This window comes from Phyllostomus hastatus, unplaced genomic scaffold (assembly GCF_019186645.2).
Source record: "Phyllostomus hastatus isolate PE091 unplaced genomic scaffold, TTU_PhHast_1.1 phas_scaffold_760, whole genome shotgun sequence".
Lineage (NCBI taxonomy): Eukaryota > Metazoa > Chordata > Mammalia > Chiroptera > Phyllostomidae > Phyllostomus > Phyllostomus hastatus.
Genome location: NW_025334040.1, coordinates 3,392 through 73,551, shown reverse-complemented (window position 1 = coordinate 73,551; position 70,160 = coordinate 3,392). Strand labels below are relative to the sequence as shown.

General features: G+C 53.7%; 3 pseudogenes and 10 gene segments (V, D, J or C); all 13 read left to right on the top strand.

Annotated features, from left to right (window-relative positions):
- The first annotated feature begins 5,738 nt into the window (after positions 1–5,738).
- On the top strand, positions 5,739–6,289 carry LOC123810946. The segment is given in 2 exon segments: positions 5,739–5,844; positions 5,967–6,289. Coding segments are annotated over 2 exon segments (369 nt in total).
- A 10,242-nt stretch (positions 6,290–16,531) lies between these two features.
- On the top strand, positions 16,532–17,719 carry LOC123810801. The segment is given in 3 exon segments: positions 16,532–16,654; positions 17,034–17,357; positions 17,694–17,719. Coding segments are annotated over 3 exon segments (396 nt in total).
- A 966-nt stretch (positions 17,720–18,685) lies between these two features.
- Positions 18,686–20,655, top strand: LOC123810954. The segment is given in 2 exon segments: positions 18,686–18,755; positions 20,279–20,655. Coding segments are annotated over 2 exon segments (417 nt in total).
- Positions 20,656–24,381: 3,726 nt separating this feature from the next.
- Positions 24,382–26,258, top strand: LOC123810982. The segment is given in 2 exon segments: positions 24,382–24,459; positions 24,607–26,258. Coding segments are annotated over 2 exon segments (441 nt in total).
- Positions 26,259–31,748: 5,490 nt separating this feature from the next.
- LOC123810800 lies at positions 31,749–32,844 on the top strand (annotated as a pseudogene).
- Positions 32,845–35,521: 2,677 nt separating this feature from the next.
- Positions 35,522–35,849, top strand: LOC123810799 (annotated as a pseudogene).
- A 3,095-nt stretch (positions 35,850–38,944) lies between these two features.
- Positions 38,945–39,762, top strand: LOC123810798. The segment is given in 2 exon segments: positions 38,945–39,045; positions 39,422–39,762. Coding segments are annotated over 2 exon segments (387 nt in total).
- Positions 39,763–46,156: 6,394 nt separating this feature from the next.
- LOC123810797 lies at positions 46,157–47,445 on the top strand. The segment is given in 3 exon segments: positions 46,157–46,263; positions 46,419–46,742; positions 47,438–47,445. Coding segments are annotated over 3 exon segments (378 nt in total).
- Positions 47,446–50,015: 2,570 nt separating this feature from the next.
- LOC123810787 lies at positions 50,016–50,545 on the top strand. The segment is given in 2 exon segments: positions 50,016–50,099; positions 50,223–50,545. Coding segments are annotated over 2 exon segments (369 nt in total).
- A 5,181-nt stretch (positions 50,546–55,726) lies between these two features.
- On the top strand, positions 55,727–56,581 carry LOC123810796 (annotated as a pseudogene).
- A 3,425-nt stretch (positions 56,582–60,006) lies between these two features.
- Positions 60,007–61,355, top strand: LOC123810786. The segment is given in 2 exon segments: positions 60,007–60,075; positions 60,447–61,355. Coding segments are annotated over 2 exon segments (438 nt in total).
- A 2,167-nt stretch (positions 61,356–63,522) lies between these two features.
- On the top strand, positions 63,523–64,004 carry LOC123810795. The segment is given in 2 exon segments: positions 63,523–63,568; positions 63,691–64,004. Coding segments are annotated over 2 exon segments (360 nt in total).
- Positions 64,005–66,383: 2,379 nt separating this feature from the next.
- LOC123811006 lies at positions 66,384–66,861 on the top strand. The segment is given in 2 exon segments: positions 66,384–66,453; positions 66,599–66,861. Coding segments are annotated over 2 exon segments (309 nt in total).
- Positions 66,862–70,160: the final 3,299 nt, after the last annotated feature.

Here is a 70,160-nt window from a genome sequence, read left to right as displayed (position 1 = left end):
GAGGTGACCCAGTTCCCAGGAACCATGAAGCCATTTACCCCAATCCTGGGGCCCTGCTCAGCATAAGGAGTTAGCTCTTGGTGTTCCAGAGGTGACCTTGGAAGTCATCTGCAGTGAGTGTCTTTACTCAGCTGCACCTTGGGGTGAAGTCAGGACTGAGGTCCAGCAGGAAGCATTTGTCCCTCAGCAGAGGCAGGACAGAGAGACCTGATGCCCTGGTGGGAGCAGAGCTGTGACCAGGAGGGAAGTGGGTGCCTGTCAGGAGGTCTGGGGCAGGAACCATGTGGACCAAGGCCTGGGTGCTCCAGCTGTGGCAGATTCTCAGCCTGTGGTGCCAAGGAAGGCTCCACATGTGCCCATGGGAGTTTTCTAGGGGTGGAACAGCCCCATGTCCACGGGAGCAGTGGCAGAGCATGGGAGACGGGGACATGGGCATGAAACACGTTGCTCGCTGGTAACAAAGCTCAGCCCTGTGGGTGACCCTTCCTGCATACACATGGAAGTTGCAGGTTCCCTGGTTCACTATTTTCCTCTGCAACTTTTCTACAGACAGAAGACAAAGCATCTTTAACACACACCCCCACCTTGGAGTCAACATGGAACAGCCCACTTTCCACAGTAACACTGATTCCAGGACACTGATCTCAGTTGGCTCAGCTGCTATTCCAGGGCTGGTCCCCAGAGACTGAGTCTGAGATGAAAGTCCAGGAGCTGCCTGTGGCCTCTGGGACCCCAAGGAGGCTGGAGGGGAGGAGGTGGGCTGCTCTCAGGGGATGGAGTGGACAGAGGACAGATACACAGGAGACATGGACTCAAGGTCAGTCATGTGGTGACCTTGGTCAGTCAAGGGGCCTGGATCATGGGGATAAGGAGTCCTCTGCTATCATCACTTTGCTGTTCCCAGGTCTTGCCTCTGAGCTTCCTTCTGGAGATGCCCTGACACCTCTCTGAGTGAGGTTCTCCATGTTGGAGGGAGTCTCTAGGGCACCAGAGAGGAAATAACAGCCCAGGGGGAGTGTGTGGGAGAGGAGAGGGCCCCACAGAGGTGACACTCTGGGCGTCTGCAAACATTCCTTGAGACTGGTGAGTGCACATGGGAGGAAACCAGCTGAGGCTGAGGAGGAAGCCACCCAAGGACACGGGAGGGGACAGTCACAGGTCAGCGCACCAGCCTGCAGTGCTTGTGTCCAGTCATGGGGAAGCACCCAATTCAGGCATCAGGTGGATGAGTCAGAAGCTCTGTGCCAGCGCATTTTACAATAGCCAAGTGCTGGAAGCAACCTAGGTGCCCATGACTAAATGAATGGATCAAAAAACGATGGTACATTTACACAATGGAATTCTATGCAGCAGAAAGAAAGAAGGAGCTCCTGCCCTTTGTGACAGCATGGATGGAGCTGGAAAGCATTATGCTAAGCGAAATAAGCCAGGTAGTGAAAGACAAATACCATATGATCTCACCTTTAACAGGAACCTAAACAACAAAACAAAGAAACAAGCGAAATATAGTCAAAGACACTGAAATAGAGGACGGGCTGACAGTGTCCAGAGGGGAGAAGGGAGGGAATTTCAGGGGAAAAGGGAAGGGTTTACAGGAACAAGTATAAAGGACACATGGACAAAGACTGGGGGGGGGATGGAAATGGGAGGGAGGTTGGGAGGGCTGGGTGGGTGGGCTGGGATGGGAGTAAAAGATAGAAAATTGTACTGCAACAACATTTAAAATAAAATTTAAGAAAAGAAGAAGACCTGTGCCCCACGGAGGGAAACTTAGTCCCCAACCAATGTCGGCGCTGGTGGCACCTCAGAAAGTGTCAGTGAGAGCAGGTGGACACAGGACGGGTCTGTGACCAGGTAAGTCACTGAATCTGAAATGGGAGTCCCCGACACAGGGGGATGCACACGTGTTCCAGATCCAACAGGAATCAATCCTGTTGCCTGACCCCCTGTCAGACTTTCCTGCAAAAAATCAGGAAGACAGGACTGTTATGAATGTAAAAACCACTTTGTCCAGAATGGCACTGAAATGGCCCAGATGACACAATGTGTGGACTAGGGCACAGAAAATGTGACTGTAACGGTATTTCCTCTGATCATAAGGGAGGAAGAATGATTTGACACGGCAAGGGAAGACTCAGAGGCCAAAAATCCAAACTGGAAACCTGGATGTAAGAGCTGTAATATTGGGGATGGAAAATGCACGGGATGAGACTGACAGCCCATGATGTGCTACCAATGATAACTCTCAGCCCTTGCTGTCAGAGCAACAGCAACTATTCATAATGAAGCAGAAAATAACACAGACCAAGGTTAGAAAGGGATCCCACCTTCTCTCCAAACACCTCCCATGTGGCTGCTTGTAAAACACTTTTCTCCACGACATCACGGGGTCCAGCACCTGAATCAAGCTCAGTCTGACAAGGGCAGGACAGTTCAGCACAAAGACCCTGGTGGCCTTGGGAGAAGTTGGGAACACAGCAGGAGGAAGTGAGGGTTTCCATGGTGACTGAGACCAGAGCACACAGGTCCCCTGGGATGGACTATGATGCAGCTGCAGCAGGTCAGGGTGGGCCTGGGAACCTGCTTGTCTAACTGTCCCCTCCTGGGACCACACTGAGAGTAGCTTCACTCTTGTCCACCTGCCACTCACAGCTCAGTGACAGTCACCACAGGAAGGTACCATCTGTGAAACTCAGGGGACCTGCTCTCCCTTCCACCCAAGCTCCTTGTGGTCTTGACCCTGCCCTCACCCCTGCCCACATCTGTCCCTCCCATAAGGGTTGAGGCCACTCTGTCCTCACTTTTCTCCTCTCTCCAGCATGTGGGACCCCTGGACAGATGGTGACCATATTCTGTGCAGGAGAAGCAGTGACACTGGGCGTTAAAATTGTGACTCCTGATACAAACAGCCATTTAACGCAGCCTAACATGGCTGAGATAGAAGGCCAGGAAGCAAACCGCACAGACCCCTGGGGACAACACGGCCTCTCTGAGCCTCCCTCTGTGCTCGGTGCAGCCCTGAGTCTGATAACTATGGAGGTTTCCATGCAGGGCAGGGACGGGGCTCTTTGCCACAGTGTCTCAGTGCTGGGAAGGGGATACAGTCCATCCTGGGCTGGCCCTCCTCTCCACCTTTCCCTTGTCATGTTGTCACATCTCTTGACATGGGAAACCTTCTAGCTTTAAGGCTGAAGAACTTGAGTCCCTCCTCTCTCCCACCACTGGGCACGGTGGGTCCTTCTGAACACCTTCCACCTGGGAACAAACCGTCCCCACCGTGGTCTGTGTGCTCAGACACAGCAGGAAGGCTCAGGAGAGGCAGAGTCTGGGTGTGAGCAGACCGGGCATCACCTGCGGATCCTGCCTCCAGCCACTGCATCTACCACATTCTAGGATAGGACCTCTCTGTCCAGCGGTTCAGGTCTGTCCTCTTTTCGCATCACTAAGGGAAGTAACGGGGACAATTGACCATGGCCTGCCTGGGATTCCTGAGGAGGCAGATCGGGGAAGGGGCTCCTACTGGCTGCAGGTCAGCCTTCACCTGCACCCAGCTGCCGGGAGCCCTGCTAGAGCCCCCGGTCCTCCTGTCAAAGGGGGTTCCCTCCTCCTCCAGAGTCCCTCTCTCTGCTCCCAATGAGCAGGAGGTCTCACCTCCGTGCCCTCATCCTCCACAGTGTAAGTAAGCCCACCTGGTAACCTCTGCCTTTCCCTTTAAGGCCCTGGAGAAGAGTCCCCTCCCCAGGGAGGACATCTGTGACGCAAACACTGGGTGACACACTTTTCCTGAGGGAACTCGTCAGACCCCGGGCCCCTCTGCAGCTCTGAGCACAGCCCCCACCTCAGCCATCCCCTCCGGCCCCTCACACTCAGCCCTGGGAGGGGAGACACACACAGGGCCCCACAGAGCAGTGCCTGGGAGCAGCTGCTCTCAGGGTGACCCCCACACTGGGCACTGCAGACGCTCCTGTGGGCCAGCACACACCCTGGGGACCTGTGAGCGCTCCTCACTGTGACCCCAGAAGGAGCTGCAAGGGGGACCCAAGTCTCAGGGTGCAGGGGAGACTGTGCTGTGTGGGGACAGAGGCAGCTCCTGGGAGCAGGGTCAGCCCCTCAGGGGAGGGAGCTCAGGGCAGGAGCCCCGCCCCAGGGGGTGGTGATCAGGGAGACAGAAGCAGCTGGTGTCCTCAGAGCTGTGTCCTTGGAGGGGACTGTGCAGATGCTGTGGCTGCAGTCACAGACTCCACCATGGGGGTGACAATATAGATTTACTGTCTCGGATCTGAGGGTGACAGTGTGAGATCTGTGGTCCGCTGGGTCGGTGGTCTGTGGGCTGTGGAGGAGGGTCCCCCCTGACTCCCTTCCAGCTGCTGGGGGTCCCTGGCATCTCTGCTGACCTCAGCTGACAGACTCTGCCTCCCTCCTCACAGGGTGGTCTCCCTGGGGAGCGTCTGTCCCCACATTTCCCTTTTTATCATGTCACCCGTCCAGTGGGGTAAGGGCCCACCTGGTCCACTGTGGCCTTCTGTTAACTAATTACTTCTACAACACCCCCATTTCTGGTGATCAGAACAGGGTGGTGGGGACAGTGACCTCCCGGGACTTGTGTGAAGGGCATGTGTGTGTGCACAGACGAGTGTGTGTGTGCCTACAGTGTGTGTGTGTCAGTGTTGCCAAGAAACACTTCCAGTGTCACATGTCCCAAACCCTGGCCCTCGCTCCCCACCACTCTCTGCACCCATCACCCAGGGCCTTTGCCCTGTGTGCCCTGCCAGGACGGGCACGGGGGGCATGGACGGGAGGGGGCAGACACTCACTGCTGCCCCACAGGTGCCAGCCCCGCTCCCAGCGCCTCAGTCCCTCAGCTGTGTGGCCGCAGGGGCTCTTTGTGCCACGCAGTCCCCTCCTCACCCCCGTCACAGACGGGGAGGCTGAGGCCTGGATGCTGGGGCCCTGGGCTGAGGTCACCACTGCAGAGTGTCAGCACGCCAAGGTCCTTCGGCCCCAGGGTCCCTGGTCGTCACCACTGTCCTCGGCCTCTCTTTGTGCTCTCAGTGCTGAGATGTGTGTGCTCCTTAAGGTGCCAGAAAGTTATTTCTCTTATTTCAAAAGCAGGTGACAGATACAGCAACTTGAAGGAAGGTCATATCCAACTGAAATAAAACTTTGAACTACATACGTCACTTAAAATTTTCCAGGAGCCACATTTTAAATATGAGGAAACCAGTGGTATTAGTTTCCAGAACACATTTTGTTTAACTGACTTAGTTGAAAATAGTATCATTCCAATGTGAATTAAATATACAATATTGATGTATTTTCCATTTTTCTTACACTGAGGTTTGGAAAACAGGGACATATTTCAATGTCCCCTCCCCCTCTACGCACACGCAGCCTCTAATGTCAAGCTAAACATTGTAGGATGTCACTCACTCTGCGGACAGCAGGGGGCACTGTGCAACTGCCTTTGGGACTGAAAGGTCCCTTTTCCACTGGGCTGTGCTCAGTGTAAGGGTTTGTGTAATATGCATCTTTTGAAAACATTTGTATTGGGTAAAATCATCTCTCCACTCTGAAACCAACACCTGCACCTTCTTCTGACCTCAGAAAGTTCCTAGCAGGAGGCTGTAGGGCTCAGGACTTAGAGCAGAGCTGAGACAGACACTTGTTGGGGAATAGAGAACAGATTTGCATTCATGCTCCTCCCTCTTGAGCTGCAAGGAAAGGATAAGACAGGGCCTTGGAGAGGCCAGGGCCAGCCGGGCAGCCTCAGGGCAGAGCTCTTGGAAGCCCCTCCCACCATGGACTGGGCTCCTTTGTACCTCCTGCCCCTGGTTTTCTCCACAGGTCAGAGCATCCCTGGGCACTTAGGGGTCCCACTCCCCAACAGTTTCCTTCCAAGCAAGTCTTGAAGGGCATCCGTCCAGACTGGGTACAGTCAGCATCTTCCCTTTATTTTGTGTCTGCAGGTCTCTGTGCTTTGCCTGTGCTGACCCAGCCCCCGTCTGCTTCTGCCTCCCTGGGAGCCTCGGCCAAGCTCACCTGCACCCTCAGTAGTGAGCACAGCAGCTACACTATTGAATGGTATCAGCAGCATCCAGGGAAGGCCCCTCGGTATGTGATGCAGCTTAAGAGTGATGGAAGCCAGAGCAAGGGAGATGGGATCCCTGATCGCTTCTCAGGCTCCAGCTCTGGGGCCAACCGCTACTTGACCATCTCCAACCTCCAGTCTGAGGATGAGGCTGAGTATATCTGTGGTGAGAGCCATACAATTGATGGCCAAACTGGTTAAGCCACAGTGACACAGGCAAAGGGGAAGTGAGGCCAAAACCTTCCTCACCCTGTTCCACCTCCTCAAAGGCCTGGCTGACATGATCCTACCCTCTCCCCTCACATCCTGACTTTGTTGGCTGACTGTCCCATCATCCTGCATGTCCTCCTGGGGACACCCCTAAGGACAGGCAGATGCAGCTTATAATCTAGGTCATTTGGACAAGACAGCATTCTTTGTGTTTCTTCAAACAGGCCTGTGGGGACGATGCTGGGAGAGAGCTGCCCAGCCGGAAGGGAAAACGCCCTGAGAGAGAGGCTCGGCTGAGATGACTGTGTCTCCAGGCGCCATTGATCCCCGTGCTCCAATTGGGTGCTGATCGGGAAAAATGTAGAGACTGCACTTTCAGCAGTGACCATGGAAGGCACAGCAGTGAATGTCCACACTCTGAGTGGACACGGTTTATGACAGGGGTCCTGTCAGGACTGAGGTTCGGCAGGAGAAGCACTTGTCCCTCAGTGGAGGCAGGACAGACACCTGACCCCGTGGTGGGAGCAGAGCTGGGTCCGGGAGGGAAGCGGGTGCCTGTTGGAAGGTCTGGGGCAGAACCTGGGTGGAGCACGGGCTGGGTCCTCCAGCTGTGCTTAACCCTAGCCTCTGGTGGCAAGGAGGGCTTCACATGTGGCCACAGGGCCTTTTAGGGGACAGTGGAGGGCCACGTCCCCTGGAACAGCAGCTGAGCATGGTGGGCAGGGGACACTGACATGAAAATATGTTGATCCCCTTACATCTCAGCACTGTGGTTGCTCCACTTCAAACACATTTCGGGAGCAAGTTTACCGGACGTGTTCATTTCCTCCGTATCTCTTCTGGAAAGTGAAACACCACCCTTCTCTCACACGGCCACAGCCTCAAGCCGTCAGGGAGCAGCCTGTTGTGCACAGTGACTGCAGGACACTGACGCGAGCTGGGATTTCAGGGCTGATCTCCAAATGTCAGGCTGGTCCCAGTGACTGATTCTCAGATGAAGATCCAGGAGCTGCTGGTGGCCTGTGTGACCTCGAAGGGGCAGGAGGGAAAAGGGGGGCTGGTCTCCGGGGAGGGAGAGGACAGGGGGCAGAACGGGCAGGAGGACATGGACTCAGGCTCAGTCCTGCAGTGACCTCGGTCAGCCAAGGGGGCTGGATCACAGGGACCTGGGACCCTCCCCATCCCCCCCCTCCAGTCAGATGGTGTTCTCTGCAAGGGACACAGGGACTTTGTCCCAGACAAGGCTCCCACGGGCCCTCTAGTGGGCGGAGTGTCCTCCACCTCCCACACTGCAGGACAGCACTTCGGGAGGACTGCGGGGAATGAACCCAACCCGAGTGTGGACCACACCTCACCCAGGTCCACGTGGGGCCCGTGGTGCTGGTAACGTGGAAGAAAGTCAGCAGTGGCCTCGATGGACAGAGGGACGCCCTGTGTTAGTGATGTCAGGGAGTACAGAGGGAGCAGATACAGGTGGGCCCGGCTGCGCTTAGATGGTGCCAGCCGGTGAGGGGGCTGCCACTTCACGTCCCGGGTCAGAGGGAGAGAGGGCCCCCGACGGCATTTCTGGTGGTCAAGGTTGTGCAAGGGGTGGACCTCAGTGAGACCACTGTCAGCACCGTCGTCGGAGAGCACCTAACGGTGTGAAGGACAAGTGTCAGTGTCCCCCTGGACGGTTCCCCACAGGGATTCACAGACACCGGGGGATTCTGGGACTAGGAGTCAACGTCCATGTCAAAGGAATTAGTTTCTGTGCTGTTAGCAGGGTCCTCAGAGTGGACATTGGGCAGGGTCACTCTTACAGGAGGGGAATCTCTCATCCTGAAGAACTGTTGACAATTCAACCCAGGGAGCAGCCGAAACCGATCCCAGAATCCTCCTCACCTGGAGACAGGTTAGCTGATAGGGCTGAGAGCGCGCTCAGTGGGCGTCCCGCCCCCGCCCCCCCCCCCCACCGTCTCCTCTGCAGTCTCAGTCCCCTTCAGCCTGGGCGCTCCTGCCCAGTCGGCCACCTTCTGGGTAGTTCTGCCAGTACGTCTTTGCCCCCTGCCCTTTGCTCCCTTGTCACGCATTCCTTCCTCCTCGTCTTTTCTGTGCCGGTGTGTGAGTCTGTGAACGCGCACGGACGTGGTTGCCGGGCTTTCCCCCTTAAAAACAGCAAAACTGCTGCTTTGAGTCCGTCACTGACTTGGGTGCAAGTTCTACTTCGGGCGTCGCTGTGACGGCCTCGCGGGTCAGCACGATGCCTGCGCCTCGGGCGCCTCTCCCTGCAGTGCGATCTCCGATTATTCCAGACTTCCTGAACTCGGACTCTCCGGGGGAGTCTGCCCCGGGTGTGCTCACCCGCCACAGTTTACTTTTCTTTTTTATGGAAATTCAGTTTAATTTGCATACACTGAAATGCTTATTTTTAGTGAGCAGTCTGTGGGTTGTGACAAAGGCTACAGAGCAGTAACACCTGCCACCATCAGGATGTTTCAAGTTCCACCAGTGCCCAGAAAGCCCTCAGGCCCCTGGGCAGTCAGAGCCTCTCCTCGTCCCGCCCCCTGACCACTACTGGTCCGTTCTCTGTCCTTAGAAGTGGCTCTTTGCACAAAAGCCCCACAAATGAGGTCACACAATACAAGGCAGTCCTGTGGCTCTGGTTCCCCTCACTCTTCACAGTCACCTGAGATCCCTCCGTGTTGTGCTGTGATAACAGTTCTTTCCCTTTCATGGCAAAGTGGAATTCCACCACACAGGCGAGCCTAAGGGTGCTTATCCACTCCCCAGTTAATGACATTTGGGAGTTTCTGGTTTCCACTCATTCGCTGCTTCGCATAAAACCTTTACAACCTTTCACAGGTGTTTGTTTGGACATTAGTTTTCATTCCACTCAGGTAAACACCTGGGAGAGGAATTGCGGGGTCATTGTGTGCGTGTTTGCATGAGTGTGCGTTTCGTTGCACGTGATTCTGCAGCAGGTGTAGGTTCATGCCTCCACTGCCGCGGTTAGGACACAGAACATTCCACCACCATGGGATCCCTCCTGCTGTCCTTTTGTAACAGCACCCACTTCCTCCCTCTGAGACCACCACCCCTTGCAGTCACCGATTCATTCTAAGGACAAGATTTCTAAAATCTTGTCTTCACAGACATGACGTATAGAAATGAAAATGGAGCCCTACTGTATTTAGCCTTTTGGGCTTGGATTTTTGGACTCCCCCTAGTCCCCTGGAGGTTCCTCAAAATTACAGCTGCACGAGAGTCTCCTCCTCTCACTGCTGAGCAGAGTCCCACCGTCTGGGCAGACCGAAGTCTGTTTAACTGTCCACCAAGCAGAGCATGTGGATTGCGCTCACTGGGCAACATTATGCACACGGATGCTATGAGCATCATCGTGCAGCTTTGTTAGCATTTGTAGTTAGATATTAACACAGGAAGGGAGCAAAGGAAATCAGACTGTACGAAGTATGATATACTGGGAAACTGAATCAAGTATTGGGTCTGCCTCACTAGGAAGCTACAGCTTCACACACTCCCTGGGGGACCTTTAACCCCACACCTGCAAGAAGGATCTCTACTGGTCATTATCCAGAGAGGAATACAAACAGCAGAAGAAATGCCTCTGCTGGATACATGTCCAGTAGAGGCCACGATGGTGCAGGAGGAGGTCTCACTTTGAGGCACACTCAGTAGGAACTGGGATGTGACCGTAAGGGGGATGAGTCTAGCCTGGGGAAAGGATGGGATTGGATAAGGGGCACAGAGCCTTGGAAAAGCTAGGAAATGGATTGGTTGGGGGAGGACCCAGCAAAAGCCCACAAGAGACTGGGATGTTGATTGGTTAGTTTGAAAGGGCACCTGGTCCTTCCCAAACCCGTGGTAACATATGTTGGGAACCGCCCTGACTGGTATCAGAAGCTGAAACCCCCGCCTAGGCTAGGCTAAGGGAACGCCCTTGGAACCGTGAGCCGGCAAGGAGACAAAAGCTTATCTCCCTGGCAGTAATGCTGTTTCTGCTGCTGAACCCCCAAAAAGCTTGGTCGGTTAGCCAAAGACGGGTAAGATTCCCCACGGGGAGAACAACCCAAGCCAGGCACGATCACTTTGGGAGGCCCCCCCAAAAGAAGGACTTGGGGGGGCTGCAGCAAAAGGGGGGTGATGGACCCTCACTCCTCGGCTTTGACAAAGTCTGAGTTCTCAGCGTCCGGAAGAAAATCTCCTTATCTCTCGGTGGCCTTAGTTCCCTTGCTCCACCTAAGCCTGAAACAATGACGGGGAAGTACAGCTCGGTACTGGGAAGTGCGGATTTCCCGGGGTGATCAGGCCTAAGAAAGAACATGTAAATTACTGTGAAACCTTCTTTGTTCGAGAATGCTCTCAGTTGAATGAGGAGGGTCTTAGGAGGAAGCTAGTTTGTTCCTCAGCCTTACAGCTCTTTGACCCCCCAACTCAATAGACCGGCAGAGTTCTTTGTTTTATATATTCCTTACTTCCCCTAATGAGTATTGTACGTTACCTGAGTTATTATGTAGCATGAGCCCAATAAAAGCAGGTATGGACTGTAAATCGGCGTGCTCCCCACTAGGGGGGGTGGCCATTCTGTCCCTACTTCCCCACAGAAACTAGTCTGTCTCTGTGCATGTTGTTATTTCTCGCGTGTTTATTGTCGAGCCATCCACAGTGTTCCGTGGTCACTGCTAGCCGGTGACCCACGCGCAACAAACATAACCCCAGCTTAACGAAGTTCTTTCTCTACAGCAAGGACCCGAGCCCAGTAGCCATCAGTCGCCTGCCAGCTGTGCAGACTCCAAACACGGGCCTGGGCACACAGCTGCCAGAGCGCAGCCAGAAACACAGACTGAGCCAGCTGAAGGAGGACAGTGACAAAGGCCAGGCTGAACCAATAGCGCAGAAATTTTGGACCTTGGCATTTGTTTGGGGCTTGAGGAAGACAAGACTGGACTTTTTCCACAGCAGGATGGGCACAGATGGGGCATTGGAAACCTGAGGGCCGTCTTCTGTTTCCACCCCCATCCATCTTCCCCTGAAACCACAGCCTCCCTTTCCTGGGTCTCTGGAATGTTTCCCTTGCAACTCTCTGAAAGAACCCCATTTCCACCAGCAAAATCTTCTCTGGGAACCTAGGTCGTCATTTCTGCAAAATAAATGCCCAGGAGGAGCATGACTGCTGGGCTGTGTAGGAGCCGCAGCTTTAGTTTTTGAGCTGCCAAACTCTTTCCGGGCGACTGTGCTGTTTCACATTCCCCTCAGCTGTGCACGAGCGACCCGTGTCTCCAAATGCACATTCACTGGCTATGTGGTTTTCAATTTTTTCTCTGTTTCTTGGGTTTTCTTTATCCTCTTTAGAATTATTGGCAAAGCAAAGATACTTTGATGAGGTTCAGTGTATTCATCATTCCCTTTACAAATCGAGCTCTGGCATCATCGAAAAACTCTTGCCTAGCCCTGGATGCCAAAGGGTTGTCCAATGTTCTCTTCCTAAAACATAAGGAAAGGACTGCCTGAGAGGAACATGAACAATTTCTCCGTATCTGATCAAGGGACTTTGGCTTCACCTACACCTGCATGACCACTGTCTCACAAGCTCCTGCTTCAACCACTCCCTGCCCCTTAGCCCCACGGGTGATCTCGTCACCAGAGGGGAGGGCTGCGGGTGCTCCCAGGGCCCACAGGGAAGGCCCAGGACTCAGCCTAAAGGGTGAGTACAGGTGCCGGGTCAGGGGTTAGCGCTGTCTCACTCAACACCACAGAGAGCCCTGGGGGTCTGGGTGCAGGCCCTAGGAATAGGGCCCATGCAGCAGCTTCCTTTAAGTGAGCCCTCTGCTACTCTGCGGGGAGACACCCATCAGCCACAAGAAAGGAGGAAGTAGATTTGCATGAGGATCCTTGCCCCCTTCCAGAGGATAAGAGAGACCCTGAGGCCCGATCCTAGACTGGGAGCTCAGAGGAAGAGTTTGAGGTAGTATTACCATGGCCTGGACACTTGTCCTGCTGTCCCTCCTGATTCCCTGCACAGGCGCTGCCCCCTGGCTCTGCCTGCAAGCTCAGCTCCCACAAGGCCCTGCGCTGGTCCTTTTCCAAAGCCAGAACTCAACCCAGGCACAACCTTGGGGTAGGACCCTCTCGATGTGGATGCTTCATCCTCAAGCCTTCTCTCCTCTCCTCCCTGACAGGTTCTGTGGCCTCCTACGAGCTGACCCAGCCATCCTCGGTGTCAGTGGCCTTGGGAGAGACAGCCACAGTCACTTGCTCTGGAGATTTAATAGGGAACAAATACACATCTTGGTACCAGCAGAAGCCAAGCTAGGCCCCTGTGCCAGTCATTTATAAGTTTAGCGAGCGGCCCTCGGGGATCCCTGACCGATTCTCTGGCTCCAACTCGGGGAAGACAGCCACCCTGACCATCAGCAGGGCTCAGGCCGAGGATGAGGCTGACTATCACTGTCAGTCATGGGACAGCAGCGGTGATACTCACAGTGACACAGGCCGATGGGGAAGTGAGACACAAACCCCTTCCCCATCTGTGTCACAGTCTCCTCCAGCCCCAGGAGAAATGTGACTGCGGTCATGCACAGGTTTGGCCCAGATCCCCAGACCTCAGGACCCAGCCTGCTCTGCAGAGGGTGGGTCAGGAGGGGATCCAAGCCTGGCAGGACGGGGCTGCCCTGATGTTGTCTGGGTCTGGGTGTGACCTGGGGACCGAGGACACAGGAAAAAGGAGATCGCCACCCATGGTCATTGTCCTTGATTTTCCATATGGTGGTCACTAGGCCACTTCTTCAGCTGCCTGACCTCCAGACCTCCGTGCCCTTCTCAGAGAGGTCAGTGTGATGACTGCCTGGGGCCAAGGACCCAAGGCCCTGCCTCAGTTAGGGCGACAAAAAGATGACAGCTTTAGAGCCCCCTGGAGGATCCTCAGGCCTTGGAGGAACCTCCTGGGTGCCACCTTCTCCTTTGTCCCAGCCTCCCCTCCCTCACTTCTTTCAGATTTCCTGCACACGCCGCTCTCCATCTCACGGTCTGCTCCCGGGGAACCCAGGCCCGGAGGCCCACTATCCCAAAAATGGCCATCGGGGACTGAGGTGGTCCCTGGACACCCACAGAGCTCTGGTTCCCACCTAAATCCACCATGTACGAGTTACCGTCCCCAGATAGAGCTGATTGTTCCCTATGCTTTTTACAGAATGCAAGAGAGTCTAGCGCAGTAGGTGCCATGGGCTCTGGGAGAGACAGTGGGAGACACAGGGGGAGAGACAGCGGGAGAGACAGGGGGAGAGACAGGGGGCGAGGCAGCACCATCCTGAAGTGACTCCAAGGAAACCGGGGCTGTCGTGTCCTCCTACGAAGTGATCCAGCAGATACACCCCCATGGTGTGAGCTTCACTGTGGGTGCTGCTTCTCTTCTGCCCTCTGAATCTGCATAAGAACCTCTTTTTTATGCCCACCCTACCCACAAATATACAGAGAAAATAATTCTGTGAAATACAGTTGCGCTTGTCAACAGTGACACTTAATAAGCCAGCATAGTCCACCCCTTGTCACCACAAACCTGCTCACATCTCCACAACCCACACAATTTCCAAACTGAGGAATATAACCATAGTCATGTTCCCACCAAATATGATGAAACTATCCCATGAACAACCACAAACATGCTCAGCCTTTCCCTCAAGAGAATACAAAATACCTTTTTATTTGCTAGTGTCTCCCAGTTGTATTGATACTTTATAACTTCAATATTGAGATATAAAGTTGGCTACTGATAACATGTCTCATGTTAAATAAAAGTGGAATGACACAGGGTAAATTTACAAAAATATATGATTAATATGTATCCAAACGTATGCATTATTAATATAAGAAAGAAATATTGATACTTCTATAATCCTCATTTCCACAACCACCCTGCAGTCAGAGATGGTACTTACAATTACCTTCTCCCCTACCCTCTCCATATGCCCATTGCCCTCAGCCAATACCATAGCTGGTCGTGATCTCATGTCAGGTGCATTGACCACACCTTCATTCTGGAAGGTGTTGGTTCATTATCGGCCCTGCAGAGTTGAGTTGTTGGGATTTTATAACTGTGATCACAGACACAGGGAGTAATGGAGGGTCCCCTTCATTCCATTCATCCCCCTGCTCACCCCTGTGTGCGGAAGGAACGCAATCCTCCCACCCCAGACAACACCCCAATTTTGCCCAATGATTCACTGTCAGGAGGAGTCAGGAGGGGCCTTGGAAGAGCCTCAATAGCTAATTTCATGCATCGTGCAGACCATAAAGTATCGGGGATGAAGAGGAAAAGCCTTGCTGGTGGCCCCCTAGGGATGGTAGCAAGCAGTGTTTCTCCCCTGTCCACCCTCTGCTTCCCAGATGCATGGCTCCTGCCTATGGGAGGACAGACGTGGACAGACAGGAGCCTCAATTCCTCCTGCAATAAGTCCGGGCGCCAGTGGGTGTAGTGGGTGTTCCACAGACATCATCAGCCCTCTGAGGTCCCCAGTCCCTCTCACTTTCTTTACCTACATCTGGCCAATGGAGGCTCTGCTCTCACCCTTGTTGCAGAGGGACCTCGGCGTGGCCGCTGCAACTCAGCTGTCACTCCCAGGGTCAAGGGGACAGGAGCTGCACAAATCTAGACTGAACCATTCCTTCACAAGATCCAAAGTTCTTAGGGAAAGCATCCAGCTGAGTGACACGTCCAGTAATCAGCAAGGCACCAAAATTCAACAACAGCCAACAGAGACCAGGGAAGAGCTAGCATCTGCTGTTATGAGGAAGGCAGACAAGATACAAGTAGAAGTTGGCGGTGACTGTGCTGTGTCACCCACACCAGCATGTCCACTGTGTGCCCCCATGTGCACACTGGCATCTCTGAGGCAGGACTGGTCCCGTTCACATGTCTCACCCAGGACGCAGTGTCTGGCAGGCAGAGTGGGGCCGAATCACCATTTGCTGGATGAGTGTCTCCTGCCTCAGTCTTTAGGGCAATTGCCACCAGCACCCTCTTTTCAACGTGTACTAGCAGTGAGCATCAGGGAGAGGCAGCCTCTGAGTCCTCTGTCCCCAGAACCACACCCAGGAACACTGCCACCCAAGGGATATGTCAGAGATGCTTCAGGTGGGCCGGCCCTCTCCTCCTCCCAATGAGCCTATTTGTACTTCCATGGGTGATCTGAGCCTCCTGTGCCTGGTCTTGAGGCCAGCAGTGGCTATGGAGAGAACAGCAATCCCCCCTGGGACCCTCAGTCCCTGGATCAGGGAGTTACCATGTGAGTAGTGGGTTCAGACTCTGCACCTGGACAAAGCACACACCTGCTCCTCCAGCAGCCAGTGTAGAGAGGCCACCAGGGGGCAGCAGAGACCACCTGACAAAGCCTCCTGGAGACTGGGAGGGCCTGGGCCTGAGGAATTCTACCATGCAGGGGGATTATTATAATTTATGTTTTGGACTCTCTATCCCTTTATTAATAATGAAAATATTGTGGTAAAACAGAGAAATATTAACCAGTATGTCCCATTTTTAAAAAGAGTGGTATGTTTTCTACATTATCACCTTTGACACTGATGACATAACATACTGACTGTGAGTCTCTCAGATTGGGTTCTTGTACAATTGGCCTGTTTTACCATCACAGGTCCGGGTAATTCATTCCTGTCCTGAACACCCCATTTGTGCTCACACTCTGTAACTGTCACACCTCTTCTAGCACTGGGGCTGACCCTGGCAATGGCACACACTGGGGACATGGGGCACAGCATCTGTCACCTGTCCCAGGAGTTGGAACCAAGTTAAAAACTGACAGCATCTCAGAGGCTCCAAGTGCTGCATGTGCCGTGAGCAAGGTGGGAGTGTCCCTCAGGCTCTGATGCTCACACACTGTCACTGGGGTGGGACCCTGCTCAGACCTCAGGCTCATATCGTCACCGCTACAGTTAACGCTCCATAGTGGGTGCAGAACATGTGGACAGACATCACCTCTGAGCTCTGCTGGGACCAGGCCAGCCCAGGAGTGAGGCCATGAGACACTCTGGGGTGGAGATCTCAGTCCATGCTGTGGCACCAGTGGATGAACTGGATGCCCTGGGAATGAGGTGGGGTCTGCAGGGACCACCCTCTCTTCCCTGAGTCTCTCAGGCTGAGCCCCCAGCAGGAACCATACAGCTCCTCAGGCAGCTCCCCTGAGCCCTGGCTGATTTGCATACCCAGCAGCTGTCTCTCCAGCAAGGGGATAAGAGAAGCCTGGGAGGAGAGCTGCCCAGCCTGGGGCCTCAGGGATCAGACGTGGGGCACCTCCACCATGACCTGGACCCCTCTCCTCCTCAGCCTGCTTGCTCACTGCACAGGTGCTGAGCCCTGGCTCCCACCCTCCCCCAGCCCCAGGGATCTGGACAAGGCTGACCCTGACTCTGAGCTCAGCAGAGCACTGTCTGTGGACTCCAGATGCCCTGGGCTCTGCTGCAGGATGAGGGGATGGGGGTGCTGTACCCTCCACTGTGCTCACTGGTCTGAGGGACCCTGAGGGGCTGCACCTGCCAGGAGAATGGGACAGGAGGGTCCCCATTTCTTCACAGGCTTCATGGGTCAGCTCATCAGTGGGACACTTGGGCTGAGACTCATGGCCCAGTCTCAGAATCCATGTAGATCTTCCAACAAGGGCAGGCCCGGGTTTCCTAGGAAGGGGTCCTTCATCCTTAAGCCCACCTCTCCTTTTCTCTCTTGCAGGGTCTGTGGCCTCCTATGAGGTGACACAGCCACCCTCGATGTCAGTGCAGCCAGGACAGACAGCCAGGATCACCTGTGGGGGAGACAACATTGGAGGTAAAAGTGTTTCCTGGTACCAGCAGAAGCCCGGCCAGGCCCCTGTAACCATCATCTACTGGGATAGCAACCGGCCGTCAGGTATCCCTGACCGGTTCTCAGGCTCCAACTCGGGGAACACGGCCACCCTGACCATCAGCGGGGTCCAGGCCCAGGACGAGGCTGACTACTACTGTGCAGCATATAGTAGTGGTACTAATACTCACGGTGGCACAGGCAGACGGGGAAGTGAGACAAAAACCTCAGTCTGTGTCAAGCTCTCCTCAGGCCCCAGGAGGACTGCAGATAAAGCCATGAGCAGCCTTGGCCCAGGTCCCCTTTCTCAGGTCTCCCAGTGGCCCCTCCTCCCAGCCTCAGTCAGCTGTGCAGAGGGTGGGTCAGGACTGGATTCAGGGTGGCAGGACCAGGCTGGCATGCTGTGTCTGTGTGACAGACTCAATTCTAAAAAGAGGGCCTCACAAAATGACAGCCTGCTTGAGTCCTGTGTCCAGAAGTGACGGACCTGCAATCCATATTATCGTGACTGGGCTGCTCCCTGTGAAAATGCTCTGGATTCATCCCCAGAGCTGCCAGCTCCACTGAGCTCCTGAGGCCCGAGCTCCGAGGCCGCCCAGGACTCTGAATGGAGCCGACCAGTGCAGCAGACACTGTGAGACCCCCTGGTGCCCAGTCGGGTCCCACATGCCCACCCACCACAGCTGCAGGCCCCTGGCTGCTCTCAGCTCGGCCCTCCCAGGAAGTGAAATGGTTACAGGGAACTGCCCCCTGGTTCAGCACTGTCTCTGGGTGTGACTCAGGCCTAGTGACAGCTGGAGGACAGGAAATGGGTGGGATTAATTTACAGGATATATTCTGTTTAATTCTGTTAGTGGAAATGTTTCTGTACAAATTAAATATTAAAATGTGGATAATTTTACATTATTTCATAATAAATCTTAAAATCTGGTGGGTGTTTCAGACTACAGCACCTCCTACTGGAACCGCCCACATTTCATCCTCAGTAGGTGCATGTGGCTGGTGGACACCACATTGGTCAGAGCAGGTCAGATGGGAGACATGTCCTCTTTGGGCTGGGGGCAGAGGACAATGTCACTGACCCTTTAGTGCATCCCTGCAGCCACCAGGGCATGAGGAGGGCGGGGATCCTGTGACCAGACGTCACTAGGGGAGGAATGTTTGCTTCAGTTGCCAACTAAACCAGAAATATTGAGGACAATATGAGAAAATTATTATATCGTGTTCACAGTACTTCTCTCCTCAAGGACCTGATATTAAATACAAGAGCAATTTTAAACATGATTCTGAGCCATGGAGCACATTTTTATTACTAGTGTAAAGAATGACACAGTCTACATACATTTGTAAATAGTTGTTGCTACAAGAAACCCCTTCAGTGGGCAGATCATTTCCAGGAACATAAGTACAAGTCATAAGGTTACATTTTGTGCAGAGATCTAGACGGAAGGAGGGTACTAGATGGATTTTATTGATTTGGTGTCACTTGCTATTTCCCACAGCTGGATACATTTGCCTAACTCACAAGCACAGGTCATGGTTTGAAGATGAAATCTTCCAGGATGGCACTCACAGCTGACCTCCAAGGGGGTCAGGAGACCCACAGCAAAGGTGTGAGCACTGGCCTGCAGGAGGGGCCAGCGGGCCCCATGGGGACCCTGAGGTGTGAGTGTGAGGAGTGAACACCCCAGGGAGGGAAGGGCAGAGAGGAGCTGCTGTGCTCCCCTCAGCTGGGGACAGTGGGGAGCGTGTCTCAGGCACCAGACCCTGGTCCCCTCTCCACTGTCTCTCAGACCAAACTCGGGGAGTGAGTCAGGGGTCTCTCTGTCTGTCTGTGCACATGAGTCACAGCCGGGCTACACCATCACCTCCAAGGACAAGGCCTCCAGAATTTCCCAGGTGAACTAATTACATTATATTCTCAGCAGTACTGATGTGCAAACAAATACATTTGTTTCTGATATTAGGCCACAATGTGCCTTGTCAATCATATTTATTAATATTAAAAGATTTCTCGTCCTATCCTGATAGTCATGCAAACTCAATGGCCTTGACAATGTTACAAAAGACATTCTGTACCAATTCTCCCAAGGATCCCAACCTGATCCCCAATGTCTCGCTGTGTTGTCTTTGGTGGTGGACGTGGCCCCACCTCCGTGCACAAAGAGACCCGGGTTTCACTGGGAAACACAGATTCCAACACCGAGAAAATCTGAGCGCACTTCAGAGCAGACTCAGGGGGATAGAGCACCTGCACACAGAAGGCAGGGCTGTGACTCAGGGACTCAGGAGACGGGGACGTGGGACAGGAGAGGAACAGGATAAGGCACATGGAGAAGGGCTGAGCAGGGAGGGGATTCACAGGTCAGGCCCTGAGGTCCAGCTCCTGCATCCCTGGATTGGAGCCTTGACTCAGCATCACTGTCTGGGGGGACTCTGGGGAAATCATAACCTTGCAAGGATGGCCCCCTGCTCTTTGGACAGAACATCAGCAGAAGGATGATGTTGGATAATTATGATGTCTGGTGAGGGGTGCAGGTCAAACACTCACCAACCATGTGACACCTATTAAGGCCTCCAAAGTAGTCAGTAGGTTGAGCTACTGGCATAGAGAATCACATTCATCCTGGGGGCACCAGGGGGCACTGTGGGTCTTGCCTGGGGATCTCTGATAGTGCAAGACCCTGGAGTGTGCTCAGTGCAAAGGGTGTGACTGATGCTTCTTTGGAGACAGTTTTATTGGGTAAAATCAACTCTTAATGATACCAACACCTGGACCATCCTCCTCCTCTGGAAATTACCAGCAGGAGATTGTCAGGCTTGGGGTTGAGAGAAGATCTGAGACAGATTTGCATTCATGCTCCTCCCTGTTGAGCTACAAGGGACAGAGGATAAGACAGGGGCTTGGAGAGGCCAGGGCCAGCTGGGCAGCCTCAGGGCAGAGCTCCTGGAAGCCCCTCCCACCATGGACTAGGCTCCCTTCTCCCTCCTGCGCCTGGTTTTCTCCACAGGTCAGACCATCCCTGGACACACAGGGGTCCCACTCCCCAACAGTTTCCTTCCAAGCACAGTCCCAAGGGGCGTCTGTCCAGTCTGGGTGCCTTTGGCATCATCTCCGTGTTTTGTGTCTGCAGGTCTCTGTGCTGCACCTGTGCTGACCCAGCCCCCGTCTGCTTCTGCCTCCCCGGGAGCCTCTGCCCAGCTCCCCTGCACCCTCAGCAGTGAGCACAGCAGCTATACCATTCCCTGGTATCAACAGAGACTGGGAAATGGCCCTCGGTACGTGATGTACATTAAGAGTGACGGAAGCCAGAAGAAGGGGGACAGGATCCCTGATGACTTCTCGGGCTCCAGCTCTGGGGCCAACTGCTACTTAACCATCTCCAGCCTCCAGTCTGAGGACGAGACTGACTATGTCTGTGGTGAGAGCCACACACACAACAGCCTTTTCACAGAAGCTGCAGAGACACAGACCAAAGAGGAGTGAGGCCCACACCTCCATCCCCCATCCTCTCCCCCACTGGGACTTGGGCTAAGCTGCTCCCTGTCCTTGGCCAGGACCCTGAGACATTTACATCTTCCCCTGCAAATCCCATCGTCCTGTACTTCCTCCTCAAATCACCATTTGAAAATCTCAGATATAGTCACAGTGCAGATCATTTTCACAAAGCAATGCCCTGTTTACCCCAATCAAAGGCTGTAGGCAGGACTCTGTGACACCCGAGCAGGCCAGGCAGGAACATGACCCTGAGCGAGTGGCTGGGCTGAGATGACCGACCCCAGGTGCCATCTGGCCTTTGCTCCCATCTTGGGGTTCTTCTCAAGGAATGAACGTAGACCTTGGTGTTTCAGGGTTGACCTTGGAAGTGGCAACACTGCCTGTTTTGACTCAGGACACCTGGGAGTGAAGCAGGAGCACTGTCAGGACTGAGGTCTGACAGGAAGCATTTGTCCCTGAGCAGAGGCAGGACTGAGAGACCTGATGCCGAGTTGGAAGCAGAGCTGGGTCGGGAGGGAACTGGGTGCCTGTTGGGAGGTCTGGGGTAGGACCCGCGTGGAGCACAGGCTGGGTCCCCCAGCTGTGCCAGACTCTCAGCCTGTGGTGCCAAGGAAGGCTCCACGTCTGCCCACGGGAGTTTTCTAGGGACAGGCCAGGACAATGTCCACTGGGACACGGGGGATGGAAATGCTGAGGTGGAAAATATGTCAATGACCTCCTACCTCCAGTCTCTGCCCTGTGGGTCACTGGCCTCAGCCGCATCTGTGAGGGGATGGAGAAACATTCATGAGAGTGAGAAGCATTCATCACCTTAGTGGATGGGTTGATATTCTGCTGACTTTCCCAGGAACTGAAATACCAGAACCTTTCACTCACACCAACACAACAGAGTCAGCCTGGAGCAGCTGCGTGGACCACAGTGATCTGGTTGCTGCTCACAGGTAGGTGAGCGGCAAGGCTGGGCACTCACCTGAACAGGTTCAGGCCAGTCCTGTCTCATGATTGTGGGATTCATCCCAGGACTTGTAGCTGGGATCTCCGGAATGGACATCACACGGTGTCACTGGTACAGTAGGGGAATAATTAAAGCCTGCTGAGCTCTTGACAGTAACTCCAGGGAGCAGCTGAACCAGGTGCCAGGACCTGCCCTGGGAGGCAGCTGGAGGGGATGTGGCTGAGGGGGTGACAGGCAGGCTGGGCCGAAAGTGAGAGTGTGTGTGGTGAGCTGTCCCCTTCCCTTGGCGCATTCTGCATCTCTCAGACTGTCACTCTCTGTCTCTGTCTGTCTGTCTGTCACTCTGGTGAGATCTGGCTTTCTCCCTGTTAGTCAGGTTCTGTGTCATCCCTCCAGAGCAGCTGACCCTGTCTTACCTGACCCCGGGTCATGCACCCCTTCCTCTACTTTCTTCTCGTTCCACATGGTTTGTGCTCTGTGTATGTCTGTCGTGTTCATCACCTTAGTGACTTGTGATGGTGAGGAGATCTTCAGGTGCCTATTTTCACATGTGCATCTTCTTTCTTGGTGATGTGTTGGATCAAATCTATAGATATTTTTAAAAATTTGGATCCTCCTGTTTGTGGGTATATAAGTGTATATTTCTTCTTACACACTTTATTTATTTATTTTCCTCACCCAAGTACCTTTTTTCATTGCTTTTAGTGACAAAGAAAGGGACAGAGGGGAAGGGAGAGAGAGAAACATCCATGAGAGAGAGAGAACATTGATTGATTGCCTCTCATATGCACCCAGACCGGGGACTGAACTCACACCCTTGTGATCAGAGGATGATGTTCTGACCAAATGAGTCACACCAGTCAGAGCTAAGGCCTTCTCTCCCACACGCAGGCTCATGTGCCTACCACAGTGGTCAGGATTCCCCGCAGTCCCATCACACGTGGACTCTTCATGTTTTCCTTTTACAACACCCACCTCCTCCCACCCAGGCCCTTCCCCTGCCCCTCAGCCCTGCAGCCATCACCTGGTTCTCCATCTCTCAAAGTCTGTCATTGGAAAAATTCTGTATAAATAATCGTACAGAATGTAATGTGTTTTGATTGCTCATTTATTCATATTTCCTCATACACGCATCAAGGATGTTGTGTTCATCAATAGTCCATTTTTTTTTACTGAATAATATTCTGTGATTCACATGTACTAGTGTCTGTTTAACCATCATCTTGAAGGACATCTGAGTTGTTTTCAGTTTGGGGCTCCTATGTGTAAGGGCGCTGGCATCAACTGAGTGATTGTGTCTTCTGAAGTTCGGACGTTGAAGTCCTTACTCCCAGTGTAGCTGCATGTGGAGGCAGGGACTCTAGGGAAGTGATGAGAGCCACAGGATGTGTCATGGGTGGGGCTCTGGTCTGGTGGGATCACTGACCAGACTGTCTCTCTCTGTCTCTCTCTGTCATTCTCTCTCTCTCTCTCTTCCAACTTTAAGCAACTCACTGGTGTTTGGTTACCACAGCCTGAGCAGACTAGACAGGTGCTGTGAACACCTGTGTATGGGTTTCTATGTAAACATAAGTTTTTAATTTTCTGAGATCAATGCCCAGTGATGCAGTGACTGGTTGTATGGTAACTGCATGTTCATGTTATACTAAGCACACGGCTGGTTTTCCACTGTGGCTCTGCCATCTGACCTTCCTACCGGCCCTGAGTGAGTGACCCCCTTCTCGCTGCCTGACCAGTGTCTGGTGCTGCCCCAATTTCACCTCAGTCAGTCTGCTCAATGCTGACCGGTGTGCAGGTGTCTCGCTCTGGTTTTAACTTACCTTCCCTGGTGGCTCCTGATGAACATTTTTCTGTGTTTTTTTGACATGTGTATATTTTTCCATCAACTGTCTGTGTCATTTGCTCATTATCAAATTGAATTTTGTTTGCTTTGTTTATTTTTAAACTTTTTAAATGATCTGAGAAAAACATGCATCTGTTGCTCCGCCCATCCACGCCCTCATTGGCCGACTCCCGTCTGCCCCTCAACCAGGGGTCAGACCCGAACCCCTGCTGCGTTTGGATGCTGCTCCAACCAACTGAGCCCCCTGGCCAGGGCTGTTTGCTGTGTGTATTAATTAGTTTCAACACTTTACACAAATACTTCCTTGATGGATTGGGATTACCAAGTACTTTCTCCCACTGTATTGTTTTTTTCACATTAACTCCATAAAAGAGACTTTTGTAAAACAAAGCTTTTAATTTTAAAGAGTTTCCATGTATTTTCTATCCTTTTACATGTTAAGTATTTCTATGAAATCTAAGAATTCTTGCCCAGACCAACACGAAAAAGATTTTTCTTTTTTTTTTCTAAAGTGTAATGGAAATTCCCTCAGAGGCACGTGACCAGTGTCCCTGTGTCCTGGGGCAAATTCCAGCCTCTTTCACCAGCTTGACCACTGTCCCTACCGGCTCCTGTTTCCAGCACCCCCACCCCACACCACACTGTGATCTCATCCCTGGAGGGGACTGAGCCTTCTCCCCAAGACCAGACAGGAGACTCAGCCCACCTGTGGGTGCAGGGGCTGGTCAGGGGTCAGCACTGTCCCCTCAACACCACAGAGAGCTCTGAGCAACCCGGGCACAGACCTCGAGGTGAGGACCCAACTTTAAACCCTCTACTGGCCCCAGCTGCTCTGTGCCCAGCAGGTGTCACTCAGCAAGGCCACAAGGGGAAGGAAGTGGATTTGCATGGAGCCCCTTAAGCAGGATAAGACAGGCTCCGAAGCCACATCGTCACCTGTGGGTCAGAGGAAGATCCTGGGGCTTCTCCACCATGGCCTGGACCCCTCTCCTGCTCCCCCTCCTCACTCTCTGCACAGGTGCTGACTCCCAAGGCTAAGCCCCCACAGAAACCAGGGAGCAACCTGGCCCTGAACTTTGCTCAGCGCAGGGGACCCTGCAGGGTGTATGCAGTCTGGGAAGGAGACCCTCATCCTCACACTCACCTCTCCTGTCCTCTCTTATAGGTTCCGTAGCCTCTTCTAAAGTGAATCAGCCGTCAGCAGTGTCTGTGACCTTGGGACAGGCAGCCAAGATCACCTGCCAGGGAGAGTTGCCCAAGAGCTATCATGTTAGCTGGTACCAGCAGAAGACAGGCCATGCCCCTATGCTGTTCATCTATTCTGACAGGAACCGGACTTCAGTGTTCCCTGATCGATTCTCTAGTTTTTACTCAGGGGACATGGACACCTTGACCATCATAAGGGCCCAAGCTGAGGATGAGGCTGACTATTACTGTTACACATCTGATGGCAGTAATACTCACAGTGACACAGGCACACAGGGAAGTGAGACAAAAACCCCTTCCTCATCTGTGCACACTCTCCTCCTGCCCAAGTGCAAACCACAGACAAAGCCATGAGCTGGTCTGACTCAGGCCCCAGGTCTGAGATCCCCAGGCTGCCCCCTCATCCCCACCCTCAGCCAGCTCTGCAGAGGGCGGGACAGCAGTGCATTCAGGGCTGGCAGGACCAGGATGTGCTGGGGATTTCAAGGCCAAGATGTGAGTAGGGACACAGGGCCTGAAAGGAAGGACACAGAGGGAGACATCCACGCAGCGGTGAAGGACACTGCATGTCCATGTGATGGAGGCTGTGTCACTCACGGGCCCACGGCTCTGAATCAGTCCCCAGAACTGTCCTCCTGCTCTGAGCTCCTGAGGCCGCGGGATCTGACGGCTGCCTGGGATTCTGAAACAGATGTGAAGGGTGGGGTGGGGAGAGTAGAAAGGAAAAACGTTTGAACAAATATGGGCCAAAAATGTTCTCATTTTGGTGAGCATTAGGAACCCACAGATCCAAGAAACACGACACACCCCAGCACCTAAAACATAAAGAAAGCAGCTCCAACACACTTCACAACCAAACTCCTCAAACCCATGTAGAGGAGACCATCAACTGCACCTCCCACCTTCCTGCAAACCTTATGTGACCTCTCAGAGCAGGGCTGCACGTGCAGCCCAGGGGTCACACCCTCTCAGGTGACAAGCACTCTGGGTGACCTGCAAGAGGGAAACTCCAAGTCTGCATTCTCCCACCAGCAGGAGGCAGCAGAGCTGCATCCAGGAGCAGCCTGGGCAGAAGCTGGGGCTGCCCAGCTGGAACCTCAGAGGGAGACCAGCCCTGGGGTCAGCAGTTCCAAGGCCCAGTGCAGATGCTGGACTTCAGGAAGTTCCATCTGTTCCCTGCGACCCAATGAGCACATTGTGACAGTCAGACTCACACAGTGTCACTGCTGGACCCTGACAGGAACACGTGAGTGCTTCACCTGAAATGCAGGTCACCTCACTGTTGGCAGGGATCCTGGGGCTGACCCCCTGTCTGGGTAGGAAAAGACACCCTGATTTGCCACACCCTGCCTCTTGTTCCCACCGCTGGGTGCTCTCTGACCCTGGGGCTGCAGCTGCTCTGCTCAGGGCCATCTAGGGGAAGAGGGCAGAGTCGGAACCTCTGGTCCCTGCCTGGAGCAGCACAGACACTTCAGGAGACTCTCCAAGGGAAGGGGATTCTCCCTGCTTGGGTCCAGGACTGGTCACCAGGCTGTCCTTGGTCAGGAACAAGTTTGGCCTCTGCCACGCCCTCTTCCAACCATGTTTTTTGACAAGGTCTGAACATGGAAAGAGGGCATTCAAGGAATCCATCTTCCTAGAAGAGAGCGTGGCATACAAAGGGGGGCGGTAATTTTTCTGGGGATTGCTTTTAATAATTTCCTTGCTGATATTAATCATGGTCTTACTTTGTACCCTGATTCCCATAAGAACAGGACATGAGAAGAAAGAGGCTCGAAAAGAGTCAATGATTGACTTTGAGGGAAATTCTGAAGGGACAACTAGTTCTCCCTAGACTATTGAATCATGCCCAGATTGTTTTAAACAAGGTGTTTATAAACCTGAGTAAGAAATTACCCCCGATTGTTCCCATGAAAGATTTCATAAATCAGTTACAACAGGTTGAATTATTGGCGGACTTTCCCACACATGCTCCTTACCCATAGATACAAAGAGTCTTTCAAGAAAACAAGAAAAATTATATAGACCCCTACCCACAGCCCAGAGATACCCCTGGGTAGCATATTAGATTATTGGCAAATTATGGTATCCCCCAAAAGGAGCTAATAGTCTTCAGAGGGTTCCAGATCCCCCATTGCCTTATACAGGAGCATATAGTGAGGGTGGCATTAGAATGGTCAATAAGGATGAAGTCCAAGTGCCTTATAATAGTCTAAATTTCATGGAAAGGCTAGCTCGAAGCAGACCTCCCTGGTGTTTATTAACTAAGGAACAAAAAAGGGTTTACTATAGCTGAATTTCCTGTTTATCTCTCCTTACACATTTGTTTTGGTAATTAAAAGGTGGTGGAATTGTTAGATACCTGTATCTCAGGTTTATTGATTCACATAATTCCAATGAAGTTGTATAAAATAATTTCTTGACCAGAGAATAAAATCCCCTCTAATGGAATAGCCCCTGAATGTCTAAAAGTTGTTGGAGTAACAGCCCCGCCTTTACCTTGAATAGGAATATATATCAAGTAGAATTAGACAGGCAAAGAAATAACAAAAGCTGGTTAACTATTATAAATTAAGCATGTAGAAACAGTTACCAGGGAGTCAGAGTCGATGGTGCATAGAGAAATATTTTAGACAGAAAAGGTAAATAGCTACATTAGACATCACAAAGGCCTTATAATAAATTTCCTATAACCTCTATTCAATCTAGCGTATCCTTTTGCCCCATGACAAATTCTGAGAACTTTAATAAACAATAAGACATTCAAATTCTGTAGTTATAGCTATTTTTAATTGTCTGATTCATGGCTCTCCTTGTCAAAATAATCTTTGTTTAATATAATTGAATCTATGGGAATTTTTGTATTTTTCCTGGTTACCTTTGTATTAATTTTTTTCTGCTTCACCTAACTGCAAATGTTAATCACTGCTAAAAATGAAAGTATAAAAACCTGCTTGTACTTGCAGTAAACGGAACAGACCACCAGTGTCCTCTGAGGCGTGTTGTTGTCTGTCTCCCATCGCCGACGCCTTACCCACCTTTCAGGAACCCCTGGACCCAGCTGCGGCCAGACTGTGGTAACCCAGGCTCCTTGTGGTCTTCACCCTGCCCTCACACCTGCCCACATCTGTCCCTCCCATCAGGGTGGGGGCCCACTGTGTCCTGACTTCTCCCTTCTCTCCAGCATGTGGGGCCCCTGCACAGATGGTCACCATATTCTGTGCAGGAGCAGCAGTGACATTGGAAACTGTCTCCTGTACCAGAACCACCTGTCCACATGCTAAAGGGCTGAGATAGAAGGTCAGGAAGCAAACCGCACAGACCCCCCGGTATAACCCGGCCTCTCTGAGCCTCTGTCTGAGTTCCATGCAGCTCTGAGGCTGGTAACTATGGAGGTTCCCATGCAGGGCGGGGACGGGGCTCTTTGCCACAGTGTCCCAGTGCTGGGAAGGGGACACAATCCATCCTGGGCTGGCCCTCCTCTCTGCCTGTCCCCTGCCATGTTGTCCCCTCTCCCGACATGGGAAAACTTCTAGGTTCAAGGCTGAAGAACTAAGTCCCTTCCTCCCTCCCACCATGGGGCACAGTGTGTCCTTCTGAACATGAGCTCATGAAGCCACCTGGGAACAACCCTGTCCCCACTGTGGTCTGTGAGCTCAGACACAGCAGGACAGTGCAGGAAAGTTAGGTGCAGGAGATGTCCCCAACCTTCAGAGTCTGGGTGTGACCAGAGCAGGGCGCCACCTGGAGATGTTGCCTCCAGCCACAGGCTCCAGTCTGTCCTAGGACCTGGCCTCTCTGTCCAGCGGTTCAGGTCTGTCCTCTCTTCCCATCACCAGGGGAGATAACAGGGACAATTGACCTTGCCCTCCCTGGGATCCCTGAGGATGCAGATCGGGGAGGGGGCTCCTACTGGCTGCAGGTCAGCCTTCACCTGCACCCAGATGCCAGGAGCCCTGCTAGAGCCCCAGGTCCTCCTGTCAAAGGGGCTCCCTCCTCCTCCTCCTGAGTCCTCCTCTCTGCTCCCCACAGGCAGGTGATCCCAGCTCCCACCCTCATCCTCCACAGGATACCGATGCCCACCTGGCTGACTCCACCTTTCCCTTTAAGGTCCCGGAGAAGAGTCCCCTCCCCAGGGAGGCCATCCATGACGCAAACACTGGGTGACACACTTTTCCTGAGGGAACTCGTCAGACCCCAGGACCCTCTGCAGCTCTGAGCACAGCCCCCATCTCAGCCGTCCCCTCCAGCCCCTCAGGCTCAGTCCTGGGAGGGGAGACGCCCACAGGGCCCCGCAGAGCAGTGACTGGGAGCACCTGCTGTCAGGGCAACCCTCACACTGGGCACTGCAGACGCTCCTGTGGGCCAGCACACACCCTAGGGACCTGTGAGCTCTCCTCACTGTGACCCCAGAAGGAGCTGCAAGGGGGACCCAGGTCTCAGGGTGCAGGGAAGACTGTGCTGTGTGGGGACAGAGGCAGCTCCCGGGAGCAGGGTCAGCCCCTCAGGGGAGGGAGCTAAGGGCAGGAGCCCCACTCCAGGGGGTGGTGATCAGGGACACAGAAGCAGCTGGTGTCCTTGTTGGGAACAAGGAAATTAAGAACTAAGTTTAACCTTAATAGGCGAGAACTACATTGTAGCTAAAATAAGAAATGATCAAAGAGACAGAGTACAGTAAGCAGAGCTCCCTGTATCTAGCAGACGCTCTCCCCCAGGGAAGGCTAGATAAGCAGTGCTTTGTAGTTTTTTTTAGTAAGAAGATAGAAGGCTAGCTGGCTGGAGCCAGATTACTAGGTTAATGAACAAACAGCTTTCCCGCCTTATGAAAGAATGCTTGGTTTGAAATTCCCGCGCGCGGCCTTTGTAAGCGAATTACTAACTGCCACGTCTGCTTCTGTATAACGCTTGCTTACCTGCCCATATATAAGGACGTAGTTGTAAGCGCTGGGCACGGCTCTCAGTTGTGGCTCCTAATAGCCGTGTGCCTCTGGCACGTTTGGAGAGTTCGCCCCTGCGCAGGTTAAACTTGGCCAATAAAGTAACATCTTTGGTACCCTGAAAGTCTCCAATATTCATTCTTGAGTTTGCTGGATGCAACAGTCCTCAGAGCCATGTCCTTGGAGGGGACTGTGCAGGTGCTGGGGCTGCAGTCACAGACCCCACCACGGGGGTGACACAGAGATTTACTATCTCGGATCTGAGGGTGACAGTGTGAGATCTGTGGTCCGCTGGGTCGGTGGTCTGTGGCCTGTGGAGGAGAGTCTCCCCTGCCTCCCTTCCAGCTGCTGGGGGTCCCTGGCATCTCTACTGACCTCAGCTGACAGACTCTGCCTCCCTCCTCACTGGGTGGTCTCCCTGGCGAGCACCTGTTCCCACATTTCCCTTTTTATCATGTCACCCATCCAATGGGGTAAGGGCCCTCCATGCTCCAGTGTGACCTGGTCTGAATTAATTTCACCCACAACTCTCATTTCTGGTGACCAGAACAGGGTGCTGGGGACAGTGACCTCCCGGGACTTGTGTGAAGGGCATGTGTGTGTGCCCAGACGAGTGTGTATGTGCCTACAGTGTGTGTGTGTGTGTGTGTGTGTCAGTGTTGCCAAGAAACACTTCCAGTGTCACATGTCCCAAACCCAGGCCCTCGCTCCCCACCACTCTCTTCACCCATCACCCAGGGCCTTTGCCCTGCGTGCCCTGCCAGGGTGGGCATGGAGGGCATGGACGGGAGGGGGGCAGACACTCACTGCTGCCCCACAGGTGCCAGCCCCGCTCCCAGCGCCTCAGTCTCTCAGCTGTGTGGCCGCAGGGGCTCTGTGTGCCACGCAGTCCCCTCATCAGCCCTGTCACAGACGGGGAGGCTGAGGCCCGGATGCTGGGGCCCTGGGCTGAGGTCACCAGTGCAGAGTGGCAGCACCCAGGGGGGGTGCTCAGGGGTGGTGAGGGGGTCACCACAATCCTCAGCCTCTCTTTGTGCTCTCAGTGCTGAGATGTGTCTGCTCCTTAAGGTGCCAGAAAGTTCTCTCTGCTATTTCAAAAGCAGGTGATGGATACAGCGACTTGCAGGGCGTCCTGTTCAACAGAAATAAAACTGTGAACCACACACATCACCTATGTTTTCCAGGAGCCACACTGACAAATGGGAAAAGACCAGTGGCATTAGTTTCATAGTAGATTTTGTTTAACTGCCTTAGTTGAAAGTATTATCATTTCAATGTGAATTAAATATATATAATATTGATGTATTTTCCATTTTTCTTACACTGAGGTTTGGAAAACAGGGACATATTTCAGTGCCCCCCCCCACCACGCCCCATGCACACGCAGCCTCTAATTTCAAAAGATGCAGATTTCTCCCCGGGGACGACCTGAGCGCTCGGAGCACCTGGGGACAGGAGGCAGGGCCGTGACTCAGGGGCTCAGGAGGCTGGGACCTGGGATGGGGAGGAGCAGGGTAAGGGACATGGAGAGGGGCCGGGCAGGGAGGGGAACCACAGGTCAGGCTCTGAGGTCTGACTTCTGGATTGGAGCCTTGACTCAGCATCAGTGATTGGGGGGCTCTGGGAAAAACTACCCTCACTGTGAGGGCTCCCTGCTCATCGGACAGATGTAGGGGATTAGCTGGTGTGGGTGGGGGCTGCAGGTAACACATTCACCAGGGTCAGCTTTTCTTGTGGACTGAAAAGTGGTAATAGTCGTTCTGTTGAACCAGCTGAACATTGTAGGATGTCATTCACCCTGCGGACAGCAGGGAGCACTGTGGAACTGCCTTCAGGACTGATGGATCCCATTTCCATGGGGCTGTGCTCAGTGCAAAGGGTGTGAGTGATATGCATCCTTCGAAAACATTTGTATTGGGTAAAATCATCTCTCCACTGTGACCCTACACCTGGACCTTCTTGTGACATCTGGAAATTACCAGCAGGATGCTGCTAGGCTCAGGGCTCAGACCAGAGCTCAACACATGAGTTAAGAAGCAGAGAACAGATTTGCATTCATGCTCCTCCCTCTTGAGCTGCGGGGACAGAGGATAAGACAGGGGCTTGGAGAGGCCAGGGCCAGCTGAGCAGCCTCAGGGCAGAGCTCCTGGAAGCCCCTCCCACTATGGACTGAGCTCCCTTCTACCTCCTGCCCCTGGTTTTCTCCACAGGTCAGGGCATCCCTGGGCACTCAGGGGTCCCACTCCCCAATAGTTTCCTTCCAAGCACAGTCCCAAGAGGCATCTGTCCAGTCTGGGTTCATTGGGCATCATCCCTGTGTTTTGTGTCTGCAGGTCTCTGTGCTGAACTTAGGCTGACCCAGCCCCCGTCTGCTTCTGCCTCCCCGGGAGCCTCGGCCAAGCTCACCTGCACCCTCAGCAGTGAGCACAGTGGCTACAACATTGAATGGTATCAGCAGCAGCAGCCAGGGAAGGCCCCTCGGTTTGTGATGTACCTTCAGAGTAATGGAAGCCACAGCAAGGGAGACGGGATCCCCGACCGCTTCTCAGGCTCCAGCTCTGGAGCTGACCGCTACTTGACCATCTCCAGCCTCGAGGCTGACTATTACTGTTTTACATGGGAGAAGAGTGGTAATGCCACAGTGACACAGGCCAACGGGGAAGTGAGACAAAAATCCCCTTCCCCATCTGTGTCACACTCTCCTCCAGCCCAAATAGGACAGAAGACAAAGCCGTGAGAGGGTCTGGACCAGGTCCACACACCTCAGATCCTCAGGCGGCCCCTTCCTCAGCATGAGGCAGCTCTACAGAGGGTGGGACAGCAGTGAATTCCATCTGACAGGACAGGGATGACCAGATGTTTCCAGGCCTGTGTGCAAGTTGGAGACAGAGCATGAACAGAAGAACACAGTCCCTGGTAATGGACCCTAATTATCATTGTAATGGTGACTGGGCCCCTCATTGGTCACCTCTCCTGGATTTATTCCCAGAACTACCCAGCTCAGCCAAGCTCAGGAGCCCCTGGGATGTCCTGGAAGCCTGGGTTCTGAACAGAGCAAACCTGTACAGGGGACACTGAGGACCCTCCCGCATCCCTGCCTCAGGACTCACCCTCCCTCCCCCCCGCTGCAGGGTCCTGGCAGCTCGCAGCAGTACCCTCACAAGGAAGTGCTCCTGGTGGAGTGGACGGACTCCTCAAGGTCCTGCCCCTCTCAGAGGGTGTCTCAGGGTCAGGATGACCTTACAGGAACTCCCAGCTGAGTCCTCAGTTGTCACCACATTGCAGGTCCCCTCTCTTGCCTCTCACGTTTACTCGGGAAAGATCACCCCTGAGCCTCCTGCAAGCGGTTCTCCATCCCCCGTGTGTCCCCAGGGCACTGACTGCCTGTGTTCCAGAATCTGATGACCACACGGTGTGAGGAAACCCCCTGACACCAAAGAGAACCACTCAGAGACACCAGAGACCACTTCCCAAGCTCACACACACAATCAGAAGTCACACTTGTCCAGCAGTCAGGGAGGACAAGTCCCAATCAGGACACCAGATCCACCTGTCAGAAGAGCTGGGACTCAAGGTTAGAAATTAGCACATGACTTCTCGCTGCTGTGGTCCCACCTATGAACGTGTGAGCGCAGCTGATGAAGAATCCCACTGTTTGCATTAACTCTAATGAGTCTGTAATAACCTGGAACAACAGACAAAACATATATAGAAACACAGGTGTTGTTCACCAACGAGGAAATATGCACCAAGTCTGGTGTCACATCAGATATTCCTGTTTAGAAGCATGAAAATACCACATATGATAACAAAATCAACCAATCATCCTGGCCATGAAGTCTCACCCATGATTGAATAGTTAGTCAAGAATCTTAAGAAAACATATATTCCATGCATTCCAGTGTGTAGAAGAATCCTTGACACGGTAATTCCAGACAAGGAGGACAAAAACCACAGCCAAGTCAATACATCATTGTGGAAACTACAGCATCTAAGACACAATGACCCTTGATGTGACTGACAACAGGTTCATCTCCACAGAGGAAAGACAGTGACAGATGACGTGGGGGAGAAACTGCAGAGAGGACAAGAGACACAGACATGAAGCCTCATTGAAAACACACACAGTAACATCAGTGTGCGGGAGGGCACGGAGGGACCCTCATATGCCTGTGATTGAAGTAGAAAATTTTGGTGGAAGATAGAAAAATTATTTGAGGAAATAATGGACAAAAATATTCTGATTTCAGTGAAAACCGAGGACCTAAAGTCCAAGATGCTCAAGCGGGGCAAGATCAAACAATATACAGGAAACACCAAACCATCTCAATCAAATTCCTAAACCCAGTGTCGATGAGAAAATCACAAAAGCCGCAGAGACACGGGGCCCGTCCACGGAGAGGACGGAGCAGAGGGACCAGGGCAGAGGTCTCTCTGGGAACACCACAGACACAGGGAGAGGGGGGCAGAGTGTCTATAAAACTAAAAGCAACAAGAAAACAACAACCTGTCCACTTTCAAGTCTTTACCCAGTGAAAGTATCTTACAAGAAGGAAACAAAGTGAAACTCTCTCAGATGTACAGACACTTAGAGAACTGACACCCATAGACACTCTATACCAGGAAGAGCAGGGGACCAGCACGAGTCAGAGAGAAATGGGGAATCTACACAAGGAAATTGATGGTATCAGGTATATTTACTACATGTACAAATATGAAACATTTTGTCATGCTAAATTCCATAAAGGATATCACTGTTTAGGCAAAAAAACACATTAACAATGTATATTGTGGTATATAATATATGATAAAGTATAAATATGACAATGTTACCTCAAAGGTTTGAGAGTCAGAGGAACCTGCTATGATAAACTCAGGTGTCTCACTCACACCTAGTTCAAGTCCAATGTGATACTTTCACCCAAAGTCTTAACTTCGGCAGCAGGAGTGATGTGTTGTCAGAATTCCCTGAATCAGGAGAGAAGGTCCCGTGTGACTTCCTGTGCAAACCAGAAGGGAAGCAGCAGCCCCTGTGCAGTGATGGTCCTGGTTGGACACCTGCTCACTCACCTCACTGACACAGGACAGGGGTCACAGTGCAGTGGCTCCTCCTCCCCCTGGTCCCCCTTCAGCTGCTCTGACTCCTGGGCCAGGTGTGTGTGCTCAGTGTGATGTCAGTCCTGCCCCCCATCCCTTAATGTCACAGATTCACGTCACATTGGGCCCACCTGGTTAGGACCACAACCACCTTAGTTTCTCACTGTCCTTCCTGCTCAGACAGACAGACCCTCCCCCAGGGCACTGAGCCTGCTGTCCCTACACTCACTTCCTCCTGCTGCTTCCTCTTCCCATCCTGATGGCAGCTCCAGGGTCCCCTCCAGAGAGACCCCTCCAGCCTCTCCCCACACAGGACCTGCCTGTCAGTTCCTGTGTGATGGCAACTAATATCTGAATACTACAACAGCTGCACAATTATTCCTCTGCAATTATTTTTATTGATTGCTTGATTGATTTCTGCTAATTATTTCCCTCACTAGTCAGGAAAGTTTTGTTAATACAAACACACACATGACAATAAGAGACCTGGGCAGACAGGAGCCTCTTTTCCTCCTGCAGCCACAAGTCTGGACCCGACGGGTGTTCCGCAGACACACCAGCCTGGGAGGTCCTCATGTCTCTCGCTTTCTTACCAACATCTCTCCAGTGCAGGCTCTGCTCTCCTTCTTGTTACAGACAGACCTGAAGCTCTAGCTGTCACAGTCAAGTTCAAGGGGAAAGGCACTGCACAAATCTAGTCTGTTCCATTCCTTCACAAGAGCTCAAGTTCTTAGGGAAATATCCAGCTGAGTGACACACCCATGGGTCAGCACGGAACCACAAGTTCAATGCCGGCCAAGAGGGACCCCAGAAGAGCAATCATCTGGCTTCTGAATGAGGATGGGACACAACACACAGCCGCCATCTCCTGTAGCAGCTGAGGGCGACGCTACAGGAGATGCAGCCAAGGTGAAGCACGAACCACAGAGAAGATGTGCCAGGTTATTGGATAAACCTGCTCCGCCAAAGCTAGAGCCTTAGCCTAAAAAGGCCCCTGCAAAGAAGGGAGACAGGTACCCAAGGGGAAAAGGGTGAAACTGATGCTGGCGAGGATGGGAATAACCCTGCAGAGAATGGAGAGGCCAAAACAGACCAGGCACAGAAAGCTGCAGGTGCTGGAGATGCCAGGGGAAGGGTGTGCATGTTTGATAACTGTGTATTTCTGTGACTGTACAGTCTGAAATACTATTTTCATCAAGTTTTATAAAAATGCAGACTTTCGTTTTGCTTTTTTAAGCTATGTTGTTAGCACACAGAACACATCATTGTTGTTTTGGGGAGAAGGACATAGAGGACAAATAGAACGTCTCCAAAGCTGAACTGACGTGGGGAAAAATCACCTTTCCCATCTGGTTTTGAGAGACTTCTTCTTGGTTCCCAGAGGGGGCATTCCATGGTGTTGGCTCACATTAGTCCCCTCAACACAGACACCTTGTGGTGTGGGAAAGCTATTTATTTTTTGTCCTTTGTCCTCCACTTTAAGCATAGACTTGGCTCCCTAAAGCCCAGAGACCTGTTGGGACCTGACCCAAAAACTTGGTCACAGTATGTGGGGCCATCTGGGCTTTCCAGTGTCACCATGGAGATGGCGTCCCTCGAAAGAACAGCCCTTCCTTTTTACATTGTTGGTCTACAAGTTGCTAATTCTCCCATTTTCCTTTCATTGCCTGAAAGTCAGGGTCAGCTTGTGAAAAGCTGTTAAACAACATGGCGATGTGAGACATCGACCCTCACTCTAAACCCACCCTGTTCAGAGCAGCAGACGAGGACGTCACCACGGTTACAGCGGCTCTCTGGGTGGGCAGTGCACTGATGACAGGAGGGTGAGAGCTGTTGTGAACAGTTGATGGTTGTCCCCCATGTCCTGCCTGAAACCCCAGATTCGTTGTTCATGAAAAGTGTCTTTAATAAAGCTGGATGCAGTTCGGCTTAGGGAAAAAAAGAAAAGACAGCATACAGGTAGAAGGTGGAGGTGACTGTGCTGTGTCATCCACACCAGTGTGTCCACTGTGTGCCCCCATGTGCACACTGGCCTCTGAGAGGCAGGACTGGTCCCATTCACATGTCTCACCCAGGACGCAGTGTCTGGCAGACACAGTGGGGCTGAATCAGTGTTTGCTGGGTGAGCATTTCCTGTCTCAGTCTTTGGGGCAATAGCCGCCAGCGCCCTGTTTTGAGCCAGCAATAGTGGTGGGCATCAGGGAGAGGCAGCCTCTGAGCCCTCTGTCCCCAGAACCACAACCATGAATATTGCCACCCAAGGGATATGTCAGAGAGCCTTCACATGGCCCTGCCCACTCCTCCTCCCAATGAGCCTCTTTGTACTTTTATGGGTGATCTGAGCCTCCTGTGCCTGGTCCTGAGGCCGGCAGTGGTTGTGGAGAGAACAGCAATCCCCCTCAAGACCCTCAGTGCATGGATCAGTGTTGGGGTCCACCCTGCCTGGTCTCAGGAAGCTGTAACCCTCCTCAACTTAGGTTGAGTGAGAGACCTCAGAACCAGGAGCCACTAAGGAGACAAAACTTATTTCCCTGCTTAGGGAAAAAAAGTTCACTGAACGCTGCCTGTTCTGTGCCTGGCCTCCTATGCTTAGCCAAAGACAGGTAAGATTTCCCATGGGGGGATCACTAAGACAGGCATGATCATGAAGAGGCCTCAGGGAAGAGATTCGGGGCTGTGGAAATGAAGGGGTGATCAACATCGACCCTGCCCCCTCGGCTTTGTCAAAGCCCGAGTCCTTGTTCTTAGTTGTGAGAAATCAAAGTCTCCTGGCTGCCTTTGTCTCCTCTGCCCGACTCAGGTCTGCAGAAATAACAGTGGTGGTACAGTCCAGACCAGAGTCAGGGGACCCCCAGGGTAATCAGGCCTGGGACATAGAATATGCAAGATCCTGTGAGATCTGCTTGCTGGAGGATGCTACTGAATTAGAACATGAAGACATGGGCAGGAAACAAGACTAGCCTTTTAGGTCCTGTAGTCTTTTTAAGTGATAAAACACAAACTCTCAGCCCAGAATCCCAGCGGGAGTTCTGTGAGACCCTTGGAAAACACCTATTCCTTTTTTATCTTCTCTGCCAAACTGTAATCCACAAACTGTGTCTGTATTCTTAATAAAAGCCTACTCAGGCAGGGGCTCGAGGCGCTCTCCACTAGAGACAGTGGCCGTTTCGTCCCTATTTCTCCACAGAACCCAGTTGTCCCTCTGTATGTTTTTCTCCTGTTTTGACGAGCCATCCGCAGCGTTCCTCGGTCATTGCAGGTGGGTGGCCGCGTCAGATGAGGGAGTTACCAATTGAGCAGTGGGTTCAGACTCTGCACCTGGACAGACCACACACCTGCTCCTCCTGCAGCCAGTGTAGGAAGGCTACCAGGGGGCAGCAGAGACCACCTGGCAAAGCCTCCCGGAGACTGGGAGGGGCTGGGCCTGAGGAATTCTACCATGCAGGGGGATTATTATCATTTATGTGTTGGAACTATCTGTCCATTTACTAATAATTTAAATAGTTAATTGTGGTAAAACAAGGGGAATACTAATCACCACTTACCATCTTTAAAAAGAGTACCAGGTTTTCTACAGTACCACCTTTGACACTGATGACATAACATACTGACTCTCAGTCTCTCAGATTGGATTCTTGTAGAATTGGTCTGTCTTACCATCACAGGTCCAGGTAAGCCACTCCTTTCCAGCCCACCCCATTCATGCTCCCACTCTGTAACTGTCACACCTTTTCTAACACTGGGGCTGACCCTGGCACTGGCGCACACTGGGGACATGGGGCACAGCATCTATCACCTGTCCCAGGAGCTGCAACTGACTTAGAAACTGACAGCATCTCAGAGGGTCCAAGTGCTGCATGTGCCCTGAGCAAGGTGGCAATCTCCTACAGGCTCTGATGCTCACACACTGTCACTGGGGTGGGATCCTGCTCATATCATCACCACTATAGTTACCACTCTATGGTGAGTCCAGAATGTGCAGACAGATGTCACCTCTGAGGTCTGCTGGGGCCAGGCCCTCCCAGGAATGAGGCCCTGAGACAGTCTGGGGTGGAGATGTCAGCCTCTCGCTGTGGTATAAGGATATGAGCCAGAATCCCCGAGGAATGAGGTGGGGTCCCAAGGGACCACTGCTCCCCTCCCTGAGTTACTCAGGCTCATCCCCCGGAAGGAACCACACGGCTCCTCAGGCAGCTCCCGTGAGCCCTGGCTGATTTGCATACCCAGCAGCTGTCTCTCCAGCAAGGGGATAAGAGAGGCCTGGGAGGAGAGCTGCCCAGCCTGGGGCCTCAGGGAGCAGAAGCAGGGCACCTCCACCATGGCCTGGACCCCTCTCCTCCTCGGCCTCCTTGCTCACTGCACAGGTGCTGCCCCTGGCGCCCAGCCACCCTTATCCCAGGGGTCTGGACAAACCTGACCCTGACTCTGACCTCAGCAGGACACTGCCCGGGGGAGCCAATGCCCCTGACTCTGCTGCAGGATGAGGGGATGGTGGTGCTGTACCCTCCACTGTGCTCACTGGTCTGAGGGAGCCTGAGGGGCTGCACCTGCCAGAAGAAAGGGACAGGAGAGTCCTCATTTCTTCACAGGCTTCAAGGGTCAGCTGGATCCGTGGGACACATGGGCTGAGACTGATGGGCCAGAGAATCCCTGTAGTTTGTTCCAGCACAGACAGGACAGGGTCTCCTGGGAAGGGGTCCTTCACCCTTAAGCCCACCTCTCTCCTCTCCTCTCTTGCAGGCTCTGTGTCCTCCTATGAGCTGACACAGTCATCCTCGGTGTCGGTGCAGCTGGGACAGACGGCCAGGATCACCTGTGGGGGAAACAGCATTGGAGATAAATATGCTTACTGGTACCAGCAGAAGCCCGGCCAGGCCCCTGTGCTGGTCATCTACAGGGATAGCAACCGGCCCTCAGGGATCCCTGACCGGTTCTCAGGCTCCAACTCGGGGAACACGGCCACCCTGACCATCAGCGGGGCCCAGGCCCAGGACGAGGCTGACTACTACTGTCAAGTGTGGGACAGCAGTAATGATGCTCACAGTGACACAGGCAGATGGAGAAGTGAGACAAAAACCTAAGCCAGAGTCACATTCTCTTCAGGCCCCAGGAGGACTGCAGACAAAGCCATGAGCAGCCTTGGCCCAGGTCCCATTTCTCAGGTCTCCCAGTGGCCCCTCCTCCCAGCCTCAGGCAGCTGTGCAGAGGGTGGGTCAGGTCTGGATTCAGGGGGCAGGACCAGGCTGGCCTGCTGTGTGGGTGCTGCGGTGTAGGTTCCTGGAGGGGCAACTGATAAAAAGACAGCCTGCTGCAGTCCTGTGTGGAGAAGTAATGGCCCTTCAATTTCTACACCATGGTGACTGGGCCGCTCCTTGGAGAAACTTCAGGAATTAATCCCTACAACCTCCCAGCTCAGCTGAGCTCTACACGCCCCAAGCTCCGTGCCACTCAGGACTCTGAATGGGGCCAACCAGCGTCTGCACACCCAGCACCCCTGCTGGAGCCCAGGTGACCAGGGCTGCGCCCTCACTGGGAAGTTCCCATGAGGCAGAAAATTGCCTTCCTCAGGGTCATTCCTTTCCCGAAGTGTGACTCAGTTCTGGTAACCACCCAAGGCCAAGATCCACGGCCTCAGGTCACAAGGCCCTAGCAGCCCCCATTTGAGTCCCTTCTTGTCACAGCTTTGCAGTTCCCAGGTCATGCCTCTGCCTCTGAGGTTCCTCCCAGAGAGATCCCCTGACAGCCCCCTGAGTGAGGTTCTCCATGTCAGAGGGAATCTCCAGGGCCCCAGAGAGGAAATCACAGCCCAGGGGGAGCGTGTGGGAGAGGAGAGGGCCCCACAGAGAGGACACTCTGGGCGTCTCCAAACATTCCCTGACACTGGTGAGCGCACGTGGGAGGACACCAGCTGAGGCTGAGGAGGGAGCCCCCCAAGGACATGGGAGGGACAGTCACAGGTCAGCACCCCAGCCAGCAGGGCTTGTGCCCAGTCAGGGGGCAGCTCCCAGTTCAGGCGTCAGGTGGACGAGTCAGAAGCTCTGTGCCCCACACAGGGGAACTTAGTCCCCAACCAAGGTCTGTGCTGGTGGCATCTCAGAAAGTGTCAGCGAGAGCAGGTGGACACAGGATGGATCTGTGACCAGTAAGTCACTGAACCCCAAATGGGAGTCCCCGACACAGGGGGACGCACATGTGTTCCAGATCCAACAGGAACCAGTCCTGTTGCCTGACCCCCTGTCAGACTGTCCTGCGAAGAATCAGGAAAACAGGACTGTTATGAATGTAAAAACCACTTTGTCCAGAATGGCCCTGAAGTGGTCCAGATGACACCATTTGTGGGCAAGCAGACAGAAAATGTGACTGTAACAATATTTCCTCCATCACAAGGGAGGAAGAATGATTTGACTTGGCAAGGAAGACACAGAGGCCAAAAATCCAAACTGGAAACCTGGATATAAAAGCTGCAATATCAGGGATTGAAAATGCACGGGATGAGACTGAGAGCCCATGAGATGCTACCAGAGAAAACACTCAGCACTTGCTGTCAGAGAAAGAGTCTGTTCATAATGAAGCAGAAAGTAACACAGACCAAGGTCAGAAAGGGATCCCTCTTCTCCAAACACCTTCCATGTGACTGTTTGTAAAACACTTTTCTCCACGATATACAGGGTCCAGCACCTGAATGAAGCTCAGTCTGATGAGGGCAGGTAGTTCAGCACCAAGACCCCAATGGCCCAGGAAGGAGTTGGGACAGAATAAGAGGAAGTGAGGGTTTCCATGGTGACTGAGACCAGAGCACACAGGTCCCCTGGGATGGACTAAGATGCAGATGCAGCTGCACCAGGGAAAAGTGGGCCCGGGAACCTGCCTATTTGACAGTCCCTCCTAGGACCACACTGGGAGGGGCTTCACTCCTGTCCACCTGCCACTCAAAGCTCAGTGACAGTCACCACAAGAAGACACCATCTGTCAATCACAGGGGACCTGCTCTCTCTCCCTCCCAGGCTCCTGGTGGTCTTCACCCTGCCCTCACTTCTGCCCACATCTGTCCCTGCCATCAGGGTTGGGGCCATTCTGTCCTGACTTCTCTCTTCTCCCTGGACAGGCATGTGTGGACCCTGGACAGATGGTGACCATATACTGTGCAGGAGCAACAGTGACATTGGACATTATAATTGTAACTGCTGATATAAACAGCCATTTAACACAGCCTAATGTGGCTGAGATAGAAGGTCAGGAACCAAACTGCACGACCCCAGGGGACAGCACAGCCTCTCTGAGCCTCCCTCTGTGCTCCATGCAGCCCTGAGGCTTGTAATTATGGAGGTTCCCATGCAGGGCAGGGAAGGGTCTCTTTGCCACAGTGTCCCAGTGCTGGGAAGGGGAGCACAGTCCATCCTGGGCTGGCCCTCCTCTCCCCCTGTCCCCTTCTGTGTTGTCACATCCCCTGACAGGAGAAACCTTCTATCTTCAAAGCTGAAGGAGTGAGTCCCTCTTCTCTCCCACCACATCGCCCAGTGTGTCCTTCTGAACACAAGCACATGAGGCCTCTTAAGACCAAACCAGCCTGCTAAGGTCTGTGTGCCGAGACAGAAGGATGGCGCAGGACAGGCAGGTGCATGTCGTGTCCCTACCCCACTGAACCTGGGTGTGACCAGAGCAGGGCCTCATCTGCAGATCCTGCCTCCAGCCATAGCCTCCACCCAGTCCTAGCACAGGCTCTCTCCTTCCAGGGTTCCAGGTCTGTCGTCTCTTCCCTACAGCTGCCTGGAGCTCTGCTAGAGCCCTGGGTCTTCCTGTGAAAGGGGACCCCTCCTCCTCCTCCTGCATCCCCATCTCTGCTCCCCACAGGCAGGTGATCCCAGCTCCCACCCTCATCCTCCACAGGATACCGATGCCCACCTGGCTGACACCACCTTTCCCTTTAAGGTCCTGGAGAAGAGTCCCCTCCCCAGGGAGGCCATCCGTGATGCAAACACTGGGAGACACACTTTTCCTGAGGGAACTCGTCAGACCCCGGGCCCCTCTGCAGCTCTGAGCACAGCCCCCACCTCAGCCTGTCCCCTCCGGCCCCTCAGGCTCAGTCCTGGGAGGGGAGACGCCCACAGGGCCTCGCAGAGCAGTGAATGGGAGCAGCTGCTCTCAGGGTGACCCCCACACTGGGCACTGCAGACGCTCCTGTGGGCCAGCACAGACCCTGGGGACCTGTGAGCACTCCTCACTGTGACCCCAGAAGGAGCTACAAGGGGGACCCAGGTCTCAGGGTGCAGGGGAGACTGTGCTGTGTGGGGACAGAGGCAGCTCCTGGGAGCAGGGTCAGCCCCTCAGGGGAGGGAGCTCAGGGCAGGAGCCCCACCCCAGGGGGTGGTGATCAGGGACACAGAAGCAGCTGGTGTCCTCAGAGCTGTGTCCTTGGAGGGGACTGTGCAGGTGCTGGGGCTGCAGTCACAGACCCCACCACGGGGGTGACACAGAGATTTACTATCTCAGATCTGAGGGTGACAGTGTGAGATCTGTGGTCCGCTGGGTCGGTGGTCTGTGGGCTGTGGAGGAGAGTCCCCCCCACCTCCCTTCCAGCTGCCGGGGGTCCCTGGCATCTCTGCTGACCTCGGCTGACAGACTCTGCCTCCCTCCTCACAGGGTGGTCTCCCTGGGGAGCACCTGTTTCCACATTTCCCTTTTTATCATGTCACCCGTCCAATGGGGTAAGGGCCCACCTGGTCCAGTGTGGCTTTCTGTTAACTAATTACTTCTACAACACCCCCATTTCTGGTGATCAGAACAGGGTGCTGGGGAGAGTGACCTCCCGGGACTTGTGTGAAGGGCATGTGTGTGTGCACAGACGAGTGTGTGTGTGCCTACAGTGTGTGTGTGTCAGTGTTGCCAAGAAACACTTCCAGTGTCACATGTCCCAAACCCTGGCCCTCGCTCCCCACCACTCTCTGCACCCATCACCCAGGGCCTTTGCCCTGCGTGCCCTGCCAGGGAGGGCATGGAGGGCATGGACGGGAGGGGGCAGACACTCACTGCTCCCCCACAGGTGCCAGCCCCGCTCTCAGCACCTCAGTCCCTCAGCTGTGTGGCCGCAGGGGCTCTTTGTGCCACGCAGTCCCCTCCTCACCCCCGTCACAGACGGGGAGGCTGAGGCCTGGATGCAGGGGCCCTGGGCTGAGGTCACCACTGCAGAGGGGCAGCACGCCGAGGTCCTCTGGCCCCAGGGTCCCTGGTCGTCACCATTGTCCTCGGCCTCTCTTTGTGCTCTCAGTGCTGAGATGTGTCTGCTCCTCAAGGTGCCAGAAAGTTCTCTCTGCTATCTCAAAAGCAGGTGACTGATGGAGTGACTTTCCAGGGTGTCCTGTCCAACAGAAATAAAACTGTGAACCACACGTGTGACCTAAAGTTTTCCAGGAGCCACACTGACAAATGGGAAGAGACCAGTGGCATTAGTTTCATAGTAGAATTTATTTAACTGCCTTAGTTGAAAATATTTTTATTTAATTGTGAATTAAATATAACATATTGATATATTTTCCATTTTTCTTACACTGAGGTTTGGAAAACAGGGACATATTTCGGTGCCCCCCCCCCCCGCACTCTGCACATGCAGCCTCTAATGTTAAGAGATGCAGGTTCCTCCACGGGGATGACCTGAGTGCTAGGAGAACCTGGGGACAGGAGGCAGGACCGTGCGTGACTCAGGGACTCAGGAGGCTGGGACCTGGGTCAGGGGAGGAGCAGGATGAGGGACATGGAGAGGGGCCAGGCAAAGAGGGGATCCACAGGTCAGGCTCTGAGGTCCGGCTCTCGGATTAGATTCTTGACTCAGCATCACTGTCTGGGGGGCTCTTGGAAAGTCATACCCTCCCAGTGAGGGCTTCCGCTCACCGGACAGGAGGAGGGGCTGGGCTGAGGTCGGGTGGGGGTGCAGGTAACACAGTCATCAAGGGTGAGATTTTCTTGAGAGCTGAAAAGTAATGGACAGTCACTCATTGAAGGAGCTAAACATTGTAGGATGTCTCGCACCCTGCAGACAGCAGGGGGCGGTGTGGAAATGCCTTCAGGACTGATGGATCTCATTTCTCAGAGTCCCTCTTGTCCTCCTTTTATAACAGCACCCACCTCCTCTCTCCCGGGTGCCCTTCCCTGCACTAACCCTTCACCACTAATCACTTCTTCATTTCTAAAAACATTTCTTTGCAGAAGCAGTCTAGTGACAAAATAACTCTCACAGTAGCTAGTCTTCTGGGATTGTCATATATTACTTTACATTTCCCTGAGATTCCTCCAAATTGCTGTTCTATTGAGTTTTTTCTTTTCCTTGCTGAGCAGAATTCCATGGTCCGGGTGGGTCCCAGTCTGTTTGACACCCACCCGTGCAGAGACGCCGGGAAGGTCCTCACCTTGGGAGACTGCACACCAGGGTCCCAGGAACACACACGTGTGTGCAGTTTCTCTGTGGACGTCAGTTTGCGGGGTCTGAAACGGGTGCCCTGAGCCGCAGTCGCTGGGCCGTGTGCGAACCACCGGTTTGCTGCTGTTAGAAGCCGCCAGACTCCTTCCCGCATCGGTGCCGGTTCACACCCTCGGCCCCTGTGACCCCGACTGACCACGTGCTGCCGTCACTGGGGCTGGTCGCCTTGTCTGCTTTACCATCTGACAGGTGCGCGGTGACTCCCCCCATGTTTTCACTCGAATTTCCCTGCTGGCTCCTGAGGGGCATCTTCCCGTGTTCTTGCTGCCATCTTCTGTCTCTTCCGGGACCTGTCTGCTCGAGCTCATTGACCGGTTTCTAAATGTGTTCTAATATTATTTATCTTTTCACTGTTTAGTGTTGGGAAGTCTTTTGATGCTCTAGGGTTAATTTTTCATTTGATATTTAGTTTAAAAATGTTTTCTGGCACTTTCTTCTCCTTTTCATCCTCTTTCAACAACACTGCAAAGCAAAACAGTGACAGTGGTGCTGTCCAGGGTGGTCCAGTTAGTCTTCCTTTAGTGAATCATGCCCCTGGGGTCATCAAGATATTTTGCAAATCTCTACATCCCCCCAAAAACCCTGTTTTCCCCAAAAAACAAAAGGAAAAAATTGTTCCTGGAAGGTATGTGACCCATCTCTCAGGGTGTGATCATGAAATGTAACCTGTCAAACCCCAGCATGACCCCTGTCCCTATAAGCTCACCCCGCCCCTGGATGATCTTGTCACTAGAGAGGATGACTGATGATCATCCCCGAGCCCAAGGAGGCTACCCAGAGATCAGACAGAGGTGAGGGTGCTGCCACTGGCTCTGGGGTCAGCAGTGTCTCCCCCAACACCCCAGAGAGCCCTGGGGAGGCTGGGTACAAGTCTGGGAGTGAGGGCTTGAATTTAAATGATGCCTGCCTCCTCCCCACCCCAGACTCTGCTCTGCTGCACCTGCACTAGGAGGCCAAGGAGGGAGGGAGGGGCATTTGCATGAGCAGCCCCTGGCAGAGGATAAGAGAGGCCCAGAGACCACACCCAGCTGTGGGCACAGAGGCAGAACCCAAGGAGCTGCCAGCATGGCCTGGACCCCGCTCCTGCTGCCCCTGCTCACCCTCTGCACAGGTGCTTCCTCACAGGCCCTGCCTGCAGGCTCAGTCCCGGCGGGACCCTCTGCTGGACCTGCCCCACACCCTGAGCTCAGTCCAGGGGAGCCCCAAGGGGGAACACCCTGTGCACAGATATTTCTCCTCAGCCTCCTCCCCTCTCCTCTCTTACAGGCTCTGTGGCCTCCTATGAGCTGACCCAGTCGTCTCCCTTGTCAGTGGCCTTGGGAGAGACAGCCAGGATCAGCTGCACTGGAGATTTACTGGATAAAGAATATACTCAGTGGTTCCAGCAGAAGCCAGGCCAGGCCCCTGTGCTGGTCATTTATGAGGACAGCAAGCGGCCGTCGGGCATCCCTGACCGATTAGCTGGCTCCAGCACAGGGAAGACAGCCACCCTGACCATCAGCGGGGCCCAGGCTGAGGACGAGGCTGACTATTACTGTCAGTCGTGGGACAGCAGTGATACTGCTCACAGTGACACAGACAGATGGGGAAGTGAGACACAAACCCCCACCCCATCTGTGTCACACTCTCCTCCAGCCCAGACAAGACCAGGCACAAAGCCATGAGCAGGTCTGGCCAAGGTCCCCAGACCTCACATCTCAGGCAGCTGTGCAGAGGGTGGGACAGCACTGGATTCAGTCTCACAGGACGGGGCTCACCTGCTGTTTCCAGGGCCTACATGTGAGTTGGAGACAGAGAGCGTGAGTGGAGGGACACACAGGTCAGGATACACATGCCTTGGTAATGCACACTGATTATCCTTGTAATGGTGACTGGGCCCCTCGTTGGTCACCTGTCCTGGCTTTGTCCCCAAAACTACCCAGATCAAGGAAGCTCAGGAAGCCCCAGGATGTCCTGGCAGCCTGGACTTTGAACAGAGCAAACCCATGCGGGGGACGCCGAGGATCCACCTGCATCCCCCCCCTCAAGGCTGACCCTCCCTCAGTCGTCTGCTGGGTCCTGGCAGCTCACAGCCGTGCCCTCACAGGGAAGTGCTGTTGGCGGAGAGGACCTCACCCCAAAAGGTCACGCCCTCTCACAGTGTGGCTCATGATCATATGACCTCACGCCGCCTCAAAGCTGTGTCTGCAATTATTACCACATTGCACACCCTCCCTCTCAGTTTACTCGGGAAAGATCACCCCTGACCCTCCTGCATGCGGTTCTCCATCCCTGTGTTCCCCCAGGGAACTGACTGCCAGTGCTCAGGAGTCTGATCAACACACCGTGTGAGGAGACCCCCTGAGGGCAAAGAGAACCACACAGAGACCCCAGAGACCACTTGCCGAGCTCACGCACACAGTCAGAAATCACACTTGTCCCGCAGTCAGAGAGGACAAGTCCCAGTCAGGACAGAAGATGGACCTGTCAGAGAGCTGGGCCTCGGGGTGGGAAGTTAGCACCTGACTCCTCACTGCTGTGGTCCCACCTACAAACATGTGAGTGCAACTGACGCAGGATCCCACTGTTTGCATTAACTCTAATGAGTCTGCAGTAACCTGGAATATCAGACAAAACATATATAGAAACACAAGTGTTGTTCACCAACAAGGAAATATGCACCAAGTCTGGTGTCACATCAGATATTCCCAATTGGAAGGAAGAAAATACCAGCTACAATAAGCAACAAAATCAACCAATCATCCTGGTGACGAAATTTCAGAGAGGATTGAATAGTTTAGTCAAGGATTTTTGAAAATTTGTATTAAGTTAATTCTAGTGTGTAGGCGATGCTTGAACATGGTCACTGCAGACTAGGAGGACAAAAACCCCAGCCAAGTCAATACACAGATTCAGAAACTACAGCGTCTGAGACACAATGACCCTGATGTGACTGACAGCAGGTTCATCGCTGCAGAGGAGAGACAGCGACAGATGACGTGGGGGAGAAACTACAGAGGGGACGTGAGACACAGACACGAAACCACACTGGAAACATGCACCGAAGCGTCAGTGTGCGGGAGGGCATGAGGGAGCCTCATGCGAATGTGATTTCAACCTTTGAAGCAGAAATGATTTGGTGGAAGGTGTAAAAATTATTTCAGGAAATACTGGCCAAAACTGTTCACTTCTTGTTCTCAGCAAAGGTATATATTTGCCTACCTCACAAGCACAGATCATGGTTTGAGGTGACATCTCCCAGGGTGGCACCCACAGGTGACCTCCCAGGTGGTCAGGAGACCCACACACAGCACAGGTGTGAGCACTGGCCTGCAGGAGTGGCCAGCAGGCCCCATGGGGACCCTGAGGTGTGAGTGTGAGGAGTGGACGCCCCGGGGTGGGAAGGGCAGAGAGGAGCTGCTGTGGTCCCCTCAGCTGGGGACAGCAGGGGGCGTGACTCAGGCACTGGACCCTCTTCCGGTCTCCACTGTCTCTCAGGCCAAACTCAGGGAATGAGTCAGGGGTCTGTCAGTTTGTCTGTGCACATGAGTCACCACAGGGTGGCACCCTCACCTCCAAGGACAATGCCTCCACCATTTTGTACGTGAACTCATTTCACTGCACCCTCAGTACCACCAGGGTGACAGCTGATGTATTTGTCCAGGACAGCAGGTAAAAAGTGCTTTCTTGAAAATGAAAAATTGTACAGTTTTATAAAACCAGTGGTTTCTCTCCTGATACTGACCATTGTGGTAACTCAACGACTTTGACCACGAGAGAAACCGAGCCGTGACATAAACTGTTAGAGATCCTGGCTGACACGAACCCGTCCAGTCATGATGCCAATGCCCCTTTGACACGGGACACTGTGTCCTCTGCCAGGGAAGGAGCTGCGGGAGGGTCCCCACGTTTCCCACAGACAGACCCGTGTGTCACTGGGAAGGGCAGGTGCTGACACGTGAGGACCTGAACGCCCCTCACAGCAGACTCCGGGAGGACGGCACCCCGGGGAAAAGAGTAGAGGGCCATGACAGGGGTCCTGGGGTGGGGGCAGCGGGGACTCATGGCCCAGAGAGGGGCAGGGCAAGGCAAGGGCCAAATGCTCATCCTCTCGGTCGGCCTCCTGGAGGGAACCTTGATTCGTCATCACTGACTGGGGGGCTCTGGGAAAATCATAACCTCGCAATGACAGCCTTCAGCACAAGGATGACGTGAGGTTATTCTCATGTCAAGTTATTATGACGTCAGCTGAGGAGTGCGTATATAACACTCCCCAAGGCTCACCATCCTTTAAGTCAGAGGTGGCAAACGCCAGGTCCTGGGGCCGAATCCGGCCCTCCACCTTGTTTTATCCAGCCAGGCATCTTGTTTCTACCCTGCAGCAGTACCAAGCTCCTTGCTGCTAGTTAAGGAGTAGTTACATTTATACAGTCCTAAAATTACATTTGGCCCTTTGAAGGCAACCTCAAGGGCCTTGTACCCACCCCCAGGTGAAATTGAGTTTGACACCCCTGCACTGAGTTCTAAGAAGTAGCCATCTGATGCACTAGCTACACATGTAGGATGATATTCCTCCTGTGGACACCAGGGGACACTGTGGGTCCTTGTTTAGGGAACTTTATAGGTTAAGTGCCCTTGCCTAGGCTCAAGTGCAAAGGGCATGACTGAGGCTCCTTTGAAGTCACTTCTAGTGGGTAAAATACATTCTTAACAGTGAAACCCACACCTGGACCTTCTTCTGACATATGGAAATTACCGGCAGGAGGCTGTTAGGCTCAGGGCTCAGAGGGGGGAATGGCGAACAGATTTGCATTCATGCTCCTCCCTCTTGAGCTGCAAGGAGAGAGGATAAGACAGGGGCTTGGAGAAGCCAGTGCCAGCTGGGCAGCCTCAGGGCAGAGCTCCTGGAAGCACCTGCCACCATGGACTGGGCTCCCTTGTACCTCCTGCCCCTGGTTTTCTCCACAGGTCAGGGCATCCCTGGGCACACAAGGGTCCCACTCCCCAACAGTTTCCTTCCAAGCACAGTCCCGAGGGGCATCTGTCCAGTCTGGGTACATTCGGCATCATCCCCGTGTTTTGTGTCTGCAGGTCTCTGTGCTGCTCCTGTGCTGACCCAACCCCCGTCTGCTTCTGCCTCCCTGGGAGCCTCGGCCAAGCTCACCTGCACCCTCAGCAGTGAGCACAGCAGCTACTACATTGCATGGCTTCAGCAGCAGCCAGGGAAGGCCCCTCGGTATTTGATGTATGTTAAGAGTGACGGAAGCCACAGCAAGGGGGATGGGATCCCTGATCGCTTCTCAGGCTCCAGCTCTGGGGCCAACCGCTACTTGACCATCTCCAACCTCCAGTCTGAGGACGAGGCTGAGTATATCTGTGGTGCAGACTATAATATTGGTGGCCAATTTGGTTAAGCCACAGTGACACAGGCAAAGGGGAAGTGAGGCCCAAACCTTCCTCCTCCTCTCCCACCTCCCTGTGGGTTCTGGCTGACATGCTTCCTCTCTCACCCCAGGACCCTGAAACCCTGACTTTATTGGTTGACTTTCCCATCACCCTGCACGTCCTCTTGGGGACACCCCTAAGGACAGGCAGATGCAGCTCATAATCTAGGTCATTTGGACAAGACAGCATTCTTTGTGTTTCTTCAAATAGGCCTGTGGGGACGACGCTGGGAGAGAGCTGCCCAGCCGGAAGGGAAAACGCCCTGAGAGAGAGGCTCGGCTGAGATGACTGTGTCCCCAGGAGCCATTGATCCCCGTGCTCCAGGTGGGGTGCTGATCAGGGAAAAATGTAGAGACTGCACTTTCAGCAGTGACCATGGAAGCCACAGCAGTGAATGTCCACACTCTGAGTGGACACGGTTTATGACAGGGGTCCTGTCAGGACTGAGATTCGGCAGGAGAAGCACTTGTCCCTCAGCGGAGGCAGGACAGACACCTGACCCCGTGGTAGGGGGCAGAGCTGGGTCCGGGAGGGAAGCGGGTGCCTGTTGGGAGGTCTGGGGCAGGACCTGGGTGGAGCACAGGCTGGGTCCTCCAGCTGTGCTGAACCCTAGCCTCTGGTGGCAAGGATGGCTTCACATGTGGCCACAGGACCTTTTAGGGGACAGTGGAGGGCCATGTCCCCTGGGACAGCATGGTGGGCAGGGGACACTGACATGAAAATATGTTGATCCCCTTATATCTCAGCACTGTGGTTGCTCCACTTCAAACACATTTCGGGAGCAAGTTTACTGGACGTGTTCATTTCCTCCGAATCTCTTCTGGAAAGTGAAACACCACCCTTCTCTCACACGGCCACAGCCTCAAGCCGTCAGGGAGCAGCCTGTTGTGCACAGTGGTTGGAGGGATGCTGACATGAGCTGGGATTTCAGGGCTGATCTCCAAATGTCAGGCTGGTCCCCGGTGACTGATTCTCAGATGAAGATCCAGGAACTGCCAGTGGCCTGTGTGACCTCGAAGGGGCAGGAGGGAAAAGGGGGGCTGGTCTCCGGGGAGGGAGAGGACAAGGGGCAGAACGGGCAGGAGGACATGGACTCAGGCTCAGTCCTGCAGTGACCTCGGTCAGCCAAGGGGGCTGGATCACAGGGACCTGGGACCCTCCCCATCCCCCCCCTCCAGTCAGATGGTGTTCTCTGCAAGGGACACAGGGACTTTGTCCCAGACAAGGCTCCCACGGGCCCTCTAGTGGGCGGAGTGTCCTCCACCTCCCACACTGCAGGACAGCGTGTCCGGAGGACTGCGGGGAATGAACCCAACCCGAGTGTGGACCACACCTCACCCAGGTCCACGTGGGGCCCGTGGTGCTGGTAACGTGGAAGAAAGTCAGCAGTGGCCTCGATGGACAGAGGGACGCCCTGTGTTAGTGATGACAGGGAGTACAGAGGGAGCAGATACAGGTGGGCCCGGCTGCGCTTAGATGGTGCCAGCCGGTGAGGGGGCTGCCACTTCACGTCCCGGGTCAGAGGGAGAAAGGGCCCCCGACAGGGCATTTCTGGTGGTCAGCATTGTGCAAGGGGTGGACCTCAGTGAGACCACTGTCAGCACCGTCGTCGGAGAGCACCGATCGGTGTGAAGGACAAGTGTCACTGTCCCCCGGACGGTTCCCCACAGGGATTCACAGACACCGGGGGATTCTGGGACTAGGAGTCAACGTCCACGTCAAAGGAATTAGTTTCTGTGCCGTTAGCAGGGCCCTCAGAGTGGACATTGGGCAGGGTCACTCTTACAGGTGGGGAATATCTCATACCGGAGGAGCTGTTGACAATTAAACCCAGGCAGCAGGTGAAACCATTCCCAGAATCCGCACCTGGAGACAGGTGAGCTGACAAGGGTGAGAGCTCGCTCAGTGGGAGTCCTCCCCCTCCCCCCCCACCGCCCCCCCCACCCCCCCCACCCCCCTGCCCGTTTCCTCCCACGTCTCAGTCCGATTCAGCCTGGGCGCTCCTGCCCAGTCGGCCGCCTTCTGGGTAGTTCTGCCAGTACGTCTTCGCCCCCTGCCCTTTGCTCCCTTGTCACGCATTCCTTCCTCCTCGTCTTTTCTGTGCCGGTGTGTGAGTCTGTGAACGCGCACGGACGTGTTTGCCGGGCTTTCCCCCTTAAAAACAGCAAAACTGCTGCTTTGAGTCCGTCACTGACTTGGGTGCAAGTTCTACTTCGGGCATGGCTGTGACGGCCTCGCGGGTCAGCAGGATGCCTGATCCCCCCGCGCCTCTCCCTGCAGTGCGATCTCCGATTATTCCAGACTTCCTGAACTCCGACTCTCCCGGAGAGTCTGCCCAGGGTGTGTTCACCCGCCACAGTTTACTTTTCTTTTTTATGGAAATTCAGTTTAATTTGCATACACTGAAATGCTTATTTTTAGTGAGCAGTTCTGTGGGTTGTGACAAAGGCAAACAGAGCAGTAACTGCTGCCACCATCAGGATGTTTCAAGTTCCCCCAGTGCCCAGAAAGCCCTCAGGCCCCTGGGCAGTCAGAGCCTCTCCCCGCCCCGCCGCCTGACCACTACTGGTCCGTCCTCTATCCTTAGAAGTGGCTCTTTGCACAAAAGTCCCACAAATGAGGTCACACAATACAAGGCAGCCCTGTGGCTCTGGTTTCCCTCACTCTTCACAGTCTCCTGAGATCCGTCCGTGTTGTTCTGTGATAACGGTTCTTTCCCTTTCATGGCAAAGTGGAATTCCACCACACAGGTGAGCCTAAGGGTGCTTATCCACTCCCCAGTTAATGACATTTGGGAGTTTCGAGTTTCCACTCTTTCTCAGCCTCACATAAACCCTTTACAACCTTTCACAGGTGTTTGTTTGGTCATTAGTTTTCATTTCACTCGGGTAAACACCTGGGAGAGGAATTGCTAGGTCATTGTGTGCGTGTTTGCATGAGTGTGCGTTTCGTTTCACGTGATTCTGCAGCAGGTGTAGGTTCACGCCTCCACTGCCGCGGTTAGGACACAGAACATTCCACCACCACGGGATGCCTCCTGCTGTCCTTTTGTAACAGCACCCACTTCCTCCCTCTGAGACCACCACCCCTTGCAGTCACCGATTCATTCTAAGGACAAGATTTCTAAAATCTTGTTTCACAGACATGACGTATAGAAATGAAAATGGAGCCCTACTGTATTTGGCCTTTTGGGCTTGGAGTTTTGGACTCCCCCTAGTCCCCTGGAGGTTCCTCAAAATTACTGTTGCACGAGAGTCTCCTCCTCTCACTGCTGAGCAGAGTCCCACCGTCTGGGCAGACCGAAGTCTATTTAACTGTCCACCAAGCAGAGCGTGTGGATTGCGCTCACTGGGCAACATTATGCACACGGGTGCTATGAGCATCATCGTGCAGCTTTGTTAGCATTTGTAGTTAGATATTAACACAGGGAGGGAGCAAAGAAAATCAGACTTTATGAAGCATGATGTACTGGGAAGCTGAATCAAGTACTGGGCCTGCCTCACTAGGAAGCTACAGCTTCACACACCCCCTAGGGGACCTTTAATCCCATACCTGCAAGGAGGATCTCTACTGGTCATTATCCAGAGAGGAATACAAACAGCAGAAGAAATTCCTCTCCTGGATACATGGCCAGTAGAGGCCACGATGGTGCAGGAGAAGGTCTTACTTTGAGGCACACTCAGTAGGATCTGGGATGTGACTATAAGGGGGAAGACTCTAGCCTGGGGAAAGGATCAGACTGAATAAGGGACACAGAGGCCTAGAAGAGCTAGAAAATGGATTGGTTGGGGGAGGACCCAGCAAAAGCCCACAAGAGACTGGGATGTTGATTGGTTAGTTTGAAAGGGCACTTGGTCCTTCCCAAGCCCCAGTTAACATAACCCCAGCTTAACAAAGAAGTTCTTTCTCTACAGCAAGGACCCGAGCCCAGTAGCCATCAGTCGCCTGCCAGCTGTGCAGACTCCAAACACGGGCCTGGGCACACAGCTGCCAGAGCGCAGCCAGAAACACTGACTAAGCCCCTGTATGAGGACAGTGACAAAGCCTGGACTGAACCAATTGCGCAGAAATTTTGGACCTTGGCTTTTGTTTGGGGGCTTGAGGAAGACAAGACTGGACTTTTTCCACAGCGGGATGGGCACAGATGGGGCATTGGAAACCTGAGGGCCGTCTTCTGTTTCCACCCCCATCCATCTTACCCTGAAACCACAGCCTCCCTTTCCTGGGTCTCTGGAATGCTTCCCTTGCAACTCTGTGAAAGAACCCCATTTCCACCAGCAAAATCTTCTCTGGGAACCTAGGTCATCATTTCTCTTAAATAAATGCCCAGGAGGAGCATGACTGCTGGGCTGTGTAGGAGCCGCAGCTTTAGTTTTTTGAGGAGCTGCCAAACTCTTTCCAGAGTGACTGCTGTTTCACATTCCCCTCAGCTGTGCACGAGCGACCCGTGTCTCCAAATGCACATTCACTGGGTATGTGGTTTCCAATATTTTCTGTTTCTTGGGTTTTCTTTATCCTCTTTAGAATTATTTGCAAAGCAAAAGATACTTTGATGAGGTTCAGTGTATTCATCATTCCCTTTACAAACCAAGCTCTGACATCATTGAAAAACCCTTGCCTAGCCCTGGATGCCAAAGGGTTCTCCAATGTTCTCTTCCTAAAACATAAGGAAAGGACGGCCTGACAGGAACATGAGCAATTTCTCTGTATCTGATCAAGGGACTCTGGCCTCACCTACACCTGCATGACCACTGTCTCCACAAGCTCCTGCTTCAACCACTCCCTGACCCTCAGCCCCACGGCTGATCCCATCACCAGAGGGGAGGGCTGCGGGTGCTCTCGGGGCCCACAGGGAGGGCCCAGGACTCAGCCTAAAGGGTGGGTGCAGGTGCTGGATCAGGGCTCAGCACTGTCTCACTCAACACCACACACAGCCCTGGAGGTCTGGGTGCAAGCCCTAGGAATAGGGCCCATGCAGCAGCTTCCTTTAAGTGAGCCCTCTGCTACTCCACAGGGAGACACCCATCAGCCACAAGGAAGGAGGAAGTAGATTTGCAAGAGTATCCTTGCCCCCTTCCAGAGGATAAGAGAGACCCTGAGGCCCCATCCCCGACTGCGAGCTCAGAGGAAGAGTCTGGGGCATTTTTACCATGGCCTGGACACTTGTCCTGCTGTCCCTCCTGATTCCCTGCACAGGCGCTGCCCCCTGGCTCTGCCTGCAAGCTCAGCCCCCACAAGGCCCTGCGCTGATCCTTTTCCAAAGCCAGAACTCAACCCAGGCACAACCTCGGGGTAGGACCCCCTGGATGTGGATGCTTTGTGCTCAAGCCTTCTCTCCTCTCCTCCCGGACAGGTTCTGTGGCCTCCTACGAGCTGACCCAGCCATCCTCGGTGTCAGTGGCCTTGGGAGAGACGGCCACAGTCATTTGCTCTGAGATTTAATAGGGAACAAATCGCATCTTGGTACCAGCAGAAGCCAGGCCAGGCCCCTGTGCCGGTCATTTATAAGTTTAGCGAGCAGCCCTCGGGGATCCCTGACCAAGTCTCTGGCTCCAACTCGGGGAAGACAGCCACCCTGACCATCAGCAGGGCTCAGGCCGAGGACGAGGCTGACTATCACTGTCAGTCATGGGACAGCAGTGGTGATACAGTGACACAGGCCGATGGGGAAGTGAGACACAAACCCCTTCCCCATCTGTGTCACAGTCTCCTCCAGCCCCAGGAGAAATGTGGCCGCGGTCATGCACAGGTTTGGCCCAGATCCCCAGACCTCAGGACCCAGCCTGCTCTGCAGAGGGTGGGTCAGGAGGGGATCCAAGCCTGGCAGGACGGGGCTGTCCTGATGTTGTCTGGGTCTGGGTGTGACCTGGGGACCGAGGGCACAGGAAAAAGGAGATCACCACCCATGGTCATTATCCTTGTATTTCCATATGGTGGTCACTAGGCCACGTTTTCAGCTGTCTGACCTCCAGACCTCCATGCCCTTCTTGGAGAGGACACTCTGATGACTGCCTGGGGCCAAGGACCCAAGGCCCTGCCTCAGTTAGGGCGACAAAAAGATGACAGCTTTAGAGCCCCCTGGAGGATCCTCAGGCCTTGGAGGAACCTCCTGGGTGCCACCTTCTCCTTCCCCCCAGCCTCCCCTCCCTCACTTCTTCCAGATTTCCTGCACACGCCGCTCTCCATCTCACGGTCTGCTCCTGGGGAACCCAGGCCCGGAGGCCTGCTATCCCAAAAACGGTCCTCGGGGACTGAGGTGGCCCCTGGACACCCACAGAGCTCTGGTTCTCACCTAAATCCACCACGTACAAGTCACTGTCCCCAGATAGAGCTGATTGTTCCCTGTGCTTTTTACAGAATGCAAGAGAGTCCAGCGCAGTAGGAGCCATGGGCTCTGAGAGAGCGGGAGAGACAGCGGGAGAGACAGGGGGAGAGGCAGGGGGAGAGGCGGTGCCATCCTGAAGTGACTCCAAGGAAACCGGGGCTGTCGTCTCCTCCTACGAAGTGATCCAGCAGATACACCCCCACGGTGTGAGCTTCACTGTGGGTGCTGCTTCTCTTCTGCCCTCTGAATCTGCATAAGAAACTCTTTTTTATGCCCACCCTACCCACAAATATACAGAGAAAATAATTCTGTGAAATACAGTTGCGCTTGTCAACACGGACACTTAATAAACCAGCACAGTCCACCCCTTGTCACCACAAATACCGCTCACATCTCCACAACCCACACAATTTCCAAACTGAGAAATATAACCATAGTCATGTTCCCACCAAATATGATGAAACTATCCCATGAACAACCACAAACATGCTCAGCCTTTCCCTCAAGGGAATACAAAATACCTTTTTATTTGCTGGTGTCTCCCAGTTGTATTGATACTTTATAACTTCAATATTGAGATATAAAGTTGGCTACTGATAACATGTCTCGTGTTAAATAAAAATGGAATGACACAGGGTAACTTTAACAAAAATATATGATTAATATGTATCCAAACGTATGCATTATTAATATAAGAAAGAAATATTGATACTTCTATAATCCTCATTTCCACAACCACCCTGCAGTCAGAGCTGGTACTTACAATTACCTTCTCCCCTACCCACTCCATATGCCCATTGCCCTCAGCCAATACCATAGCTGGTCGTGATCTCATGTCAGGTGTATTGACCACACCTTCATTCTGGAAGGTGTTGGTTCATTATTGGCCCTGCAGAGTGGGGTTGTTGTGATTTTATAACTGTGATCACAGACACAGGGAGTAATGGAGGGTCCCCTTCATTCCATTCATCCCCTGCTTACCCCTGTGTGTGGAAGGAACGCAATCCTCCCACCTCAGACAACACCCCAATTTTGCCCAATGATTCACTGTCAGGAGGAGTCAGGAGGGGCCTTGGAAGAGCCTCATCTGCTAATTTCATGCATCATGCAGACCATAAAGTATCGGGGATGCGGAGGAAAAGCCTTGCTGGTGGCCCCCGGGGATGGTAGCGAGCAGTGTTTCTCCCCTGTCCACCCTCTGCTTCCCAGATGCATGGCTCCTGCCTGTGGGAGGACAGACGTGAACAGACAGGAGCCTCAATTCCACCTGCAATAAGTCCAGGCGCCAGTGGGTGTTCCGCAGACATCACCAGCCCTCTGAGGTCCCCAGTCCCTCTCACTTTCTTTACCTACATCTGGCCAATGGAGGCTCTGCTCTCACCCTTGTTGCAGAGGGACCTCGGCGTGTCCGCTGCAGTTCAGCTGTCACTCCCAGGGTCAAGGGGACAGGAGCTGCACAAATCTAGTCTGTTCCATTCCTTCACAAGAGCCAAAGTTCTTAGGGAAAGCATCCAGCTGAGTGACACGTCCAGTAATCAGCAAGGCACCAAAATTCAACAACAGCCAACAGAGACCAGGGAAGAACTAGCATCTGCTGTTATGAGGAAGGCAGACAAGATACAAGTAGAAGTTCGCGGTGACTGTGCTGTGTCACCCACACCAGCATGTCCACTGTGTGCCCCCATGTGCACACTGGCATCTCTGAGGCAGGACTGGTCCCGTTCACATGTCTCACCCAGGACGCAGTGTCTGGCAGGCAGAGTGGGGCCGAATCACCATTTGCTGGATGAGTGTCTCCTGTCTCAGTCTTTGGGGCAATTGCCACCAGCGCCCTGTTTTCAACCTGCACTAGCAGTGGGCATCAGGGAGAGGCAGCCTCTGAGTCCTCTGTCCCCAGAACCACACCCAGGAACACTGCCACCCAAGGGATATGTCAGAGATGCTTCAGGTGGGCCGGCCCTCTCCTCCTCCCAATGAGCCTATTTGTACTTCCATGGGTGATCTGAGCCTCCTGTGCCTGGTCTTGATGCCGACAGTAGTTATGGAGAGAATACCAATCCCCCCTGGGACCCTCAGTCCCTGGATCAGGGAATTACCACCTGAGCAGTGGGTTCAGACTCTGCACCTGGACAGACCACACACCTGCTCCTCCAGCAGCCAGTGTGGGGAGGCCACCAGGGGGCAGCAGAGACCACCTGCCAAAGCCTCCTGGAGACTGGGAGGGCCGGGGCCTGAGGAATTCTACCATGCAGGGGGATTATTATAATTTATGTTTTGGACTCTCTATCCCTTTATTAACAATGAAAATATTGTGGTAAAACAGAGAAATATTAACCAGTATGTCCCATTTTTAAAAAGAGTGGTATGTTTTCTACATTATCACCTTTGACACTGATGACATAACATACTGACTGTGAGTCTCTCAGATTGGGTTCTTGTACAATTGGCCTGTTTTACCATCACAGGTCAGGGTAATTCATTCCTGTCCTGAACACCCCATTTGTGCTCACACTCTGTAACTGTCACACCTCTTCTAGCACTGGGGCTGACCCTGGCACTGGTGCAAACTGGGGACATGGGGCACAGCATCTGTCACCTGTCCCAGGAGTTGGAACCAAGTTAAAAACTGACAGCATCTCAGGGGCTCCAAGTGCTGCATGTTCCCTGAGCAAGGGGGGATGTCCTTCAGGCTCTGATGCTCACACACTGTCACTGGGGTGGGACCTGCTGAGACCGCAGGCTCATATCATCACCGCTACAGTTAACCCTCTATAGTGGATGCAGAACTTGTGGACAGACATCACCTCTGAGCTCTGCTGGGACCAGGCCAGCCCAGGAGTGAGGCCATGAGACAGTCTGGGGTGGAGATGTCAGTCCATGCTGTGGCACCAGGGGATGAACTGGATGCCCTGGGAATGAGGTGGGGTCTGCAGGGACCACCCTGCCCTTCCCTGAGTCTCCCAGGTTGAGCCCCCCATCAGGAGCCACACAGCTCCTCAGGCAGCTCCCCTGAGCCCTGGCTGATTTGCATACCCAGCAGCTGTCTCTCCAGCAAGGGGATAAGAGAGGCCTGGGAGGAGAGCTGCCCAGCCTGGGGCCTCAGGGAGCAGAAGCAGGGCACCTCCACCATGGCCTGGACCCCTCTCCTCCTTGGCCTCCTCGCTCACTGCACAGGTGCTGCACCCAGACTCTCAACCTCCTCCAACCCCAGGGGTCTGGACAGGCCTGACCCTGATTCTGACCTCAGCCTATGAGCTTCAGGTGCCCCTGACCCAGCTGCAGGATGAGGGGATGGGGGTGCCGTTCCCTCCACTGTGCTCACTGGTCTCAGGGAGCATGAGGGGCTGCACCTGCCAGGAGAACCAGACAGGAGGGTCCCCATTTCTTCACAGGCTTCATGGGTCAGCTACATCAGTGGGACACTTGGGGTGAGACTCATGGCCCAGTCTCAGAATCCATGTAGATTTCTCCAACAAGGGCAGGCCCGGGTTTCCTGGGAAGGGGTCCTTCATCCTTAAGCCCACCTCTCCTTTTCTCTCTTGCAGGGTCTGTGGCCTCCTATGAGGTGACACAGCCACCCTCGATGTCAGTGCAGCCAGGACAGACAGCCAGGATCACCTGTGGGGGAGACAACATTGGAGGTAAAAATGTTGACTGGTACCAGCAGAAGCCCAGCCAGGCCCCTGTAACCGTCATCTACAGGGATAGCAAACGGCCCTCAGGGATCCCTGACCGGTTCTCAGGCTCCAACTCGGGGAACACGGCCACCCTGACCATCAGCGGGGCCCAGGCCCAGGACGAGGCTGACTATTACTGTGCAGCATATAGCAGTGGTACTAATACTCATAGTAGCACAGGCAGACGAGGAAGTGAGACAAAAACCTCAGTCTGTGTACACTCTCCTCAGGCCCCAGGAGGACTGCAGACAAAGCCATGAGCAGCCTTGGCCCAGGTTCCCTTTCTCAGGTCTCCCAGTGGCCCCTCCTCGCAGCCTCAGGCAGCTGTGCAGAGGGTGGATGAGGACTGGATTCAGGGCTGGCAGGACCAGGCTGTCCTGATGTGTCTGTGCAACAGACTCAATTCCAAAAAGAGGGCCTCACAAAAGGACAGCCTTCTTGAGTCCTGTGTCCAGAAGTGACGGACCTGCAATCCATATTATCGTGACTGGGCTGCTCCCTGTGAAAATGCTCTGGATTCATCCCCAGAGCTGCCAGCTCAGCTGAGTTCCTGAGGCCCGGGCTCCGAGGCCGCCCAGGACTCTGAATGGAGCCGACCAGTGCAGCAGACACTGTGAGACCCCCTGGTGCCCAGTCGGGTCCCACTCGCCCACCCATCACAGCTGCAGGCCCCTGGCTGCTCTCAGCTCGGCCCTCCCTGGGAGCAGGATGGTGGCAGGGAACTGTCTCCCGGTTGAGCACTGTCTCTGGGTGTGACTCAGGCCTTGTGACAGCTGGAGGACAGGAAATGGGTGGGATTAATTTACAGGATACATTCTGTTTAATTCTGTTAGTGGAAATGTTTCTGTACAAATTAAATATTAAAATGTGGATAATTTTACATTATTTCATAATAAATCTTAAAATCTGGTGGGTGTTTCCGACTACAGCACCTCCTACTGGAACCGCCCACATTTCATCCTCAGTAGGTGCATGTGGCTGGTGGACACCACATTGGTCAGAGCAGGTCAGATGGGAGACGTGTCCTCGTTGGGCTGCGGGCAGAGGACAATGTCACTGACCCTGTAGTGCATCCTTGCAGCCACCAGAACATGAGGAGGGCAGGGATCCTGTGACCAGACATCACTGGGGGGGGAATGTCTGCTTCACTTGCCAACTAAACCAGAAATATTGAGGACAAAATGAGGAAATTATTATATCGTGTTCACAGTACTCCTATCCTCAAGGACCAGATATTAAATACAAGAACAATTTTAAACATGATTCTGAGCCATGGAGCACATTTTTATTACTAGTGTAAAGAATGACACAGTCTATCTACATTTGTAAATAGTTGTTGCTACAAGAAACCCCTTCAGTGGGCAGATCATTCCCATAAACATCAACACAAGTCATAAGGTTACATTTTGTGCAGAGATCTAGAGGGAAGGAGGGTACTAGATGGATTTTACTGATTTAGTGTCAGTTGCTATTTCCCACAGCGGGATACATTTGCCTAACTCACAAGCACAGGTCATGGTTTGAAGATGAAATCTTCCAGGATGGCACTCACAGCTGACCTCCCAGGGGGTCAGGAGACCCACAGCAAAGGTGTGAGCACTGGCCTGCAGGAGGGGCCAGCGGGCCCCCATGGGGGACCCTGAGGTGTGATGTGAGGAATGGACACCCCGGGGGTGGGAAGGGCAGAGAGGAGCTTCTGTGGTCCCCCTCAGCTGGGGACAGTGGGGGGGCGTGTCTCAGGCACCAGACACTTGTCCCCTCTCCACTGTCTCTCAGACCAAACTCAGGGAGTGAGTCAGGGGTCTGTCTGTCTGTCTGTGCACATGAGTCACAGCCGGGCTGCACCATCACCTCCAAGGACAAGGCCTCCAGAATTTCCCAGGTGAACTAATTACATTTGATTCTCAGCAGTACTGGTGTGAAAACAAATACATTTGTTTCTGATATTAGGCCACAATGTGCCTTGGCAATCATATTTATTAATATTAAAAGATTTCTCCTCCTATCCTAATAGTCATGCAAACTCAATGGCCTTGACAATGTCACAAAGGCATTCTGTACCAATTCTCCCAAGGATCCCAGCCTGATCCCCAATGTCTCACTGTGTTGTCTTTGGTGGTGGACGTAGCCCCACCTCCGTGCACAAAGAGACCCGGGTTTCACTGGGAAACACAGATTCCAACACCGAAAAAATCTGAGCGCACTTCAGAGCAGACTCAGGGGGACGGAGCACCTGCACACAGAAGGCAGGGCTGTGACTCAGGGACTCAGGAGACGGGGACGTGGGACAGGAGAGGAACAGGATAAGGCACATGGAGAAGGGCTGAGCAGGGAGGGGATTCACAGGTCAGGCCCTGAGGTCCAGCTCCTGCATCCCTGGATTGGAGCCTTGACTCAGCATCACTGTCTGGGGGACTCTGGGGAAATCATAACCTTGCAAGGATGGCCCCCTGCTTTGGACAGAACATTAGCAGAAGGATGATGCTGGATAATTATGATGTCTGGTGAGGGGTGCAGGTCAAACACTCACCAACCATGTGACACCTATTAAGGCCTCCAAAGTAGTCAGTAGGTTGAGCTACTCGCATAGAGAATGACATTCATCCTGGGGGCACCAGGGGGCACTGTGGGTCTTGCCTGGGGATCTCTGATAGTGCAAGACCCTGGGCTGTGCTCAGTGCAAAGGGTGTGACTGATGCTTCTTTGGAGACAGTTTTATTGGGTAAAATCAACTCTTAATGATACCAACACCTGGACCATCCTCCTCCTCTGGAAATTACCAGCAGGAGATTGTCAGGCTTGAGGTTGAGAGAAGATCTGAGACACATTTGCATTCATGCTCCTCCCTGTTGAGCTACAATGGACAGAGGATAAGACAGGGACTTGGAGAGGCCAGGGCCAGCTGGGCAGCCTCAGGGCAGAGCTCCTGGAAGCCCCTCCCACCATGGACTGGGCTCCCTTCTCCCTCCTTCCCCTGGTTTTCTCCACAGGTCAGACTATCCCTGGACACACAGGGGTCCCACTCCCCAACAGTTTCCTTCTAAGCCCAGTCCCAAGGGGCGTCTGTCCAGTCTGGGTGCCTGGGCATCATCTCCGTGTTTTGTGTCTGCAGGTCTCTGTGCTGCACCTGTGCTGACCCAGCCCCCATGCACCCTCAGCAGTGAGCACAGCAGCTACACCATTCCCTGGTATCAACAGAGACTGGGAAATGGCTCTCTGTACGTGATGTACATTAAGAGTGATGGAAGCCAGAAGAAGGGGGACAGGATCCCTGATGACTTCTCGGGCTCCAGCTCTGGGGCCAACTGCTACTTAACCATCTCCAGCCTCCAGTCTGAGGACGAGACTGACTATGTCTGTGGTGAGAGCCACACACACAACAGCCTTTTCACAGAAGCTGCAGAGACACAGACCAAAGAGGAGTGAGGCCCACACCTCCATCCCCCATCCTCTCCCCCACTGGGACTTGGGCTAAGCTGCTCCCTGTCCTTGGCCAGGACCCTGAGACATTTACATCTTCCCCTGCAAATCCCATCGTCCTGTACTTCCTCCTCAAATCACCATTTGAAAATCTCAGGTATAGTCACAGTGCAGGTCATTTTCACAAAGCAATGCCCTGTTTACCCCAATCAAAGGCTGTAGGCAGGACTCTGTGACACCCGAGCAGCCCAGGCAGGAACATGACCCTGAGCGAGTGGCTGGGCTGAGATGCCTGGCCCCAGGTGCCATCTGGCCTTTGCTCCCATCTTGGGGTTCTTCTCAAGGAATGAACGTAGACCTTGGTGTTCCAGGGTTGACCTTGGAAGTGGCAACACTGCCTGTTTTGACTCAGGACACCTGGGAGTGAAGCAGGAGCACTGTCAGGACTGAGGTCTGACAGGAAGCATTTGTCCCTGAGCAGAGGCAGGACTGAGAGACCTGATGCCGAGTTGGAAGCAGAGCTGGGTCGGGAGGGAACTGGGTGCCTGTTGGGAGGTCTGGGGGTAGGACTCGCGTGGAGCACAGGCTGGGTCCCCCAGCTGTGCCAGACTCTCAGCCTGTGGTGCCAAGGAAGGCTCCACGTCTGCCCACGGGAGTTTTCTAGGGACAGGCCAGGACAATGTCCACTGGGACACGGGGGATGGGAATCCTGTGGTCGAAAATACGTTGACCACCTCCTACCTCCAGTCTCTGCCTGTGGGTCACTGGACTCAGCCGCATCTGTGGGGGGGGGGATGGTGACAGGATGTGTTGATATTCTACTGACTTTCCCAGGAACTGAAATACCAGAACCTTTTTACCAGAACCACATCACACGGTGTCACTGGTACAGTAGGGGAATAATTAAAGCCTGCTGAGCTCTTGACAGTAACTCCACGGAGCAGCTGACACAGGTTCCAGGACCTGCCCTTGGAGGCAGCCGGAGGGGATGTGGCTGAGGGGGTGACACGCAGGCTGGGCCGAAAGTGAGAGTGTGTGTGGTGAGCTGTCCCCTTCCCTTGGTGCATTCTGCTTCTCTCAGACTGTCACTCTCTGCCTCTGTCTGTCTGTCTGTCTGTCACTCTGGTGAAATCTGGGTTTCTCCCTGTTAGTCATGTTCTGTGTCATCCCTCCAGAGCAGCTGACCCTGTCTTACCTGACCCCGTGTCACGCACCCCTTCCTCCACTTTCTTCCTGTTCCACGTGGTGTGTGTGCCTCTGTATCTGTCTGTCGTGTTCATCACCTTAGTGACTTGTGGTGGTGACCAGATCTTCAGGTGCCTATTTTCACATGTGCATCTTCTTTGTTGGTGAAGTGTTGGATCAGATCTACAGATATTTTTAAAAATTTGGATCCTCCTGTTTGTGGGTGTGTGAACATGTATTTATTCTTATACACTTTTTTTCTTCTTCTTTCTTTCTTTCCTCTTTCTTTCTTTCTTTCTTCCTTTCTTTCTTTCTTTACTTTCCTCACCCAAGGACTTTTTTTTTCATTGCTTTTAGTGACAGACAAAGGCACACAGAGGAAGGGAGAGAGAGAAACAACAGTGAGAGAAAGAAGCATTATTTGGTTGCCTCTTGTAATCCCCCCAGACAGGGTATCAAACCCACAACCTTATGATCAGAGGATGATGCTCCAACCAACTAAGCCCCCTGGCCAGGGCTATTTGCTTAGCGTATTACTTTTGGAACTTTATACACATGGTTCCTTGATGGGTTGGGATTGCCAAGTGTTTTTTCCCACTTTATTGTTTTCTTAAATTAGCTCCACAAGGGCCTTTTGTAGGACAAACTTTTTAATTTTAAAAGGTTTCCACTTATTTTCTTTCTTTTTACATATCAAGGATTCCTATGAAGTCCAAGATCTTTTGCCAAGACCAAGATGCAAAAGATTTTCTAATTTTTCAAAAACATAATAAAAACTCCCCCAGAGACACGTGACCAGTGTCACTGTGTCCTGGAGCAAATCCAGCCTCTGACACCAGCTTGACCACTGTCCCTACTGGTCCTGTTTCCAGCACCCCCACCCCACACTGCACTGTGATCTCATCACTGGAGGGGACTGAGCCTTCTCCCTAAGACCAGAGAGAAGACTCAGCCCACCTGTGGGTGCAGGGGCTGGTTAGGGGGTCAGCACTGTCCCCTGAACACCACAGAGAGCTCTGAGCAACCCGGGCGCAGACCTGGACATGAGGACCCAGCTTTAAACCCTCCACTGGCCCCAGCTGCTCTCTGCCCAGCGGGTGCCACTCAGCAAGGCCACAAGGGGAAGGAAGTGGATTTGCATGGAGCCCCTTATGCAGGATAAGACAGGCCCCGAAGCCACATCGTCAGCTGTGGGTCAGAGGAAGATCCTGGGGCTTCTCCACCATGGCCTGGACCCCTCTCCTGCTCTCCCTCCTCACTCTCTGCACAGGTGCTGACTCCCAAGGCTAAGATCCTAAAGAAACCAGGAGCAACCTGGCCCTGACATTCACTCAGCACAGGGGATGCTGCAGGGTGTGCGCCGTCCAGGAAGGAGACCCTCATCTTCACACTCACTCTCTTGTCCTCTCTTACAGGTTTGGTGGCCTCTTCTGAAGTTACTCAGTCCTCAGCAGTGTCTGTGACCTTGGGACAGACGACCAGCATCAACTGCCAGGCAGAGGCCTTAAAAATTACTTATCCTTCCTGGTTACAGCAGAAGCCAGGCCAGGCCCCTGTAACAGTCGTCTATGGTGACAACAATCGGCCCTCAGGGATCCCAGACCGATTCTCTAGTTCTGAGTCAGAGGACTGGAACACCCTGACCATCAGCGGGGCTCAGGCTGAGGGACGAGGCTGACTATTACTGTGCAGTGTGGGACAACAGTGGTTATGCTCACAGTGACACAAGCAGGCAGGGAAGTGAGACAAAAACCACTGACTGTGTCACACTCTCTTTCACCCCCAAATATACCCAGAGACAAGGCCATGAGCTGGTCTGACTCAGGCCCCCAGGTCTGAGATCCCCAGGATTCCCCCTCTTCCCCACCCTCAGCCAGCTCTGCAGAGGGCGGGACAGCAGTGCATTCAGGGCCGGCAGGACCAGGATATGCTGGGGATTTCAAGGCCAGGGTGTGAGTAGGGACACAGGGCCTGAATGAAGGACACAGGGGGAGACATCCACGCAGCGGTGAAGGACACTGCATGTCCACGTGATGGAGGCTGTGTCACTCACGGGCCCACGGCTCTGAATCAGTCCCCAGAACTGTCCTCCTGCTCTGAGCTCCTGAGGCCGCGGGATCTGACGGCTGCCTGGGATCCTGAACACATGTGAAGGGTGGGGTGGATAGAAAGGAAAAATGTTTGAAGAAACATGGACCAGAACGTTCTAGTTTTGATGAGCATTAGGAACCCACAGATCTAAGAAACCCGACACACCCCAGCACCTAAAACATAAAGAAAGCAGCTCCAACACACATCACAACCAAATTCCTCAAACCCGTGTGGAGGAGACCATCAACTGCACCTCCCACCTTCCTGTGAACCTGTTGTGACCTCTCAGAGCAGAGCTGCACAAGGCAGGGGTCACACTCTCTCAGGTGACAAGCACTCTGGGTGACCTGCAAGCCTTAAGCTCCAGGTCTGAGTTCTCCCACCAGCAGGGGGCAGCAGAGCTGCATCCAGGAGCAGCCTGGGCAGAAGCTGGGGCTGTAACAGTCCTGTATGGTGACAACAATCGGCCCTCAGTGATCCCAGACCAATTCTCTAGTTCTGACTCAGAGGATTGGAACACCCTGACCATCAGCAAGGCTCAGGCTGAGGACGAGGCTGACTATTAGGCTCCCTCAGAGGGAGACCAGCCCTGGTATCCTCAGTTCCAAGGCCCAGTGCAGGCACTTCAGGAAGTTCCATCTGTCTCCTGAGACCCAATGACCACATTGTGACAGTCAGAATCACACAGCGTCACTCCTGGACCCTGACAGGCACCTTTGAGTGCTTTACCTGAAATGCACATCACCTCACTGTTGGAAGGGACCTCTGAAAAGGAAAGGGACACCGTGACCTGCTACCCTCTGCCTCTTATTCCCACCTGCAGGTGCTCTCGGTCCCAGGAGCTGCAGCTGCTCTGCTCAGGGCCATCTCAGGGGAAGAGGGCACAGGCAGAAGCTCTGGTCCCTGCCTGGAGCAGCACAGACACTTTAGGAGGTCATGAGTGAAGAGGGATTCTCCCTGCTCAGGTCCAGCTCTGGTCACCAGGTTGTCCTTGGTCAGGAACAAGTTCAGCCTGAAAGGAGAGACCGCAATGTCTGGTACCCAGAGGTCACGACCTATGTGAAGTCCAGGGGTCTGGGGACCCGCACAGAGCACATGGGGCCTGAAGCTGGGGTCTCAGTCAGGTGGATTTCTGGAGCTTTTCCCAGGTCAGTTAAAGCCCTGATGCAACATTTTAGAAGGACCAAACAGTGGACAGCCCACAGAGCGAGTCTGTGTGGAGAGGGGCGCGGAGGAAGGGACACACACACCAGTGTGGGTGAGACTGGGAGCTGGTGTGAATCGCCCGAAGCAGGAGCCCATTGAACAAGGAACCCATCACACCAGAGGCACCGCACATGCATCCTGACCCCACGGAACCACGTCTAATGAAACGTGACAATGGACACTTGTACATGCATGGTGACACAGAGAGGGGGTGAAGGAGGAGGGGGAAGAGGTCGGGACCATGGCCCTGCACCTGCTGAGTCAAGAGTTGTCACTTGCGTCTCAGAGGGCCCAGCTCAGCCCTGTGTCCAGGCTCCTGGAAGGCCCGCAGCCCTGCTGAGCCATCCCAGGACAGACGCCCGGCCTGGAGGCTTTGGGTCAGACCCCAGGGAGGTGACGGTGATCAGGGGTGTGAGAGTCCAGGGATAATTTTCTGACCTGAGAAGCAGCTAAAAGAAGCTGGGCACTCAGCCCTTCCTCCTCAGTCCCCTGGCCTGCCCCCTAGAGGGGGTAAAAGTGATCTCTGCTAACTGTTCACCTTAGAACCCAGTGGGGAGTGCATTTGTATAAACACTGAAACATCAGGGCCCCCAGAGGACTGAGAGGGCACAAGGGAGGCCTGGGGAGCCCACGGTGCCTTGAGGAGTCAGGAGGCAGAGCTGTGGCGTGTCTGTTCCATGGCCTGGACCACTCTGCTGCTCCCCCTTCTCACTCTCTGCACAGGTGCTGCCCCCAGACCCTGCCTGCCTCTCAGCCCAACAGGACAGGGAGCTGGGTCCCCCCAAACCTTGATCTCAGCCCAGATGCAGACTTAATGTTGGTCCTTATGGGAATAGGCCCTTAATTCTCAAGCCCCCACTTTTGTCTCCCCCTGGCAGGTTCTGCGACTTCCTATGAGGTGACACAGCCACCGTTGGCGTCTGTTGCCCCGGGACAGACAGTCACCATCACCTGCCAGGTAGATTACTTTGAGGACAGAAGTTACGTGCACTGATACCAGCAGAAGTCCGGCCAGGCCCCTGTGCTGGTCATGTATTATAGCAGCAACTGGCCCTCAGGGATCCCTGACCGATTCTCAGCCTCCAGCTCAGGGAACACAGCCACCCTGACCATCAGCGGGACCCAGGCCCAGGTCAAGGCTGACTATCACTGTCAGGTGTGGGACAGCAGTGATGGAGCCACAGGGACACAGGCAGACGGGGAAGTGAGACACAAGCCTGCTTCTCTGTCACACCCTCCTCCAGCCCCGGGGGGACTGTGGTCGGGCCACAGCAGGATGGCCCTGGCCCCCGGATGTGAGACCCCAGTCTCCCCTCTCCTCCTTGCCCTCCAGACAGGCTCTTCAGGGCTGTCCTGGGAGACGACACAATGATGATGTCGTCATGGTGCCCCATTTGGTTGAGGACTGGGTGCCATGATCACACGTGTGCAGTGCTGGCTCATGTGACATGTGAGCGGCACAGCGTCTCACACTTCAGATACGGAAACTGCGGCATCTGAGATGGGAAACCACACAGTTTGCACCGGCAACAAGGAGACACTGCAGCAGCGAGAGTGGTGAACTTCATGCCATAAAAGTGGGCACTCCTCAAAGTAAAACAGGAAATACAAGACTGAGAGCTGAGAACAAGCCCCTGATGCACAGCACAAGCACAGGGAGCCCCACACGCGCGGGGCTGG